The 63,056-nt window shown below is 50.4% G+C and overlaps 16 protein-coding genes across 16 annotated transcripts; 8 read left to right on the top strand and 8 right to left on the bottom strand.

Annotated features, from left to right (window-relative positions):
- The first annotated feature begins 5,376 nt into the window (after window positions 1-5,376).
- On the top strand, window positions 5,377-10,695 carry F5Z01DRAFT_729623 (Shikimate dehydrogenase). The gene is made up of 2 exons (XM_046266687.1): window positions 5,377-10,296; window positions 10,350-10,695. The coding sequence occupies exons 1-2, from the start codon at window positions 5,656-5,658 to the stop codon at window positions 10,428-10,430; spliced, it is 4,722 nt and encodes a 1,573-aa protein (XP_046114721.1). The 5' UTR covers window positions 5,377-5,655; the 3' UTR covers window positions 10,431-10,695.
- Window positions 10,696-11,639: 944 nt separating this feature from the next.
- Window positions 11,640-13,532, bottom strand: F5Z01DRAFT_628662 (26S proteasome regulatory subunit-like protein; the record flags this gene model as incomplete). Its single annotated transcript, XM_046261613.1, has 2 exons — window positions 11,640-12,820; window positions 12,881-13,532. 2 exons carry the CDS (start codon window positions 13,530-13,532, stop codon window positions 11,640-11,642), a joined length of 1,833 nt encoding a protein of 610 aa, XP_046114720.1.
- A 2,589-nt stretch (window positions 13,533-16,121) lies between these two features.
- On the bottom strand, window positions 16,122-17,012 carry F5Z01DRAFT_713271 (histone-fold-containing protein). Its single transcript, XM_046266494.1, has 3 exons — window positions 16,882-17,012; window positions 16,626-16,763; window positions 16,122-16,573 (listed from the first exon to the last, which is right to left on the bottom strand). The coding sequence occupies exons 1-3, from the start codon at window positions 16,889-16,891 to the stop codon at window positions 16,410-16,412; spliced, it is 312 nt and encodes a 103-aa protein (XP_046114719.1). The 5' UTR covers window positions 16,892-17,012; the 3' UTR covers window positions 16,122-16,409.
- A 1,033-nt stretch (window positions 17,013-18,045) lies between these two features.
- On the top strand, window positions 18,046-18,872 carry F5Z01DRAFT_664957 (histone-fold-containing protein). The gene is made up of 2 exons (XM_046264133.1): window positions 18,046-18,415; window positions 18,464-18,872. Exons 1-2 carry the CDS (start codon window positions 18,203-18,205, stop codon window positions 18,659-18,661), a joined length of 411 nt encoding a protein of 136 aa, XP_046114718.1. The 5' UTR covers window positions 18,046-18,202; the 3' UTR covers window positions 18,662-18,872.
- Window positions 18,873-19,106: 234 nt separating this feature from the next.
- Window positions 19,107-19,889, bottom strand: F5Z01DRAFT_628761 (thioredoxin-like protein; the record flags this gene model as incomplete). The annotated part of the gene is made up of 3 exons (XM_046261621.1): window positions 19,107-19,603; window positions 19,659-19,758; window positions 19,815-19,889. The coding sequence occupies 3 exons, from the start codon at window positions 19,887-19,889 to the stop codon at window positions 19,107-19,109; spliced, it is 672 nt and encodes a 223-aa protein (XP_046114717.1).
- A 184-nt stretch (window positions 19,890-20,073) lies between these two features.
- Window positions 20,074-25,728, bottom strand: F5Z01DRAFT_340108 (uncharacterized protein). Its single transcript, XM_046259202.1, has 2 exons — window positions 25,279-25,728; window positions 20,074-25,222 (listed from the first exon to the last, which is right to left on the bottom strand). Exons 1-2 carry the CDS (start codon window positions 25,458-25,460, stop codon window positions 20,326-20,328), a joined length of 5,079 nt encoding a protein of 1,692 aa, XP_046114716.1. The 5' UTR covers window positions 25,461-25,728; the 3' UTR covers window positions 20,074-20,325.
- Window positions 25,729-25,826: 98 nt separating this feature from the next.
- F5Z01DRAFT_339080 (U4/U6 small nuclear ribonucleoprotein) lies at window positions 25,827-27,706 on the top strand. Its single transcript, XM_046259197.1, has one exon. The coding sequence runs from the start codon at window positions 26,035-26,037 to the stop codon at window positions 27,493-27,495; it is 1,461 nt and encodes a 486-aa protein (XP_046114715.1). The 5' UTR covers window positions 25,827-26,034; the 3' UTR covers window positions 27,496-27,706.
- A 1,652-nt stretch (window positions 27,707-29,358) lies between these two features.
- On the bottom strand, window positions 29,359-30,743 carry F5Z01DRAFT_639878 (uncharacterized protein; the record flags this gene model as incomplete). The annotated part of the gene is made up of 2 exons (XM_046262472.1): window positions 29,359-29,563; window positions 29,623-30,743. 2 exons carry the CDS (start codon window positions 30,741-30,743, stop codon window positions 29,359-29,361), a joined length of 1,326 nt encoding a protein of 441 aa, XP_046114714.1.
- A 3,856-nt stretch (window positions 30,744-34,599) lies between these two features.
- F5Z01DRAFT_628762 (DDHD domain-containing protein) lies at window positions 34,600-37,734 on the top strand (the record flags this gene model as incomplete). The annotated part of the gene is made up of 2 exons (XM_046261622.1): window positions 34,600-35,813; window positions 35,868-37,734. The coding sequence occupies 2 exons, from the start codon at window positions 34,600-34,602 to the stop codon at window positions 37,732-37,734; spliced, it is 3,081 nt and encodes a 1,026-aa protein (XP_046114713.1).
- A 107-nt stretch (window positions 37,735-37,841) lies between these two features.
- Window positions 37,842-40,880, bottom strand: F5Z01DRAFT_339356 (DNA repair helicase). Its single transcript, XM_046259199.1, has 10 exons — window positions 40,759-40,880; window positions 40,669-40,709; window positions 40,608-40,617; window positions 40,541-40,560; window positions 40,362-40,493; window positions 40,058-40,311; window positions 39,891-40,007; window positions 39,508-39,838; window positions 39,360-39,457; window positions 37,842-39,310 (listed from the first exon to the last, which is right to left on the bottom strand). Exons 1-10 carry the CDS (start codon window positions 40,773-40,775, stop codon window positions 37,949-37,951), a joined length of 2,382 nt encoding a protein of 793 aa, XP_046114712.1. The 5' UTR covers window positions 40,776-40,880; the 3' UTR covers window positions 37,842-37,948.
- Window positions 40,881-42,535: 1,655 nt separating this feature from the next.
- On the top strand, window positions 42,536-44,248 carry F5Z01DRAFT_628719 (alpha-N-arabinofuranosidase; the record flags this gene model as incomplete). The annotated part of the gene is made up of 4 exons (XM_046261618.1): window positions 42,536-42,642; window positions 42,703-42,897; window positions 42,965-43,077; window positions 43,140-44,248. 4 exons carry the CDS (start codon window positions 42,536-42,538, stop codon window positions 44,246-44,248), a joined length of 1,524 nt encoding a protein of 507 aa, XP_046114711.1.
- A 1,319-nt stretch (window positions 44,249-45,567) lies between these two features.
- F5Z01DRAFT_628689 (uncharacterized protein) lies at window positions 45,568-46,167 on the top strand (the record flags this gene model as incomplete). Its single annotated transcript, XM_046261615.1, has 2 exons — window positions 45,568-45,984; window positions 46,057-46,167. 2 exons carry the CDS (start codon window positions 45,568-45,570, stop codon window positions 46,165-46,167), a joined length of 528 nt encoding a protein of 175 aa, XP_046114710.1.
- A 2,499-nt stretch (window positions 46,168-48,666) lies between these two features.
- On the top strand, window positions 48,667-51,417 carry F5Z01DRAFT_338931 (uncharacterized protein). The gene is made up of 3 exons (XM_046259195.1): window positions 48,667-48,862; window positions 48,925-50,829; window positions 50,891-51,417. The coding sequence occupies exons 2-3, from the start codon at window positions 49,038-49,040 to the stop codon at window positions 51,196-51,198; spliced, it is 2,100 nt and encodes a 699-aa protein (XP_046114709.1). The 5' UTR covers window positions 48,667-48,862; window positions 48,925-49,037; the 3' UTR covers window positions 51,199-51,417.
- Window positions 51,418-51,689: 272 nt separating this feature from the next.
- On the bottom strand, window positions 51,690-53,579 carry F5Z01DRAFT_338843 (WD40-repeat-containing domain protein). Its single transcript, XM_046259194.1, has 4 exons — window positions 53,329-53,579; window positions 53,121-53,275; window positions 51,956-53,064; window positions 51,690-51,896 (listed from the first exon to the last, which is right to left on the bottom strand). The coding sequence occupies exons 1-4, from the start codon at window positions 53,387-53,389 to the stop codon at window positions 51,854-51,856; spliced, it is 1,368 nt and encodes a 455-aa protein (XP_046114708.1). The 5' UTR covers window positions 53,390-53,579; the 3' UTR covers window positions 51,690-51,853.
- Window positions 53,580-53,950: 371 nt separating this feature from the next.
- Window positions 53,951-57,806, top strand: F5Z01DRAFT_339002 (leucine carboxyl methyltransferase). Its single transcript, XM_046259196.1, has 7 exons — window positions 53,951-54,311; window positions 54,391-54,611; window positions 54,659-55,029; window positions 55,081-56,114; window positions 56,162-56,788; window positions 56,836-57,132; window positions 57,185-57,806. Exons 1-7 carry the CDS (start codon window positions 54,237-54,239, stop codon window positions 57,629-57,631), a joined length of 3,072 nt encoding a protein of 1,023 aa, XP_046114707.1. The 5' UTR covers window positions 53,951-54,236; the 3' UTR covers window positions 57,632-57,806.
- A 533-nt stretch (window positions 57,807-58,339) lies between these two features.
- Window positions 58,340-60,383, bottom strand: F5Z01DRAFT_693534 (uncharacterized protein; the record flags this gene model as incomplete). The annotated part of the gene is made up of 2 exons (XM_046266220.1): window positions 58,340-59,411; window positions 59,448-60,383. The coding sequence occupies 2 exons, from the start codon at window positions 60,381-60,383 to the stop codon at window positions 58,617-58,619; spliced, it is 1,731 nt and encodes a 576-aa protein (XP_046114706.1). The 3' UTR covers window positions 58,340-58,616.
- Window positions 60,384-63,056: the final 2,673 nt, after the last annotated feature.

Here is a 63,056-nt window from a genome sequence, read left to right as displayed (position 1 = left end):
ACCCCCCCCCCCCCCCCCCCCCCCCCCCCCCCCCCCCCCCCCCCCCCCCCCCCCCCGCCCTAATAGTTTTTTTTTCTTAGACTTAAGTTAATAAACCTATAATAAATACCTTATATAATTATTAAGAACTTATAATACGGGCGGCTTTTTTTTTATTTTTTTATTTTTTTTATTTTTATTAAGCTATATTTTAATTAATATTATTACGAGGATATTACGAGAATATAAAAAACTTATAATAGTAATAAGCTCGCGCTTTTTTTTTTTAGTTAAAAAATTAATTAAGCTAGAAATATAAATAAAAAACTTATAATAACAGTAACTTAGTTAGCTTTCTTTTTTTATATAAAAATTAGCGACCTTATAACGATATCGCGTTATAAAAACTATAAACTTATAGCCTCGAGCTTTTTTTTTTATAAATAAAGTTAGCTAGGGTACTTTATAATTAAGATAAAATATAAGAAGTTTATAATAGCGGCTTTCTTAGCCTTAGCTTTCTTAGCTTTCTCGGCCTCTTAGTTCTTTAAGGGATTAACGAACTCGTATTAAATAAGTAAGCTAATAATTAAGAATTAATAATATTAGGCTTAGCCCCGACGGTAGAGTTATCGGCGGTAACCTAGGCTTAATTAGTAAGCTATTATAAGTTAGTTAATAATTCGTTATAAGTACGTATTATAAACTAAGAAAATACTTATAGCGGTACCCTCGGCGGTAGCGCTAGGGGGGATTAATAAAGATATCTAGAAATATAAGCGGACATAATAATATAGCGACCTTATTACGCGAGGCCGCTAACTATATAAATATATATTATTATTATTATTAGTAGTAGTAATAATAGCGGCGGCACGGGGGCGGAGGTTATATATTTATATTTTCTTATATTAATAATATAACTTTATAACGCGCTCGCTCTAAGATTAATAAAAATACTTATAGGTTATTATTATAATAATTTTTAAAAAAAGAATATACAACTATAATTAATTATTTCTAAGATTATTATAATAAAACCTCGGGCTATATATTTATTTAAAAAAATAAAATTAAAAAAAAAAAATTTAAGATTAATAATATAACGAAGGTTACTAATAATATTAACTAATTAATCTATTACGCGGTTAGTATATTATAAAGAATAAAATAAAAAAAAGTAAAAAAATAATTAAAGTCGATATAAAGATTAAGCGATATATTTAAAGATAGAATTATATATAAATATATAATATATTCGCTATAAGGGTATTATTAGTATATAAATACTAAGGATAATATATATAAAAACGGGCGCTTTATTAAACGAATATTATAAAGTAAGGTTATTTATAGGTCTTAAGGTAGCTAGGTAGCGCCGCTATAGCGCGCTATATAGTATAAGAGGTATTTACTTAGATTATATATAATTATATACTTAAGGAACGCGTAAAATAAAAAGTCTTTATATAAATAGAATATTCTTAGGAAGATTAAGAGATTAATATAGTTATTAAAGACCCTTACCTTATAGCGACTTAGTAATATACTCTTAGCCTTTATATATATTTTTACTCTCTTTACGAACCCTAGTTCTAATAATTAGGTATATTTTAAAAAATACTTACTTATATTATTAAATTTTAGATTTTTTTATCGGACTTTATAAATATTTTCTTAATTAATTCTATAATAATTTTTTTAATAATTAATTTAATTTTTTTAAGGATATTAGCTATATCTAGCATAAATCTAACTAGTTTTATTTCTTTTTTATTTCTATTTTTTTTTTATTTTTTAATTATTATTTATATAATAAATTTATTAAGCCTTAATATAAGATAACTAACTTTATTAAATATAATTTCTTAGGAGGTTTTTTTCTTTAATTTTATTATAATTTTAGGGCTAATTAGATTATTAAATATACTCGCGCTATAGTTTAGGTAATAAATACTTTATTTAAGGCTAGCGTGGCCTTTATTAATATTTATTAGCTCCTTAAGGGTAGCGCTATTGTCCTAGATCTAGGTCGATATTATACTTAAAAGGAGTTTAATATTATATACTTAATTTTAGTATTTTTATTAATTTTAAACGCGATTTCGTGAAATTATAGCCGATTTCTAGTTATATAGAAAGTTTCTTTTAAAATTTATTTTAAAACTTAATTTTATATATAAAAAAAATTTAACTAAGAATAAAATAAAAATTAATATAATATAATTATAAAGATTAAAAAACTATATAAAGATCTAAGCTAGATATAATATAGAGATATATAAGAGTATTAAAAAATATTACTTAATTTATCTTATTATAATAAAGCTAAGTTAGCTTATAAATAAAACTAAAAATATATTAAACTACCTTAGGATTTAAGTTAGATTTATATAAAAATAACTTAAATAATAATAATATATTTATATTAATATTTATAATTATAACTCTAAGGGTATTTAAGTTTATAATCTAAGGGTTTCTAGCTTATATTTACTTTAGTAATTAATTAAAGTTATTTCTTATTTATTTTTTAAATTATTAATTTAATAATAAATTAAAAATAAACTTAAAAATATTATTTTTATTATTTTTATTTTCTTTAGCTAAGGTTTAGGCTAAATATAAAATAAAACGCGTTTTTTTAAAAAGAAATATCTTAGATTTAAATTAAACCTTTATAAAAAAAGTAAAATAAAAATATTTCTAAAATAAACTTTTATAGCTTCTAACGCGGTTAATAATACGGGCCTTAAGGTAAATTTATATAGTAATATAAATAATATTAGTTTTAAAAAAGTTAAGAATTAGCTATAAATAAGCTAAGATATAGGACTTATAAAATATTTAGTATTAAGTAGCTTATTTATAAAGGACTTATATTATATATTTATAATATAAGCGATATTAATAATAGCTTTAGCTATAATAAGTTTAAAAAATTATAAAAAAGATTAATATAAAAATTAATATAAGTCTAGCTTAGATATATATAAGAATATAATTATTAATATATTAATAATAATAATTAAAATAAGAACTTAAGCTACCTATAAAAAAAATTAATAAAATAAGGATTTAATACGGATTTAATTAAGAAATATATATTATAAAAAATATAAATAAAGAATAATAAAATTAAGTTTATAAAAATAATTTTTTATATTAATAATATTAATATATATTTTATATTAATATTTTTTATAATAATAATTATTAATTTTATAAAAATCTTAATTTTTATATAAAAAAGAATTAATATAATATAATAAGATTTAAATTAGAATTAAAAAAAAAAAAAAATTTATATATATATAATAATAATAAATAAAATTTATATATAATAAAAATTAATTTAATAAAAATTTAATTTAATTTTTTTTTAAATTTATTATAATAATAAAATTATAATAAAATAATATATTTATAAAAAATTAATATATAAATAAAATAAGCTTTATTATAAAACTAATATTATAAAAATTAATATTTTATTTTATATTTTTTTATTATAAATAAAAAAAATTATATTTATTTTTATTAAAATTTTTTTTTTTAAAATTATTTAATTTAAATAATTTAATTAATTAATAAAAAATCTTTATTAAAAATATATAATTTATTATTATTATTATTATTATTAATATAAATTTTTTTTTTAAAAAAATATAAATTAATTTTATATTAATTATAAATTATATTATATTTTTATATAATTAATATATTTAAAATAATAATATTTATAATATTAATAAATTTATATATTTTCTTTATATAATTTATAATAATAAATTTTTATTTTAATAATTAATTTAATATTATATAAATATTTAATTATTTTTAAATTATTAATATATAAAATAATTATAATTTTTATAATTAATTTTTTTATTTAAAATAATTTTAATAAAATATATATATTTTATTATTTTATTTTATTAAAAAAAAAAATTTAAAAATTTATTTTTAATTTAAATATAATTTAAATTTAATTTTAATTTTTTATAACTATATTATTTTAAAAATTTAACTTTTTAATATTTTAAATTATAATTTTTTATTTTTATATTTATTACTTTATATATATTTTTTAAATTTTAATTTTATATTATAATAAATATAATTAATATAAATTATAAATTTTTATTTAAATTATTAATAAATTATTATTTATTTTATTTTATTTAAAATAAAAATAATATATTATTATAATTTAATTTAAAATTAAATATATTTTAAAAATTATTTATTTAAATTATTAAATTTTAAATTTTTTTATTAAATTTTATAAATATTTTATAATTAATTTTTTAATAATTAATTTAATATTTTTAAAAAATTAATTATAATTAAAATAATCTTAATTAATTTATTTTTTATTTTTTATTTTTTATTTATATTTTATAATTTTATATTATATTATAAATTTTTAAAATTTAAATATAAAATTATTAATATTTTTTAATATAATATTTTTTAATAATTTTAATTAATTTTATTATAATTTTAAAATAAAATAAATTATTAAATATATTTATATTATAATTTAAATAATATATATTTTATTTATAATTAATATAATTTTTATTAATAATTATTAATATTTTAAAAATAATATAATTATTTTAATTTTAAATTAATAATATATTTAAAAAAAATAATATTATAAACTTAATTTTAATATTTTTATTTAATTTAAATATAATTTTTTAAAATTATAATTAATTTATAATTATATAAAAAGTTTTTTTTTAAAATAAAATATTTAAATAAATATAAATTATTAAAAAATTTCTTATAATTAATTAAATAATTATTTAAGGTTATTTAATTAATAAAAAAATATAAAATTATTTATATTTTAATATATAAAAAATTAATTATATTATAAAATTTTTTTTTTTTTAAGTATTAAAAATAATTAAATAAAGGCTATTTAAATAAATATAATTAAGCTTTAATTTATTAATTAATAATTATATATAATATTATTATATTATATTATATATTATATTATAATCTATATTATATAATATTATATATTATTTTATTTTATTTAATAAATATTAATTAAATAAATTATAGTTTTTTTAATATATATTTATAAAATTAATATTATAAAAATTATTATTTTATTTTATATTATTTTATAATAAAAAAAATTATATTAAGATTTTTATTAAATAAATTTTTAAAATTATTTAATTTAAATTAATTAATTAATTAATTAATTAATAAAAAATATTTAATAAAAATATACAATTTATTATTATTATTATATTTATTAATTTAATATTTTAAAAATAATTTAAATATTTTAATAATTATAATATTATAATTTATTTAATTTATATTATTTTATTTTATTAAAAACTAATATAATTTTAATTTAAGCTAGGGTTAATAATTAAGGTCTTCGGACCTTATTAGGTAGTTAGTTACGTGGGTGTCCCACTAACTAGGACTAAAGGCTAGTAGTTCCGTATTTTAATATCTACGCCGATATCGCTCCCACAATCAATCACCGCAGTTTGCTATCATCGACTCATCGCTGGGCGGCCGAAAACCTCGAACCATGCGATTATAGCCACCGAACCTCGCCCTTCCTAGCAATCGTTCATTGCCTCTAGTTGTCTATACGTGAACAACGAGGCCGATTTCCCGTGTGCATTCGCAATGGTCGACTCGAGCAGTACCGGACCGGAGCGTGTGTCCATCCTCGGGAAGCCAAACATAGTGATTGATGATGGACTATGGCTCAACTATGTGGCGAGGGACCTTCTCGACAACGTAACCTCATCCACATACGTTGTGATAACCGATACGAATTTATTCGATTCCTATGTGCCACCATTTGTGCAAAGCTTCAACCACGAGCCCGGGGCGGAAGCCGCACGATTGCTCACCTACGCCATTCCACCTGGTGAGGCGTCGAAGACTCGAGAAACGAAAGCGGAAATCGAAGATTGGTTACTCTCGGAGCAATGCACGCGAGACACTGTCATTATCGCCCTCGGTGGTGGCGTCATTGGTGACATGATTGGATATGTCGCCGCAACTTTCATGCGAGGTGTACGATTCATCCAGGTACCGACGACTTTGCTGGCTATGGTGGATTCATCCATTGGTGGCAAGACCGCCATTGACACGCCGATGGGGAAAAATCTTGTTGGTGCTTTCTGGCAGCCAGAACGCATATACATCGACCTTGCTTTCCTGCAGACTCTCCCTGCTAGAGAGTTCATTAATGGCATGGCTGAGGTGATCAAGACTGCAGCTATCTGGGACCACGACGAATTCGCGACATTGGAGCTGAACGCCCCCAATATTTTGTCTTGTGTTCGCGCAGAAGGTGTTGGTCGACTCAACCCAATCAAAGATGTGTTGCGACGCATCATCAGCGGCTCTGCCCGGGTCAAAGCCGAAGTGGTTTCTAGCGACGAGCGGGAGGGCGGCTTACGCAATCTTCTCAATTTCGGACACTCTATCGGACATGCCATAGAAGCCATATTGACCCCTCAGCTCCTGCATGGAGAAGCTGTGGCTATTGGTATGGTAAAGGAGGCTGAGTTGGCTCGGTTTCTCGGAGTACTTCGACCAGGCGCCGTCTCGCGCCTCGCCAAGTGCATTGCCAGCTTTGACCTCCCAACATCTCTAGAAGACAAACGAGTCATCAAGCTGACGGCCGGGAAAAAATGCCCCGTGGATGTGCTGCTGAAGAAGATGGCGGTCGACAAGAAAAACGAAGGCAAGCTCAAGAAAATCGTCTTGCTTTCGGCAATCGGAAAAACCCATGAGCAGAAAGCCAGCGTTGTTGAGGATCGATGCATCAGATTAGTGTTGTCTTCATCTGTCGTCGTACAACCCGGTGTTCCCCGTGACCTCGATGTCACTGTGACACCCCCTGGGTCCAAGAGCATCTCCAATCGCGCTTTGGTGCTCGCAGCGCTGGGGCGAGGCCAATGTCGTATTAAGAATCTCTTGCATTCTGATGACACCCAGTACATGCTTTCGGCAGTCGGTGAACTCGGGGGAGCTTCCTACTCCTGGCAGGACGCTGGGGAGGTACTCGTGGTGGATGGCAAAGGGGGCAATTTGCAGGCCAGTAACAACGAAATTTACATCGGAAACGCTGGCACAGCATCCCGCTTCCTCACCACTGTGGTCGCCTTATGCTCACCAACTGACACCGCCACGGCTACTGTACTTACAGGCAATGCGCGGATGAAGCTTCGACCCATCGGGTCCTTGGTCGAGGCTCTCAGGGGGAATGGAGTGGACATTACCTACCTTGAGAAAGAGTCAAGTCTGCCGCTACGTGTTGGTGCATTAGGCGGGTTTGAGGGCGGCGACATAGAACTTGCCGCTACCATTTCGTCCCAATATGTGTCTTCCATTCTGATGGCAGCGCCTTACGCCAAAAAACCTGTCACATTACGGCTGGTAGGAGGCAAGCCCATATCACAGCTGTACATCGACATGACGATTGCCATGATGGCTTCATTTGGTATTACGGTCACCAGGTCGAGTGAAAGCCCCCATACCTACCACATTCCGAAGGGCACCTACACCAACCCGGCCGAGTACACCATTGAGAGCGACGCCAGTTCAGCAACCTATCCCCTCGCCGTTGCTGCCATCACCGGTACTACATGTACGGTACCTAACATCGGTTCGAAATCCCTACAGGGAGATGCACGCTTTGCAGTGGATGTTCTCCGCCCTATGGGCTGCGCTGTCGAACAGACTGATTACTCAACCACCGTGACAGGGCCTGCTCCGGGTCAACTACAGGCACTCCCCCAGATCGATATGGAGCCTATGACAGATGCCTTTCTCACAGCCTCCGTTCTCGCCGCAGTCGCCTCTGGCACCACTCAGATCACAGGCATCGCGAATCAGCGTGTCAAGGAATGCAATCGCATTGCAGCGATGAAAGATCAGCTTGCAAAGTTTGCGGTACAATGCAATGAACTTGAAGATGGGATACAGATCGTAGGTCGACCAATTTCAGATCTGCAGAAGCCATCCAGCCAAGTATACTGCTATGATGATCATCGAGTTGCCATGTGCTTCAGCGTACTATCAGTTGCAGTACCCGAGATCACTACAGTCAGTGAGCGCGAGTGTGTTGGAAAAACGTGGCCAGGGTGGTGGGATGTGTTGTCTCAGTCTTTCGGGGTTCGCCTCGACGGCTCCGACCCCGATGAAACTCTCCATCAGCCACTGAGCCTTGACAAGGCGAAGGATCGGTCCATATTCATAGTCGGCATGAGGGGCGCAGGCAAGACGACTGCGGGGCGCCAAATGGCTCGCATGCTGCAACGCACCTTTGTGGATTTAGATCAAGAGCTGGAAAGGCGCTCGGGAGCGACGATTCCAGAAATCATCAACGGGCCTCGTGGGTGGCAAGGTTTCCGTCAGGACGAGCTCGCATTGCTTCGCGACGTTATGGAGAATCAGCCAGAAGGTCATGTGTTCTCCTGCGGGGGCGGCATCGTTGAAATAAGCGAAGCAAGAGAGTTGCTCAAGGCATATGGTGCTAAAGGAGGCCTTGTCATCCTGGTTCACCGCAATACCGACCAAGTTGTGGATTACCTCATGCAAGACAAGACGCGGCCAGCCTACACCACTGAGATCAGACAAGTTTACGAGCGTCGCAGACCCTGGTACAACGAGTGCAGCAATTACCTTTACTATAGCCCGCATGCGCATAGCACGGCGTCGCAGCGAGACATTCCACCTGACTTCAAACAGTTCTTGGAGCTCATCGAAGGCAGAAGCGCCCATTGGGAGGCGATACGAAACAAGCCTAACAGCTTCTTTGTGTCTTTGACGTCGCCCAACCTTTCCGACTCCCTTCACACACTGCCTCGTGTTGCTGTTGGGTCGGACGCTGTGGAATTGCGTGTCGATCTGTTGGACGACCAGACCCATGATGGTATAGTTCAAGCAGTGTCCATGGTGCGGAAAGCTACAGGCAAACCAATCATATACACAGTTCGTTCTGTTTCGCAAGGCGGTAAATTCCCTGACAATGCACATACCGCGCAGCTTGAGCTTTACCTCCTGGCGTTGCGCTTAGGCGTGGAGTACCTGGATGTCGAGGTGACACTGCCGCAGAGCGCGCTTGACGTTGTGACTCAGTCGCGCGGTTTCACAAAGCTCATCGCATCCCATCACGATCCCCAAGGGGTCTTGTCTTGGAGGAATGCGTCATGGGTCGCGTTCTACAACCGGGCGCTGCAGTTTGGAGACATTATCAAGCTTGTTGGTAGCGCTGGAACCATTGAAGACAACTACGATCTAGCCAGGTTCAAGGCTAAGATGATGACCGCGCAGAGAACACCGATCATCGCCCTGAACATGGGTAACATGGGCAAACTGAGCCGCGTTCTCAATGGCTTCCTCACGCCAGTGTCACACCCCGAGCAACCAACCAAAGCGGCTCCGGGACAACTTTCAGTCACGGAGATCAACCAAGGATTAGCTCTGCTGGGTTTGATGGAGCCCAGGGATTTCTACTTATTCGGCAAGCCGATTGCGGCGTCTCGTTCGCCAGCCTTGCATAATACTCTTTTTGAGAGAGCTGGACTTCCTCATCGCTATAAGCGCCTAGAGACGGATGATGTGGCAGACTTGGATACGATCCTCCACAGCCCCACGTTTGGAGGTGCATCTGTCACGATTCCTCTCAAGCGAGACGTGATGGACAGAGTTGACCAGTTGACCGAGGCCGCGCGTACTATCGGAGCTGTTAACACCGTTATCCCCATTGGAAGTGGCGAGCCCATAGACAATTGTCGACGGCAGCTTCTAGGTGATAACACCGACTGGAAAGGCATGGTGTTTGTTTTACGCACCAACGGAGTCATCCCCCGCGACAATGCTGGCGCGGCTATGGTCATCGGAGCTGGGGGCACAACAAGAGCAGCCATCTACGCACTCAACTCGATGGGCTTCAACCCCATTCACGTGGTGGCACGAGACCCCAACAAAGTCAAAGCACTGATTGACGACTTCTCGCCCGAGTACGGATTGCACATCCTATGCGAGCGCTCTGAAGCACAGCGGATGAGCAGCGGCCCTACAGTCATCATCAGCACTATTCCCGCGGACAAGGAGATTGACAGCGGTATGCGAGACATACTTGGGGTTGGTCTCAACTTCGCCACTGTCACTGGCAGCGCGCCCAGAGTCTTACTCGAGATGGCTTACAAACCGAGCGTCACTCCAGCAATGGAAATGGCTGAAAATGCTGGGGGTTGGACGACAATTGCCGGTCTCGAAGTTTTGTCCGCTCAGGGGTGGTACCAGGTGAGTTAGGCCGGTTTCTGCGGGTGCCGATGAGATACTTACTATGCGATTAGTTCCAGTCTTGGACCGGTATTTGTCCTCTTTACGCTGATGCCCGGAATGCTGTCCTAGGCCTGGACCCCACGTCTAGTTGAGGATAACTTCTTTAACATCGCAAACCAATGGATTCGACTAGATCTGTTTTCAAAAGAATGTCATCATGCTCTTCCAGAAGACAGCGTACTTCCGGTGGGGCGGGTCCCTTGCTCCTGAACCATGTGTGGGGGGTACCGGCGTTGCCTGAAGAAACTCGCAGTTAATGTAGTGCTGGGTGTTGCATAAGAGTACCGCTGTGGGTTCATAACGCTCAAGTGATCTATAGCCATCGATTTCACGCTGGTCTGATTCGAAACAAATTAATGTCTTGATTCTGGCACTGCCTACAGAGTGGTTGAAATGATTACCATAAACAAGCGCGTGAATAATCTCCGTTGTCTACTCAGCCAAATATTCCAATTGAAATAGCCGACACGGCACTAATGGATACCCATTCCCGCGGAGCCCATCCATCACCCGCACCGTTTTTCCGGGCGCTGATTTGCCGATATGTAACCGGCTGCACGGGCGATAGAGCACTGTAGTGGCAGTGGTCTTGTTACGAATTTCGCAAGATACCGAATGCAATGTGCTAACAGCCAATGTCTTGCGTGTTAGAACCCCCAATTCAGCGCGCACTCAGCGCGCAATGTTCGTTGCTTGTTGCTCGTTGATATCTCTCTACAGTTCTATAGTCTCAACATTTCCACGTATTTCGTCTATCACCTGTCCGCCAAACTCCTCGCTAATCCAATCGACGTACTGAAGCTCAAATACAAAAAGAAGTGGGAGCCAAGTCGAAGCACGGCCGCCAATCTAGACATCATTAGGAATAAGAACACCAGCAGTATGGTACTGTAAGGCCAGCGGGCATTTGCCGATGCTAGGCTGGCCCAACACCACTTGATGACGAGAGGTGACGACTGTCTGTGTCTAGCCAGGTGTCGAGTGACAAATTCGGTTTTGCGATCCAGGGTGGACGAGGGAGTGACGTCAGGAGCAAGGGAACATAATGTCGTGACGTCATGTAAAGGACCCTGCAGGACCCTGAACGCTTTGCCAGCCTTGATTGGGCAGGGGGCTGGGGAACCATCGTTCCACTTGCGTCATGTCATGCAATCCCACCTGCCGTGAGCTGTGGGAATTTTGGAAAGCGACGGCGTTGCATGACGCGCCTTGCGCTGATGGTCCATGGAAGCACCCGCACCGAGTCGGTGCAGGCCGGGTACGTCGCTCAGTTTTCGGGTGGGTGGGCGAACGTGACCCATTCATGCACCACCTCGTCGCCGGCTTTTGCCAGGTAGTTCCATGTCAGGATGACACACACGGTAGTGCCGTGTGAGAGCATCCGCACGGCTGAAGGTTTTTTCCTCTGTACACAGGTCGCACCGAACCTTCTGCTTCCGCGCATTGTGTATCGTGTCCTCGTGACGGGTGAGGTCGTAGGGTCGTGAAAATACAGTGTTGCACGGCTTGCCGGTACTCGGGTTGATACGGTCGCAGCGGTGGGGGCCAGCCTGGCTGTTCACAAGCGACGTGGCCATCCCAATTTCAGGCTGAGTAGGTATGAGTCCATGGGTCTGTCGATGGCCTTCCCGTTTATGTTTCTGAAGTAGAACGGGGGTTTCGAATCGTTGCTTGCAGCCGTGGTAAGTACAAGTATATGTACCACCCTCGGCGCCTGCCCTTGCTGGTCGACGTATGTTCGCGCTAGGATTGATAGTCGACACAGAGTCGGGACTCGATCCGGAGGAGCTCAATCTTGGGGGGGAGGCGGCAGATCCTGGGTGCAGTCGCGGCACAAATGGGTACTGTTGCGGTACCTGTAAGTTGTGGGTAATTTGGGAGTTGGGCACATATCCAAACTGCTCGAGACCCATTCCGTTGGCTCCAGGCATGAAGCTTTGCTGTGGTGCTTGCAAAGACATTGACTTCGGCAACTGCTCCATGTCAAGAGCCATGGAACTCTGCGGAAACAGGGGAAAGTCCGCATCACCTTCCGGGTCGTTAAACTCGAGCATTGCGTCTTTTGGCGAAATTGTTTTTGGCGTTTCGGGCTCTGTATCCGCCAAAGATTGTGACCGAAAGACGGGTGCATCTTGCCTCATGCTGGAAAACTCTCTCACGCGGTCGCCTCCATCGTGAGGCTTGACGCGTGACGGTGCGGGATCATGGCCTGAAGTTTTGGCAAAGGGGGAACTGGGTCTGAACGGCGACGATATCTTATGGTCGGCTGTTGTGACCGATGCGGGTGAATGTGCCATGCCAAGATGCTGGCTGTTGGCAGCGTTAAGCCGCTGGCTGAATATCTCGCTTGGTGGTGATATGGTCGTAAGCCCTTGGGGCTGAGAAGGAGGCGTTGAAGTTATAGCGAAGTTGGGGCTGTATAATTCATCGCCATAGACGTCCGTCATAGTGCGGTCGAGCTTTGGCACGTTACCGTAGCCATCTGAAGATAGTGTAAGCCAACTGTGGACAACGTCGTGCCTGGGAGTCGGGCAATTCTCACCTTTACGTCGTCTATCGCCGACATCTTCACTGCCCGCAGTTGCGGTAGCTGGAGAGTCCCCTGTCACAGAACTAGCGACGGAAGGCGGGTGCGATCGACTAGCCATAGCCATGTCAGGCGCCGGCAGCAAGCCGCGATCTGTACGTGATTGATTGCTACCCGGGCCAGGTATCGTAGCTGGATACGCCATATCTGGAATGGCCTGTTCCAAAGACTGGTATCCAGTATATGTGCCCGCAGCGGACTTAGGTACTTGGAATAGCTGGCTGTTCTGGGAACTCGCATCTTGCGTGTGTATATCGGTCAAATCGTCCCCGGTGGAATCGGTTATGGCAATCTGAGGATTTGAGGTGGACTGGTTGTATGGCGAGGCTGGGCCAGCCGAGCCCATCGAAGACAGCGACGACTCTCGCTGATGTGGCATGCGGCCCATCTTCTCGGGGTTGTGCTGGGCAAGGTTGCCCCAATTGTCATTAGGCATTGATGGGTTTGGGAGAGATCCAGAGGTTAGAGAGTTTATAGGATCGATGGCGCCGAAAGAAGAGGCTGCTGGGCCAAAGTCGAAGGTCTGGGCGGTCGAGGCACGATCGGGTTGCTGATGCTGATGTTGTGGGGGGCGATGTGCAGTTTGAGGGTGTGAAACGGAAAGCATGATGCCCTAATGTTCGAAGGTTTGAAGATCAACAGAATATTACCTTAAGGTAGGCAACGTAAATACGACTGGTGGCAAGAGATGTGGGAGGAACCGTAGACTATAAGGCGAAGATCGTGCTGTACGTACGGCAGCTCTAGACTCCGACTAATAAGTATGGCTCAGGCTGCTCCTAGCCTGGGCCAGCGGGGACCCACCGAACGAACCTACGTACCTTACCTTGCCTGGTACGCAACTGCCTGGGAAAGGGCTGCTCTGACTCCGTACTGCGACCTGCGCTCAGCACCTACCGACCTTACGTAGGTGCCACCAAGGAAGGTGGGCTACCCACCAAGACAGGAGGAGTCAAGGACCGGGCCATGAGTGCATACATCAGTGCCAAGCCCTGCCGAGCGCCAGTCGGCGGAGTTTTGTCTGGAAGATGACAGCATCTAGGGACTTGCAGGGTCCCGCCCCGCCTTTTCCAAGGGTTTTCGCGCTCCGTCAGGGTTGGATGGCCGTCCTTGTCCAATCGTTCTCCGTGTCCGATGACACACATGGTCCACATTCTCTCCACCCGCCATCGGGCCCGGACGACTCAGTCTGTGCTATGTCAGAGGCTTGCTTTTTCGGGCAGTGATCGCCTGGATCCTAGCTTTTTTGGACGGTGAGCACTCGGTACAGATAAACCCCTATCCTACCGTCATCTATCGTTCCATCCGACCCACACCGGATGCATTGGTTAGCTTGCCTGCACGAAGTCGACTGACGCCTTCCAAACAAGCGAATGGTCGTAACGAAGTCATTATAACAAGCACATTGGTGCAGTCTCATCGGCTGCTAGGCGATCGCTGCAGCGCATATGAGTGATTGCTGATGGGGCAGGCCAGCTCATACTCCCGCCTCTGCTTCAGTTGCACGGGAGTGGTACATAGGTAGCGTCCGCATTAAAATCAGGGTCCTGCTGTGACACTCTGTGCTGATTTCGCGTGGTAATGCAGCTATAACAGAGTCGCACTGACGTACCGCATTGTCGATCCCCAAGTTCCGAGAAGCTCGAGACAATCGTCTCGCAATACGACACCTTGGCCAACAGCTACAGAAGCCCGATACGCATTTGGTCTAAATGTCTGGTACCAATACATGCAGCCATATTACCTTAGCGGTAGGGGCCTATTTTTGAACGTATATCCTGCCTCCAACCGTCCTTTAACAACCCACTAATATGGTGAGCTCTACTCAACAGGAGGTGTGATATTGAAGGACGATAATCTGCGTGATATTTTCCCTGAGCTCTTTCTGGCGTTGTTCATATGTTCAAAAACAGCCCCCTCCCGCATGTATCTCCTGGAGCCTCGATAGTCAGCCACACGCAAGCGTGTCTCGCCAAGGTGCGAGACACTGTACGTAACTCTCAAGCCTGCCACCGTTGGATACTAGCAGTACTTACTACTTATTTAATAGTAGTGCCTGGCTACTTTAAGATCGCTGAGGTCTCGAAAGGCGAAGTAACTTACTAAATGTACGACTGGGATTTTTGTTTTTCTGTTGCGCAAGTAAGCAGTAGAGTGAGCTCTTTACGAATATCTACATGGGGTGGCTGAGCCGTCTGGAACTGGGGAAATGACTTACGTTCGTCCACTGGAATATTAGTCTTTCTACTGCAGTTGTATTTATTACTAGTACTTAACAGGTTCAATTTCGAGGTGCTGACGTGCTGACGTACTGATTATGAGCCCAGCACCAAGGGCTGCTGAGCTTCCAGTGTCTTCTTCACTCCCGAAATTTCTATGTTCCCCTGGTCTCCAATCGTGGATTTTTGAATGGCGACTCATGGCACGAGTCACCTGAACATCCTATTAAATAAGAGTGTTTTAACTAAGCTGTTGTCAGCTCGGCCACGCCTAGTCTTATCTCTGGTTGTCTCGTGGCGTGCCGTGCTATCTCCGGCACTTGATAGACATCTTAAACTTGTGTATGTGTCAATATTCGGCCATTCAATACTATATGGTCATCATCGGTACCATGGTACGTTCTTCTTTCGCACAGCGGCAGCTAGAAGAGCCTGCAGAAAGGTCGTATCCCGCTTGGCTCGACTTCCCAAGCTTCTAGCAGCCCGAATCGGCTACGTACTTGCCAAGGTCCCAAAGCCCTGCTTGCTTGACTGGGGCGCGTAGGCGCATCGCTGAGTGCTCGTTGAAATAGGGAACGCATGTGAAGTATTGTGGTCGGGCACTTTCGAACGCTGTCGGCCACCATTCCATTGCACAACCCCGGGCATTCAATCCGAACCCGAGCTCGCCTTTGATAAAACCGGAGGTAGTCAGTCTCCCATGACCACCGGGCCCAAAGAGGCGCTTGCAGTTGTTCCATCGCTTGATCGTGGAATGTAGAGGCTGTCAAGCTGGAAAAATGTTATCGCTGTCGCGCATTATACAGGCTTGATGTCGGTAGCGTAACCAGATAGAGCTGGGCGGTCGTTGCATTCATGCATCGAGGGCAATGATGCATTGCGGGCTGTGTCGACAACAGAAACACTTGCCCAGAGGAGCCGCTGGTTCCGTGATATCTACCGCCTAGTTCGGCGCCATACAGCTCAAAGGATACAGTACACAGCACACTATTGAATATTTATTCATGGAAGGCTTGACAGCCATGTTGATTGATCCCAAACGAGCCGCCTGTTTCCCTTATGATACATCAAAACACCAAATCAATAGCAAAGACCAGTTTCCCATAGTCGTCATGATAACACCATACAATGGCTCATCTTCCCATGGCCAAGGACACGCAAAAACCCAGGCGCGTTGCAGTATATGCCCACAGGGCGCGACGCGTGGCACGCCCACCTAAAGTTCATAACAGGCATTTCAACAAAGACAGAACGTAGACAGACGCTTAACCACCGAAACCGTACAGGGTGCGGCCCTGTCGCTTCAGGGCGTACACAACGTCGAGCGAAGTGACAGTCTTGCGCTTGGCGTGTTCGGTGTATGTGACCGCATCACGGATGACGCCCTCGAGGAAAGTCTTCAACACACCGCGAGTCTCTTCGTAGATCACTGGGAAACATTAGCGTCGATTGCGTGCGTTCTTGTTCGTTGTGGCGCTTACTGGCAGAGATACGCTTCACACCGCCACGGCGCGCGAGACGGCGGATGGCGGGCTTGGTGATACCCTGGATGTTGTCCTTCAAGATCTTCCTGTGGCGCTTGGCACCACCCTTGCCGAGACCCTTGCCGCCCTTGCCGCCTGTTGAGTATTAGCTTCTTGCTCTTCTTGGTTGCCGGCTGTTCACCGCGACAGGCACGCTATGTGCGCTCGTCTTATAGTGGGCAATGGGGCGGTAGTAGGATTGGTCTGTACTTACGTCCAGTCATGATGATAGTGAGGAGGGTTTGTGTGGAGGAGGTAGAAATGTGTGTTGTTCTGACAGGTCGGCTGATTGGACTGTGATGGTTGATAGCAGTTGGACAATCAGCACAAGATCGGGGTGTTAGGACCTTAAGTACAGGTGGGCCAAAACAACAGATCAGAACGCCAAACAGCAAAGGGCCCCACACCAACAACTCGCGACGCCGCGACGCGTCTGAGTGAGTTCCATCCCGGAAAATACCATGTGCCAGCAGGTAATTCCTGGCCAATCGAAATTCAACATTCGCACGACCGCCACGCACTCCCAGTACGCGGACGGCGCTCTCACTGAATGCTAATTGAGCAGTAGAGGCCTGCTTACGTTTGTATGCTACCAGGACGAACGTACTACCGTTGAGTGAGCTTGTTAAATTTGTGATACTAAAGGCTGTTCAGTCATGACCTCTGTAAGCACGTATTTCTGTGTGCATCCCAACTGTTTGTAGTAGCAAGTATGTCGGGATTCTCGATGTAGGACTTGCGGCGTGTGACCGTGTCAATGGCGATCTCAAGCTTGTTCGTTTTCATGGTCGTCTGCGGCTACTTGCCTACCCTATGCTAGCTCTCTCCAAGCCGCCTAGGTCCCTCATCATTGTGCAGAGTACCGGAGAATTGATGTATGCACCTTGAAATAGTTGGCTGCTTGGTTTATGGCTTTGTTATCAACGTCTTTCCACGCATTCTCCGGGTTGGTCGTTTGTGCACGTGCTGGTTTGAATGAATTTAGTTGTAATTGTAGTGTCGTTGAACAAATATCCAACATGACCTCACCACACCAGTGATATTATGTATCATTGAAGACGACAGAATAATAAGTGCCCCTGACTACGTAACTCACAATAGATGATGTACATGGAGAGCAAGGCAATATGATAAAGACCGCAATGCGACATACAGACAGTTACTACTAACACAATATCTTCACCAGTGTCGTTTTATCGAAGACTTGAGATGTCGCTTTTTTGACCAATGGTAATTCGGCATTGCAGTGAATGCTCGACTCTTTCCCAAAGCGGAGACTGCAAACTCAAGGTGGGAAACTGATGCAAAACCCAGTTGATTTTTGGCGCGTTGCAGCGGAAGCCGCCCCACTGTAAAACGCGCCGCCCAGATCAGCCGCCCCAAATCACGCTCACGCGTTCTGGGTATTAAAGCGCCCCCCCGCCTCGCCCCTCTCAGCCTTTTCCCTCCTGCATCATCATCACACCCACTTCCACACATTCACACCTCAACCATAAACAGCTTCATTACAACTTCAACCATCACAACCACCAACAATGGCCCGCACCAAGCAGACCGCCCGTAAGTCCACCGGTGGCAAGGCTCCTCGCAAGCAGCTCGCCTCCAAGGCCGCCCGCAAGAGCGCGCCATCAACCGGTGGTGTCAAGAAGCCTCACCGCTACAAGCCCGGCACCGTCGCTCTCCGCGAGATCCGCCGCTACCAGAAGTCGACTGAGCTCCTCATCCGCAAGCTCCCCTTCCAGCGCTTGGTGAGTACAATGCCATCCGAGAGCGCCGTTCGCCACTAACACACACAGGTTCGTGAGATTGCACAAGACTTCAAGAGCGACCTTCGCTTCCAGTCTTCCGCCATTGGTGCTCTCCAGGAGTCCGTCGAGTCTTACCTCGTCTCCCTCTTCGAGGACACCAACCTGTGCGCCATCCACGCCAAGCGCGTCACTATCCAGTCCAAGGATATTCAGCTCGCCCGCCGCCTCCGCGGCGAGCGCAACTAAGCTGGCGCATTATACATGGTGATGGTTTGGCGGCGTCTCAACAATACCTTTTGCGGTTCACGACATTTGCTTTGATACGATGGATTCACGGTTTGGGGGCAATCAGGCGTTAAGATGAGAACATTTCGGGGTGTACAATACATTGCGGCAAGGGCCCTTGTAGCAATGGAACAGAGGCATAAAAACCTCATGATGAATACTTCACACAACACAACTCTTGATCGTGACAAATAAATGGCGTACCAGTCAAACACACTTTGGCACCGCTCACCAGGATCAAACCGAAAAGATGCCATCGATTGAGTACAGACCGCCACACAACTCGCGCTCCCTTGAAGCAGCCGTGGTTCAACGTGCGCCGACCACATGTTTAGTCTCGCGGTTATTTAAGTATACGTCGAATCCCGAGGAAACCCTATCACTCCACCTTGCAATTGCGTATCACTCAAAGCAGCGATTTCCACTTTCCAGTCGCAGGCTTGTCCAGCTGGAGAAAGGCGGCAAGCCGGCCTAGGTGATCAACACCCCAGAATGACTCCTGCTGCCCATCGCTCCTTGTGCAAACCAGCCAGGGCACCCCAAATGCTCCATCACGAAATGCCTTCTCGGTGTTTGCTGTCAATGTTGCTTTGCCCCCGTCTGCATCGTCGCTGGCGGCTCTGCGTAGTATCTCGTCAGCAAGGCTTTGCGACTCGAGCGCCTTTGACAAATTGCGCCTCAGTTCGGCTGGTTCCTCTGTCCGGGCGTGGTGCACGAAGAATTCCTCCCACAAGGCGTCAAGCGCGGAAGTGAGACTGCTTTGGCTCGTGCTTCCCAGCGCAGCAAGTGCTCGCATGATGGGCAGGGTGCGAGGTGGGAAGTTGGGTGGCCTTTCTTGGTGCATTGGGACGTCGAATGCTGATGCCCAAATTTGACGCTCCCTGTCAATCCACTTGTCCTTGTCTATGCATTTCGATCAGTCATTGTGGCAACAGAACGGCATGAATTAGCCACGTACTTTTGATCATGATGGGAGCTGTATTGCTGCACATCTTGAACAGCCCACCGAGGAGGATGGGCACATAGGTGATGTTACACTCGGCGAAGACAGGGTCGTGCTCAGTAGGTCAGCTCCAGGTCACGGTTGGTCAGAACTTATAGAATCAGGCCCTACACGGAAAACATAGTAAGCAATGTAAGCAAAAGGGCTCACAGTGTCGAAGTAGAAGACAATCTTAGGAGCTGCCATCTTCGTTTGACGGAAATTGAGCCTATTGCCGGCGAGGAGTCTGGATATTACCTTGGATTGTGTCGAGGGCAAGAGTTGAACACCACCCAGGAAGGGGAAGAACAGTCGGGAACAGGTTCAAGGAACAATTGAAAATGAAGCCGACGATCAATTAATAATGAAAACCAACTCTAGGATCTATCGACATGCGGGGAAAGGCGATCGAGGCTACCCGATGCCGAGGTTCACGAGGTTCCGACAACAAATTATCTATCTGACGCAACGGCCCGAGTTCAGCCAGTCACAACTGATGTGAATCATTGCGTTCATGATGTAGAGCGACTCTCATCCCTGATGAATCACGCCGGTCTGTGTCAAGCAAATGTGGAAATAATCGGTGTGTCGGTACTGCGCTTCCTCCAAAGCAAAACAAAATACAATATTTACATACTTTACTTTACCGGACGCCGTGAGAATCATCAATGTGCTGTGGCAGATGCGTCAAGACATCGAAGCCACCCGTGCCGACCTTGCCCAACCTGCCCATAACAAGGCGACTGCTGGGCGTTGCCAAATCGTCCCAATCGCCATCAAGCACCGCGTCCTTCAGGAATGCCAGTGTGGTTTCGAAGCTCATCTTCGTGAAAGGGCTGACATTGCCCTTTAGACCCATGCGATTGAAAGCAGTGAAGTCGCCGTTTCGGGTCATGTAATCGGCGATGAGGTTCAAGTGCCTATTGTCCACCTTAATTCCGTGGCCGCCAAAGACACCAGCGAGCTCAGCAACGATGCTGCCGCGAGCTGCCTCCACTCCATACACCTCGAGCACGTCGCCAATCTCGTTGGTTGAGATACGGTTGGGGTCGATATAGTCGCTGTACTTCTGCATAGCTCGGAGATTTGTGCCTTCGGTATGGATGACAAGAGACTTGTCCTTCTCCTCGACAAGCGTGCAAGAGCCCACGCCCGGGATCTGCTGGACAACCGTCTTCTTGATTGCAGCCTGGACAAGGCTGAGCATGAGGAGCTTGGGCGTGGAGCCTGGGTACTCAAGATAAATGTCGCACCAAGCGCCGTCTTTCTCATCACTGCTGAAAGCATGCACCTCGTCATATGCGTTCAGCACACGATCTGACCGCGCGTTTCCTTCCTCTTCGGCAAGATCGTCCGAGTCAGCATCTTCGTCGCTTTCATCGTCTTGTGCATCCTGAGCGCGGTGATGAGGCCTCTTCGGAGCCTTGCTGGTCCCTTCGTCGTCATCATCATTCTCGCCCGTAGCATCCTCCCGATCCATTGCGCGCACCAGCGCGTCATCTTCATCGTCGTTGGGCCCGTAGGAAACGTCCTCGCCCCTGTTGGCTCGCTGTTTGGCATTGGTGGCGTCGCCATCCCCATCGTCATCATCTTCGTCATCTTCGCCTCGGTCTGCTTGGGTCACTTGAGCAGCTGTCTCGACCGTGCCCGAGCTTTGACCGATCATTGCCGCCGCATCCAGAGCATCGTTTTTGCGCCTGCGCAACTCCTTCTTCACAAGTGTCAACAGATGCCGCAGGAACCTCTTCTCGATGGCTCCCATGACGTCGTCGACCTCGATAGCATACGTCTTGGTATACTCCGCGGACGGAAAGAACTTGAGTTTGATGGTATACATTTTCGCAGTCGCATGGCCACGCCCACGGCCCACTTTCTCCTGCACCGAAACTTTGTCAAGGACATAAGTCAGAGGCAAAATGCTGATGGATTTTGCGAAAATGTCTGCATCATCCTTGCTGAGCTCGCTAATTGGATAGAGTGACATGGCTGGTCGGGAGATGGATTTGCTTGCCGTCATGAGGATTTCTCGGAGACGGGGAATACCCAATGTGACGTTCTTGGCCGAGTGACCGGCCAAATGGAAAGTGTTGAGCGTCATCTGCGTGGATGGTTCACCGACGGACTGCCCAGCCACGATACCAACAGCTTCTCCGGGTTCGACAAGCGATTGGAGGTATTTCATAGCGAAGAGCATCTCGGCGTTCTTCTTGTTGAGACCTGCCTTCTTCTTTGACTTTTCGCTCTTGTCCAAAATGAGGCCATCATTGTTGTCCTTCACATACTTCGTCATGGCCTCGTAGTATGACTCCGAAGTTGCGAAAGCATGAGTAGCAGGGCTGAACGCAGCAGTGATCGGGTCACGAGCATTGCACGCACCCGCATGCTTGATAGCCTTCTTCATGTACTTGACGATGTCTTCTTTCTGACCTCCGAGGCGCTCGCCGACTTGTGGAGTGTACCTCAGTTGGGCAGCTTCTGATGTGACGTTGTTGAGGATGAAGCCAAAATCCTTGAGATAGTTTTGCTTCGTTGTGTCGAGTCCATCTTCGCCGTAGAGGAACTGTACCATTGAGCCATCGGCATCGCGAACGGTCGTGTCGTATCCGACGGTCAACCCCTCCATGCCCTTGATGATACATCTCTGCAGATAGCCGGAGCGCGACGTCTTCACAGCTGTGTCGATCAGACCTTCTCGACCAGCCATGTGATGGAAATAGTATTCCTGCGGTCGCAAACCAGTGAGGAAGCGGTTGACGATATAGCCGCCGGCGCGAGCATGAGTCTCGAAAGGTCTGAAACAGGGCAGTGTCTTGCCGCTGACCATCATTGGCACTCGTCGGCCTTCCAAGACCTGCTGTCCGAGGTTGCAGGAGATGAGTGAAGCATTGACTCGGCTGCCCTTGGCACCAGAAGTAGTCATAGCCTGCATCTGGTTTCGGGGGAAAGGCTTTTCCAGACCATCAGGGAGACAGGCCTTTTGAACATTGGCTGTGATGTCCTGCCCGCTTGCATTCATAAGAAGATCCAGTCCCTCCTGTTTGTCATCGTCACGGACAACCTCCTCTAGGCGCTCAAGAAGAAGGGGGTCCTTGCTCGATTGACAGTCTGGCACTGAGACGTACTCCGAGGCTACCTTGAGCCCGACGTGGTCAGCAGCTACGAGTTCCCTTTTCCTTGCTGCCTCTCCTTGCTCTGTCAACTGAAGGTCGTCCATTCCGCAAGAGAAAGCCCGCACACTCAGGTACCTTGTGAGCAGGCGCCCCAAGCTACTGAGGAGCTTGCCGGCGACCGCAGGACCATACACTTCATGTATCGAGTGAATGAAGCCACCTGCGCTGGGGCCAATGTGCGATTTGTCCAGAATTCCGTGTATGAGCACACCGTCTTGGAACAACACCCTGGCCTCCTCAGAATCCTTGGATCCCCACTGTTCACCTCGAATTTGGCTGTCACCGGCCATTGATAAGCCACCACAATTCAACGGCTGAATATTCTTCAGGATGGTGGTGATGATCTGCTTGCCGGTCCAACGTGGAACAGGTTTAATGATGGCCGGTGGGATGAGTTGAATCCGTTCACCCAGAATGTGACCGCTCTCAGGCCTCAACGCGCTGTATACCAGGGAGTGGTAGTCACCTTTCGTGAACAGAGTGTCGCGGTTACACAGTGCCACGGAGACAGAGATATGATCCTGGATGAGACCTCGCAGCGGCTTGCCAGCGGTCGCAGAGAGATATTGGTGGTCTGTATCTGCAATCTGGAGAGCCTCAGCTCGGGCGACTTCATTCTGCGGGAAATGCATATTCATCTCATCACCGTCGAAGTCAGCATTATACGTGTTGCAATTGGCGTAGTGCATGCGAATGGTCTTCTCTCCAGGCAAAACGCGCACCCTGTGACCCATGATGGATGGCTTGTGGAGCGTTGGCTGACGGTTCATCAGAACGACATCGCCGTTGGTCAGATGGCGGTAGACCTTCTTGTTCCTCAACTTGGCAGCAGTGTTGCTCGAAGGGGCCAAGAGCTGATTGGCAAGGGAGATACGGTCGTCGACTGATTTGTTGCGTAGGCTGACAATCTGACCATTCTCATTCTCGATAGCGAAAGCGCCCGGCCACTTGTCGACTCCATTGATGACAGCTTGTTGCATATCCCTGAAGTTGTGGCTGGTGACTGGCTCGGGATAAGTCAATTTTTTGGCGAAGACAGGCGGAACACCAATCTCATTGGTTTCGAGATTTGGGTCTGGTGAGATGACACTGCGGGCTGCGTAGTTGACACGCTTTCCCATCATGTTCTTGCGGAAGAGACCTTCTTTCTTCTCCAAAAGCTGCTTGATGCCGTCTTCGTTGCGAGCTGCAGCTGCGCCTTGGACCGGGTTCCTGTCTTTGTCGATCAGAGAGTTGACCGAATCCTGGAGCTCAGCACAAGCCGAGTGCAGCTGGGTGATATCGCCGCGGCCCTCACTCAAAGTGTTATGGATCAAGGCGATTCTGCTGCAACCCCTCAAGATGTTCTTGTACAGATTGTTCTGCTGCGCTTCGGCGATGGATGAATCGCCTGTTCGTGCTTCAGGGCGAAACTTGTTTGGCGGCACGAGGATGTGTGTCAAGAAGAACATGTCTGGTGACACTGGCGGCGAGCTTCTCGAGGCTGGCCTGGCATTGTATACAAGCCACAGCAAGTCCTGCTCCTTCTCAAAGAGCTCCGTCAAACGGGCCCTCACCTCCATGGGTGTGATGTATCGCTGCATTTCATTGGCCATGACTTGTTCAATGTCTGCCATGGCGACGTCGTGCTCCGTCTCGGCGAGATCCTCTTCCATTTCGGCAACAGGAGATTCGATATCAGCAACTCCTTCGTCCGAGTTACGGCGCTCGTTGGGTTTCCGTTTCCCCTGGTGCTGTGTTTGGTAAACCCGAGCCATTGCATCGTGTCGCCTCATACCCCTCTGCGCCATCTTGCCTCTTTCCTTGTCCGAGAGCGACTTCTCAAAGATTTTGACAAACTTGTCTTTTCTGTATGTGGGGCTGATTCCTCCACAGCTTGCGCAAGCCCGCTTCTTGGTGATCTCTGCCAGGAATTCCTTGATCACTTCGCGTCGCAGCTCGATGGCGCCCTCATGTTTTCCGCGCTTCGCTTCGCCCCTCTTTGTCTTGATGCCGCGCAGACAGGCTTCCACGTACTTGTCGCGCGCTCGTGTGACATTGCTGATTGAGGCCTTTCCCTCCTCCTCAGCCTCACTTGCAGATTCGTCGACATCGAGGCCGAACTCCTTGCCCTTGAAGCCCAGATCATTCTCGCCAATTGATCCGACGAGGTGGGCCTCGTTGATCAGACCATATTGTAGAAGTCGCAGTTTGCAGATATACGCATGTAGGTCTTTGGCAGGCAGCCGGAAGCCTCTGCAGTAGACGCAAGCTGCGCGAAGGAGCCGGTATGCTTGATCCAGGAAGACGGGGTGGTAGACGGGCACCGGCAGTTGAATATGGCCTGCGTGTCCTGGACAATTGATCTGGTTGAGGTTACACGTCGCGCATCTAAAGGATTGAGAGTTAGCGGCTGTAACAATTTTCGAGTTGGAGAGGGTCCGTACGGCGAATCACCCCACGAGCCAAGGGCAGGGTCGTAAAGACCTCCAGGCACCGGATTCAATAGATTGTCAAAGGTGCTGTCGTTTTCGATGCGCTTTACTGATATTGCCTGGACCTCCTTGGGAGACAAGAACGTGAACTCGACGCTGTCCACGTCGGACGAGATTGGCTGTGAAATGTTCATGATGACGTTGGCGATCGAGCTGGCGTCGAGTAAAAAGGACTGCTAGAAGCAGCAGGTAAAGCTTCAATAAGCTTCAGGACCGCGCGCACATCACAACGTTGCAAAGGGAAACAAGAACAGCATCAACAGCGTGTTTTGCGTTCAACAGTAGTGGGGGACTTGCAATCGCCAAATTCCAAGACCGTAGCCTCGCAGGCAGGACGAAATTTTTGGCGGTGGAGGAAGGCAGAACTTTTTGTTACCAGCCACGGTTCACGGTGAAAGTGGCGCATGCATACTTGGCCAATGAGGTACGCAGAAAATGATACTTACAATTGGTCGGTTCCACTTGCCGCTCGCTCTGCATTGGTTGATCTCGAGCTCTGACATCTCCCGCTCGCTACGTTGTCTTCATGTTGCCATCGAGTCTCATCATTCGCGTCATCTTATTAGAAAGTCGCCGAGTTTCCCTCCTCAATAGAGCCGACTTTCTTCTTCTTTGCGTACTCACAGGCCCGCCTGGGTCTCGTGGAAGTGTCGGTGACATCCTTGCAGTGCAAACGCGCACGAGTCCGTGCCGAGCGCGTCAAGCATCATGGAGCGCTCACAGCAAGATCGCCTTGGACCAAGGCACGATGGCACGTCGCGCATACAAAAGTCAGAGTCGGCAGCAGAGCGCCTTGCCGCTCTGAAGGCTCGAGTTTCCGCAGCTATCGACACCAGCAAGGCAAAAGGAGGCCTCAATGTAGGTCTGCACCCTGCTTTGGAGGACCTGGGGTCATGGAAACCTTCAACAAAGGGCAAAGACGCCGCCCAACCCTCCTCGCAGCTCAAAAACGATGCACGCCGGACGCCGAACGATTCGAGAGCCCAGAGCCCCGGCATCCTGGGCGCTGACGGCAAAAACCCCTACCTGGACACGAAGGTATCCTCTCAACACAATGTGGGCAAGCCACGCGAGTCTCGGCAGCTCGTCTTCAACCAAAAAGGAAAATACATCCAGCAAGGTGCTGCTCTAAGGCGGCAAGCGGCCCTTGAGGCGATGAAGAAGCGCATTGCAGAACAGACGCGAAAAGCTGGCATTGACGATGATCTCGATGTGGAAAAGAACTTTGTCGTGAACGCACCGCCCGACATTGAGTGGTGGGACGAGGGTCTGGTCAACGGGTCGAATTACGACGACATTGAGAACTCTTACAACCTGAAGATCAACAGCCCGGACTCGATCATCACGGAGTACATCCAACATCCCGTGCAATTGCAGCCAGCGCAAGACAAGCAGGCGCCGCGTGAGGCAACCCTGCATCTGACATCCAAGGAGCAAGCCAAGATCCGCCGGCAACGCAGAATGGCTGAGCTCAAGGAAAAGCAAACCAAGATTCGACTGGGCCTAGTGCCTGCACCACCAGACAAGGTGAAAAAGGGCAATCTGATGCGTGTGCTCGGCGATGTGGCTGTGAAGGACCCTACGGCAGTAGAGGCGCGAGTGAATCGGGAAATCGCCGAAAGACACCAGCAGCATGTCGACATGAACGAGGAGCGGAAGCTCTCGAAAGAGCAACGGCACGAGAAGCTCAAGTTGAAACAAGAGAAGGATGCCGGCAAGGGTATCCACGTTCTCGTCTTCAAGATCAATAGCCTGGCAAATGGGCAACATCGCTACAAGATTGGCGTCAACGCGGAGCAACTCAATTTAACCGGCACGTGCATCATGCACCCAAAGTTCAACTTGGTCGTTGTGGAAGGGGGGGAGCACAGTGCGAACAAGTTCAAAAAGCTCATGCTCAATCGTATTGACTGGACGGAAAACTCTCCTTCCCGTGAGAAGGAGGGCAAGCGAGGCGTCATCAGAGACTGGCTACTTGCTGAGAACGAGAGAGGTGAGCTAAAGGACATGTCGCTAAACGAGTGCAAGTTGGTCTTTGATGGCGAGGAGAAGGATCGCGGCTTCAGCAAATGGGGCAGCCGTGTGTGCGAAACTGATGCAGAGGCGAGGGAGGTGCTGTCAAGGGCGAAGATGGAGAACTTCTGGTCGCTCGCCAAAGCCTTCGCCTGAGTCGCAGTCATCATCTGAGTGCCGAAGGCCACTACTTTCGGCACAATAGGCTGCCAACTCCATTTGATCAATCGATGCTTGGCAGCACGCTCGCATCCGAACAAATATCATCTGGGACACCCCCCTCCCCGAAACATCTACCTGCCTTTCATCCATGGGGCCATGCGAGTAGGAATCGGGGGCCGAGTGACCTATTCACTACGCAATACGACAGGATTAATTTTCACCACATACCAATCAGAGTTGCATTATTTGACGCCATGCGAATCGTGTCAACTTCCTTCAACTCAATGCAACGGGCAAGTTAAGCCAGGTGTTTCGAAGCGCTCTGAAGACCAAGGCACCCTACGAGCTACACCGGTTGTGCTGCAAATATGAACTGCATCAAGGGAGCACGCCGAGATGTACCTTGAGCCGCCAGCATGCGTGTATGTGAGCAAGAAAGTCTTGCGGCGGCCTGCCCTCGAACGCAGCTGCAAAGGGAGGCTTGCGTGAACCCAACGCGGCATGAGCGTTCACGAAGGATACCAGTTAGCTACGAGGTCTTGCGGATGCCCGGATGTCTCGTGCGTGCTGTTGTGGGCTGGATTGGACACGGAATAGCTGCGGAATTGGCCCGCTTGCTCCCGTTGAGTAGAGAAGAATACTACTTGTACATATTGATCGAGTTTTTTCGTTGTGTGTATTTGTTTCCCGCGATATAGTCATGGCATGAGCGGAAGAAGCTTTTTCTCATCAGGAGATTGCAGTTGTTCAAGTGACTACCTCCTTACACATCAAACTAGAAGGGCTCCGAAGTTCACCGTTCTTGAGAGCAGGACCAGGGCAAGCGCTTACGTAGACGACGACGTAAGTCACTTATGATTTTGTCTCAGACAGCAATCAGAGCTGCCAAGGCGGGCATGCGTACACAACAGTCGTCCGGCCTCTTGGAATCCTCAGCACGTTTGGGTCGATTTCAAACCCGTTAACAAGGTTAATTCTCAGTGTGCGTGGAAGTGCTTGGGCCGCCGGACTCTAGCTAGCATTCTCAGCCGGGTCCGTGTTCCGTCGCCAGGCCCCCTGACCTGTCGGGGCTCCGACCTGCAGCCATCCTACGAGTACGTACGGAAATAGTAATGACTTAAGATACTGAGTCGCAAAGAGCTGTGTGGACCGGCCGGCTATGATGACACTGGGTGACCGGGCCACGGTAGTACTCTATGCCCAGTTGCTTTCACCACTCCCCCAAGCTCACCCTCCCTGTCCAGGCTGCCCATGCTCTACGATTGCATGAGTATCTTGGGTGGGCCCGGACGACAGGCCCAAATGCACTTGGCCCCCAACCTAACGTTGCAGACGGTTTAACTAGCAGCTCGGCGGTACAATGAATACGGAATGAACTCGCCTAGAACCAGCGAATCACGAGTGGATGGGAACGAAGGAGCCTTGCGAATGGTCCATGATGTGCTTTTGCGGCTTCGACGGCGTCTGCGAGAACTTCGATGCGCAGGGCCATGATTGCTTCGACTACACAGGTTCTGCCCCGGGCTGTCAAGTGTGAGGCTGCGCAAGGGAAATGTCAATCGAAAAGTTACTTACCTTGTCCGGTCGCTGAATGCTGCGATCGCACCTGGCATGTAAATTAGATGTAGATGGAGCAGCGCTTTGAATACAATACAGTACTAGACTAGTCGTTGACCTTTGTGAGGCCATGTATGGTATTTGTCCCAAACCAAAAACGCCTCGCACACAAGAACGTCCCACTGCCCTAACTCGCGTCTTTGTGAAATGCCCAAGCATGATTGTGCGTGCTGCCCGACGGGGAGGGCCAGCTGCCTCGCCTCCAACCAGCACCAGAACGGCTTGGTTTCGTATCTGCATCTAGAACAATGCTTGTGAGTCATTATTGATGGAGGTGAGTAGCATCGCTCCGGTCGAGGGCGGGGGAGGTAATGGATGAGGTGGCGGTCCTGAGTTGCGCTCTGCGACATTTTCCTCTGACCGGGTCGGTTTCGCAGCATAATCTCCTGATGGAGCTTCGAGCATGCCAACCTCGAATCTCTTTGAGCAACCGTCCTCCATATGCCTGGGCATAAACGTCAGCAAACCTCATGAGTAAAAGGGGTAAACAGGTCAAGCACAAACCTGCGTAGTGTGTCCTTCCGGGCAAATAGCCGGCCGCAGTAATCACATTTGTGGTTCCGCTCCTTACTATGAACACTCTGGTGATGTCTTTGTAGGTCCGTCTTGCGCACAAATCTCTTTGTGCAATGTGGGACTTCGCACGGAAATGGGTATTCCCTGCGGTTGTCGTGCGTTTCCATGTGCGATTTGAAGTTGTAGCTTCGGCTGAAGAACTTGCCACAGCCCCTGACTTGACATTGGAAATTGGCTTCTTCTTGGGTGGTATGTCTTCGTGTTGGACGCCGCTTAGCTTTCTTCACACGACTCCAGTTCCGGACGCTGCTGTCAAGCAACGAGGCCGATGGGCTTGTGTCCGCATTCCGGACAAGCTGTGTTGGATTTGCGCGATGAAAAGTGCCCAGCACGTTCGCCTGATTCGCAGATGACTCCATAGGTAGAAGCATATGGGGTATGTGGCTGTAGGGAATTTGAACCCCGGTTTGGCTCTTCAGCGTCAGGGGCCCAGGATGCGGATAATGCGTTGGCTCATGTACGTGACGGTAGGATATGGAGCTTTCCATACGGGACTTCGACGGCAGCGAACTGCTCACATAGCTGAAAGACCCCCTTGAGGACGCAAAGGACGATGCTCCTCTGGATTTAGCTTCAGGGCTAGGGTCTGGTGACGTACGGACTAGAGGAGGGGAGCGAGTCGCGTTCCTCGCAATACCGCCGCCTATAGGATACGCCGGTGCTGTTGGAAGGCAAGGTGAGTCGTACGCGCCGAGGTGCTTGCCATAGTCTGGCGACACAGTGGCTGGCATTGTGGACGTCGTAGACATGGTAGGTGAAGGTGCTGTGGACACGTCTGGCGTTGTCCAAGAGACACTGGCCGGCACCGAATCCAGCGAAGCAAATGGGCTTCCCACGTCGACGGCTTGTGTCAATTCAGGGTCGATTAGAGGCTCATAGGACTGGGAAGACAAGCCACAGACGCTGTCGAAATCGCTGAACGTGGCATAGTCGCTGCTCCGTATGTCAGGCGAACAACCAGCTGCCACCATTGTATATGGCGGCGAATCACTGGCTTTGCGATGTGGCGAGTTGGGCGAGTTGGTCAGTGAGGGAGGCGTGAGGTCCATGGCGAGGTTTGAAGCCGGCCGTGGGCGAGCCTGGCAAAGATGTTTGTGCTGGGAAACTGCCCTCATAACCAACCACCCGAGACTAGGGCTGAATCGCCGGAACCAACCCTGCCAGGTACAGAGGCGAGATGCTCTTTGCGGACCACGACAGCCACCAGAAGCCTTCCAGTGTCGTCCGAATGACAACTTTGCTAGTCGTAGAGGCACTGAGTGGGTGACTGACCGGAGTTTTGAACAGGTCCTGCCAAGTCAATGTACGGGGGACTTTGGCTAGTGGGCGTGGTTCGAAAAGCCAAGGTGAAGAGAGAGGGAGAAGGAGAAGGGATCTGTGTCGAGGCGTGTTCCGTTTGTTGGTCAATTACTAGTAGCTAAGTAGTAAAAGCAGGTACTCGACAAGATCATCTTTCGGGGTCTTGACGAAAGAGCGGGCGTGAGATCAGGGACTGGTTATTTACTACAAAGACCGTCTGACAGGGGCTCAATCGCTGCAGAATCTCGCAAGGCAGATGATCTACGACATGGCGGACCAAGGTACATTGGCACTTGCCAGCAACGTGCAGAGCAGAGGTAGTACGTGAATAGGTAGAGTGGCATTGGGGGCGAGAGGATGCGCCTGCTGGCTTTCCCAGGCAGACAAGCAGATCATTAGATGCGCGGGGGGTTCCCAATATCGTATCTGGGCCCCCTTGTCTTTGAAGGGACGGCCATTGCACTTTTCGTGCATGTTGTTGACCCGGTTCATTGTACGGTTTTGGGCGAGAGCTCTTGTGGCCGTCGATGAGGAGAAGGAATCCGCGCGCAAAGCAGGCTGTGTGTACGTAGTAGGTAGAGGACTCTTGGGACTGACTGGACTAGAGTTTGGGGACCGATGCCAGGCTGTGCCAGGCTGTGCCAGGCTGTGCCAGGGGGTGTGCGCATGCACGCAGCACCACAGCCACATCTCCTAAAGCGGCATGAGTCTTCCGTAGGGCAGAGCGATAGCCAGGAGGAGTCCTGAAGGCACTAGCCTATTTGGCGGAACATTCGTGTTGGTTGTAACGTTCGTACTTGTAGTCATTCCATGTTTTCCAAGTTGGGGAAGCCCCGGTGTACCTAGAGGCTCGGCCCTGTCGAGGCTCCGAAGTTGCTTTGTCGCTAATTGCGACGCTGTACTTGTAAGCCTGTAACGGCGTCGTTGTCGACTAGGATAGTGTCAACATTGTTGATCTGATGCGGTGTCGCTGGGGCAGGCCTGCAGACACCTGCAGGATGCGGGCAATTTCCCCAAGTTGCTATCTTTGGTCCCCCAAGAAGCGAAACGATATGTTGTGTTGCCAAAGTCGCGCGCCCACGATAGCTGCGCAAATTGCTGGAGGACAACCGTACGTATTTACCCTTGGATGAATGAGTGATCAGGGCACACGGACAATACTCTATGCGTGCGCCTGTCTTCGCTAGGATTTGGCCGCCCGTGAGTTCGGCGTGGGCACCTTGTGATAGGTAAAGTATCGAGAAAACTCCAGTCCCTGTGTGTAGTACTGACGCGGGTAGGCAGGCGCCGTGTTTACAGGGCTGATTGTGATCTGGCCTCGTCGCTTTCGATCGTCGCCTATTGACGTATATAGTAGCCGACTGCCTTGAGATCTCGAGTCGCGAGGTGCCATGTAAGGCAAGGTGCGTGTTGGCGCGGTAGGTATTCACCGCCTTGGCTTGGTGGTCACACCAGTTGGCCGGGCCATATGCCGAATGGAGGCTGGCTGGCTGCAGACTCCAGAGTGCAGTCACTGCCGCCAAGGTATGGCGGGGCTACTGTGCTTACGTACTACGTAATCGGGCGCCATACGCACCGAGTCGTCGCGGCACGGTGCAATACAGTGCGCGCTTGCCCGTGTGGTTGAGAATAGCCGCCGCGGCAAGGATCGGAGTCGAACGGAGGATACGTATACGGCTCCGTATTTACGTACCAAATTATCAACAAGTGCCCGCTAATTAAGTAAAGCTTCATCAATGATACTTGTACTTACCTAATGCCAGTCAGGCGATCAGCAATCACTTTTGGCCTCTTCTCTTACCATTTGCGCAAGTTATCCTTCAGGAAGCATGAACACACGCTAAGATGCCCATCAGACTCGCGACCTCGTCATCATGTTGAACCCCAATTCGCGTCAGCCACGATGACTTGTCCTCGGCGTTTCCCCCTTCGAGAAGGCTGCCGCACAATCAGTTTGCCAAGCACCGGGCAATCAACGAATGCGCCAGTGACTGGATGAGCACCGGGCGGTTGCGACTCGCGAGTGCCCTCTGTGGAAACATTTCAAACTCTCCTTCGTACATGTAATTTCCAGTCTCTCAGGGGTCCTCACAGATCACCCAACAATTGGTCCATGCGCGGGTAATGATCACACGCGAAGCAACCGTTGTTTTCCCCGTGCGGCACAGGGCGGGACAGGTCCTGGAAAGCCACATCAGGTGCCCCGGGACGGAAATCCCCATTTGTAACGTATAATACGCGTAATTTGTTCCCTTCCGACCTCCAGGCTCCAGACCATGCAGCACTGCAAGCTGATAAACGAGGCGGTCAGGAAACGTTGGGAGTGTATCCGAGTATGGGTTGCCATCGACAAGCCAACTTACCAAAGCGCTATCTAATAATGGTGACAGCGCGGCTGCGCAAGATGAAAGCAAAACCTGGCACCTGTGAGTCTAATGTAATGTAGCACACGAACACACTATGATAATATCAGCCGAGCTCGGGACGTGCACTATCGCACGAAGAATGAGATGAGGCGTCTCGGGGAGAATGACATCGCTCTTAGTGGTCGAGCGATAGCACTTTGCATTGCACAACTGCCACATCGACTGATGTTAAATCATGAAAACATCCTTGCCCTTCATATCGTGTTGACCTTCATATGGTGTTGATCGGGAGAAGAACGCGCAAACACATTTTATGGCGATTCATCTACTTTACTCATGGATGCAGGTCAAACCTGGTGAAAGTATCCAGCGGACCGTCAGGTATGGTTACTGGTGACCGAGAGCACTTCTAGTAGCGAGCGGGCCGGACGTCCGTTGTGGCTGTTCTGAATCACAGAGGAGGCAGCCCTCGGGAATACAGGTAGAAAGAAGGTGGCTGTTATGGAAGACGCATTGCCGGCTACTTGTACGACGACGCCCGTGTTTCCACACCATGGACAGGCATTGTTGAGGACCGACTGGAGCTACGGAGTAGAGCCGACGGGAATGGGGCTGGACTGGTAGACTCATGATTTCCTGCAACTCTCAGTGAAACTTGGTCTTAGCCAGAGGTCGTTAGTCTCCCAGAAGAGTGTGCCTATTCAGATCACCAGTGAATTCTGCAGGATTCGCGGTCGACGTGTTCTGTTTTTGGGGTCTGCCATGTGCTGTGCCGATCGGGAAGTGTGCACGTGACTTACCTTATGTATGTGCGTATCCATAGCCTGCTGATGCATTTCAAAACTAATGAGCTGCCATAGACGGCTTGCCTTTTCGGACGCGACATCGCTAGCTGTGAAGCCCGAAGACTGACTGTGAGAGAGAATTAAGTTACCCTGTCAGGACAGGAAGTCGGCAGGTCACAAGATGACTCAGCAACTGACTAAGCTGGGCATGCCCACCACGTCATCGGTCCCAGCATGCCTGCCCGTGTGCGGTGTACCTCCAGCAAGTACGGAGTATGTGATCCAACGCGACGAGGTTCATGCTGTCGAAAGTGCCCAGCTTTCTTTGCTCAATCTCGACGGAAACTCACCCATGGCCAGATCTCCAACGTCCAGCTACATGCGATAGGCTTGCGAGCCCTAGCTGTAAAGTTGCCCAGCCCGTTGTCGCGTCTCTGTCTCGATTGCCCGCAACAATGTCGACCACTACGGAACACACATTCGGCGAAAAGTGCCGCCTCGCGTCTGTGCCTCATGTCGAGGGCGCGGATGGTCGTCCGCCAATCGAAGCCCAATTTTTCTATGCCTCTGTAATTCCCATCGATGACCCGCTCTCGGCAACATCCACTATCACAACCTCTGACGCGCGATCGGGCAAAACCCCGTTGCGGCCATTCGCTAGAGGGGATAATAATGCTTTAGAGAAAGCTTGGATAAGCCTACAAACCGAGGAAGATCAAAGTGCGCACGGAAACGCGAAGAAAGGTCGGGAAGCAACGCCCGAAGTTGAGAAGGCCAGTACCGAAAAGAGAACGCTGCTGGTGCAGAGTCTAGCTTTGAGGCACTGGGAACTTCACAAGGGAGGCATACAGCCCCAAGAGCTGTCACTTCCCGTAGAAGTAGCAGCGACTGCGCGGAACGAGACCGCCTGTTGCACGGCTTTATCAGCTGACGTCGGCGAAGAATTGGAGAGGACATTCTGCTCTCTTGCAAGAGAGATCAGTCCGTCTCTCACTGTCGAAAGTGTTGTGAAGGACGTGGTGAGTATTGTTGATCGACTGCGAGACTCTGACGCCCGTCTTGCAGAAGAAGCAAACATCAGGAAGCAGGAAGTTGCGGCTACGAAGAGATCGAGTACGGGGTCTTTGCCTCGCTCGCCTCGTGATTCTTTGAAATCTTCGACCCCAACCAGTAAAGCCAAGGCTGCCTTGCGTAGTGAAGGTGCTTATGCAGATGCTCATGAGTCAAGTCGCCGCCACGATGGCCGAGTACGGTCAGGATCTCAGCCCACAAGCCATTCGTCCAGGGCACAGACGCCTGTCGGAAGCCCGGCACAACCGAGAGGGCCCATGGCTGACGACGGTATATCTGGTCAGCCGTTCGTGCGAGTCCCTAGCAGCGGAGGACCCCCAAAGGCTGTCATTCCTATTCCGAGATATGGCACCTTGACACAAGAAGAGGCCCACGATGCTGATATTGACCATGTGGAAGTGCTGGAAGACCCCAAGCTTGAAGCCATTAAACTTGCTGAAGCTGTAAAGACCACAAAATGGGGAAAGGAGGCTATAGATGTTCCCGTCGGGGTATCTAGACTTCACATGGTGTCATTGCCCAATTTGCAAATGAAGCCTATTTATTGGTCTCCGATCAACGACATGGCAGTGGTCACAAGGGCAACTTGGTTCTACAGGTAGGGCCTATATCTTTCGAGCACGTTGCACCTGCGCTAACATTAGTTCCATAGAGACACGATGATGCCTGTGCCATGTATTGTTGCCAATCAACTTGAAGCTGGCTACCACGACCTGCGCCCATGGAGTCAGACGTGGGCCGACGAAGTGAAGTGCGCCATAGACATCGGTGCCCTAGGCGAAGAGAAAGTTGCGCATTGCCTGTGGCCAAGAGACATCACTCAAAAGACTGCCAAGTCGCACGGCAATGCTCAAATAAGTCGAACACATCCCCCAATTTCCGCCGATCCGTACTGCGCTGCCCGCTGCTTTCGAGGCGAGGCAGCTGCCGAAGGCTCTATTGAACCGTCAAAGATGTCTCGCGGTGACACGGACGTATCCAACCGGCCTTTTCAAAATTATCACGTCATATACAAGGACGACAAGGTGGCCTTCTTGCTGAAGCCTAGTTTGAGCCCTTCGGCATACTACGGCAGGCGGCCACTGTCCAAGATTATGAAAGGTATTACGGTTGGGATACCCATAGTGAGAGGCTTTGACAGGCCGAAATGGGAGCGCAAGCATGAGAAGAAGCCAGCGCAACAGGGATCGGTAGCTTCACCCCCAATCGCGTCGCGAGGTGAGCAAGGCGAACTCCTCTGCCCAGGATGCGAAGCAGAAAAGAATCGAGGTCAGGTTACCGACCTCGTTCTGGTCGCCCACGGCATTGGGCAAAAGTTTGCTGAGAGAGTCGAGAGCTTCCACTTCACACATGCAATCAACGGGTTTCGTCGAGCGGTCAACATTGAACTAGGAACGCCACTCGTCCAAGGAATACTTCGAGAGAGCCAGAACGGGATGATGATCCTACCCCTCAACTGGAGATTGGGGCTGTCTTTCGAAGAAGGCGGTCCGATGCACGAGGAGGACAAGGCCCATCAAGCGACAGACGGCTTCGGCCTGAAAGACATTGAGCCGACCACGATCCCGGCAGTCCGCAGCATGATCTCAGATGTTATGTTTGACATACCGTTCTACATGTCACATCACAAAGGCAAAATGATCAAAGCCTTGGTGACCGAGGCCAATCGAGTGTATCGACTATGGTGCAGGAACAATCCTGGGTTTGCAGAGCACGGCCGCGTGCATTTGATCGGTCATTCGTTGGGCAGCGCGATGGCCTTGGAAGTTCTTTCGAGGCAGCCAACAAGCGTCCCGCATCTGAACCTGGCACAGCCCGAACCGGAGACTTCGTTCTTCGAGTTCGACACCAAGAATCTCTTCCTCGTCGGTAGTCCTGCAGGATTCTTCCTGCTTCTCGAAAGGGGCAGCCTGATGCCACGTCGCGGCAGAAGCAAGCCTGGCGCAGAGTCCGCAGATACCACGGCAAGTGGCGTTGTCGGCGAGGCTGGCACATTCGGGTGCCTAGCAGTAGACAACATATACAACATCCTCGCCAAGGAAGATCCGATTGCCTATCTGTTAAACGGGGCCGTGGATCCTACATACGCGGCCAGTCTCAAGGTTGCGCATGTCCCTAGCACGGCCTCATCGTTCTTCAAAGCGTTTGGGGATGCGTTTCGCTACGTTATACCTGGGATGCAACCAGCGGAAAGAACCTTTGCTCCCGAACCCGCACGCCCCCCAGCATTCAGGCTCCCGTCCCAGCTCGAGCTCGAAGTACACGATTTCACTCGGGAGGAAATCGCGGAGAAGAAGGTCTTTTTGCTGAACGACAATGGTCAAATTGACTACTATCTACGATCTGGAGGTGGACCTCTCGAGATTCAGTATTTGAACATGTTAAGTGCGCATACCAGCTATTGGACCAACCTCGATTTCATTCGCATGCTCTGTATCGAAATAGGCAGAGAGCCTGGACGAGGCAACACCCTTCCTGCGATGAGAGCCGTGAAGGCCACAAAGCGCCTGGTTCCGTGAGTCGGTGGTCGAGGGGAAAGGACATGCAGAGTGTGGAAGCGGGTGCATGTTGAACGGATCGAGATACCCACAAGCCTGCGCGAACCTTTTGTTCCATGATAGATTTGTTTTCTGTCGCTGTGCAATGCTATAATAGATACAGTTGATGCTCGCATAGTTGAATGATAGATGGGCTGTGTGCGCTGGGTAGTAGATTCTATTCGGCTATGAGCTCTCACGGCGTTCCCATTTGCATCATTTCCTGGTCCAGCTCATCATCATCATATTCGTGCAAGTCCGAATTGCCGTTCTGAGGCGCACCAGATGCTTGCTGGTCCTCCACTACCTCGCGGATCCTGACATCGTCGGGCCTACTGTTCTCCTGATGCTCCAGCAGGTCTTTGTAGCTCCATGTGCTGATGCCTTCCTGATCCTTAGCCTTGAAGGGCTGCGCCATTGTGCGCAAGAACCTCTTCGCCGAGCTGATGGCAACATCGGTACTGAGATTGACATCTGAATCAAGAATAGCCTGGTTGATCCACTTTGGTAGTTGGTCCTTCTTCTTCAAGAAGCGGCGATCGGACAAAACCATGATTCCATAGTCATCTTTCCCACGCAGTACACGACCCAGGCACTGGGCTGCGTGTCGCATGGCGTCGAAAGAGAGGAAATCGTTCTCTTTGATGCGGTATGTCTCGCGCAGGAACTCCAACCGGGCCTTGAGAATACGTGATTCGGTGTACTGAAACGGCACGCCGATGCACAGCACTGTCCGGCCGTACTGGTGGTCGAAATCGATACCTTCAGAGACCTTGCCTCGCGCCACGCACAAGAGAACCGCACCACGACCATTGCAGCAAGCCGTGCGGAACGTCTCGAGCGCCAGCGAGGTTTCTTGCGCGTCAGGTGTCTCAACCAGAATGAGCTTGTACTTCCACACCTCGTCGAGGATATGCATGGACTGCCACATGCTGATGATGGATTCCATGTAGAGGTACGATGGAAAGAACACCACCATGCCGTCTGGGGTGATCTTGGCAAACTGCGTAAGAAGATCGCCATAGTTTCGTACCACGCTTGGCTCGTTGCGAACCTGGAAACTGGTGGACATGGCAGATTGGTCACTCCCTCTCGTCACTATCATGGGCAAGAACGAGCGCCGCGCCAGGGTGATTGTGTATGACTCTTGGACGACTGTGGGAAAGTCCAGCATTTTGGGGTACATTTCGAGAGGAGAGATGGTGCCCGAGGTGATGATGACGGAGTAGAAGCGGTCGAAGACTGGGCGGATGGCAATTGCCGCGTCGAGGCAAGTGAAGTGTAGGACAGGATTAGGTACTTCGGCAGTTTCGGACTCGTATGGTTCGAGAATCAGTAAGAATCCCTTTTCGTAAGTTGAGACCAAGGTTGCAAAGGTAGCCACTTCTTGGAGAGGCTGGTAGTCCTCGATATTTGTGAGCTCCAGCGTCCGGACGAGTGACGTTAATCGTTCGGCACAGAACCGTAGTGGCTTCTTCTCGATGAAGGTATGTTCTCGGAGGTGGGACAGAAATGACGGCGGTGTTTCTGAAATAACTTGCCGGACTTTCATGCGAGTCTGCAACGCGGATTAGCGAACCTCGCTAGCAAGGATTCATATCATGTACCTTGAGATACTCAATAAAACGTTTCAAAAAGGAGACAAAGTGTTCGGCTCTGCGGATGTTTCCCGGTACAGCTTCCTTCAACAAATCCTCCGGAAGTGCTGTCGCAGTAAGCCACCGAAACAGCATGCCCAAGTCCTTGTTGACATACCTGGGTTTGCCATGAAAGCGTCCTCTTGTCGGGCCTCATCTGCGTCTCGCAGGCCCTGGACCAGCTTTTGATACTCGTTCTGAAGTTGTTCTTGATCTGTGTCACGCATTTCTGAGATCTTGCGCTCCAGGTTTTGCGCACCCCTCGTAGCTTTCTGCAACGACTCATTGGTGATGTCGGTGCTCAGGGCTTCGATACACACGTTATCAATGTTATGTGCTTCATCAAAGACGACGATGCAGTCCTTGGAGAAGTCCCGAGACACTCGCTCCGCAATTTTGGGATCCAGGAGGTAATGGTACGAGAAGATGACCACATTGCAGTATTGCATCTGCTATGAAGTCAGTGATCTGCGTCGTCGATATAGTCGAGCTGCACTGTACCATTCGTCGTACTGTAAAGTACGGGCATTGCTTATTCTCCTCTCCATACCGCAGTATCCCGTCAAATGTCCACACCCCGTTGGGCACCAGATTGTGTGGCTCCAGGAGGTCCAGGTTCTATAGTCATGTGAGCCCAATGAACGTCAGAAAAGCAGCACGAGACGCACATCGTGATACACGCAAACGTCAACGTTCTCTCCACGGTCTTTCTTCTCCTTGACAAAGCCGGCCGTCAGACTTCGACATCGTGCATCAACGACGGCACCGCTCTTCTCCCGCTTGACTGACGGATGAAGGCAAAGGTTCTTTCGACTTGTCAGACCCAGTCCCCGGAAATCCTCCTCGTATCCGAGCTGCTCGGCGCGATATTTCATGAGAGCCTTCAATTCAACCAGCGCCTTTTCGATCTCGGACATGGTACCTAATGTTGACGTTAAAGAGGTGCAGTGGTAATGAGTGACGGAGACTGACGAGAACAATAGATCAATTTCCGCTTCTCTGGTTTGAATTGTTGATATGCCACAATGAGTGAGAGAAGCGACACGGTCTTGCCGGTGCCTGAAGGCATCTCCAGAACGCAATGACCTCCCGCATCCAAAGTTTCTGCACGCATCAGCTAATGGCCATTGCAAGCCTTTCCGTTCACGTACTTTTGAGATCGCACATGTAGCTTGAGCCCTGTTAGCTGCATTACAGACGTGATCTGGCCGCACTCACGCATATTGTTCTACATCCTTGTCAGAGAGCACTACTCCTCATGTAAACGGCCCTTTCTTACCAGGATATATTCTTGGGTACGGGAAAAGCACAGGTAGTTCACTGGTGTCGGTAAGCATCAAGCAACGCCGTTCTAATGAGTGTGTCTTACTCAATGTAGAACTTCATTTTGGTGCTTTTGAGGGCCGCGCGCCCTCAGCGTGTTTCTGTACGAAGCCTCCAAGGTGGTCTCGTTCGGGGTTGAATGTCGCGAATCTCAAGGCGCGATCGCGGTCTGAAGCTCACTGAGTTGGTGACGTGACTTAAGAGCTCTAAAACTGGTGCCGTACAGGGATGGTGGAACAATGGCGGCGCGAAGTCACGTGCGTGCGCCGCATCCCTACGGGTACTTCGTGCTCGTCAATGGTTTGCGCAAGCGGAGCTTCATACTGTCTCCAGGCACAGTCAGGCACAACGTGTCGTCTTCGATGTAAAGCTCAGTGCCCAGTACGAAGCAGTCAGCAGTCCACAATCCAGGCCCTGCGCATGGGATCATCCAGTCCTCGATGCCACCAACACGATAACCCACAATTGTTTCGACTATCACACGCGACTGTCGACCTGCTGTCCGCATTCGTCGATGCTGCAAATTCTGACACGAGCTTAACATCCGCCTGTCAATTCTGTGGCTTATCTTGCATCTCAAGGGCTGGTGTCAAGTGGCTGCGAGACTTGTTGAATCCCTCTCATCGCCCTGAGCCTGCTGCTTCTGCTCACCTTCCCCGGTCATGCACTCAGGTCAACATGGTATGGCGGTCCAAGCTCGGCACGAGATAGGAGCCTCGGTGAAACAATATCTCACCTCTACGGGTGGACGCTTCGAAGGCTGGGGCAGGATACACCGAAAGGAGGCTGCATTGGTGGGATCACAAATCACAGAGCATGGAATCCACAGGTATCTTAGACGGGACATGTCGCCCCAATTGATTCCGAAGAACCAGAAATGTAAGGACGCGAGACCCAACTAACTGTCTCTGATCTGCAGACGGTCAATGATCAGACCGAACAAGGTCTCCTTTCATGGACACACGTTGTCGCTGCACGGCACGCGCTGGTGGAATCATCTGTACATGTATGATAGATGATACCAGGTAGTCACTCGCAGTGAGTGACCTGGTCCTTTGAAGCTTGATTACCAACTAATCGCCCGCATCGCTAAAACGCCCGCCCACGTGGGCGTTCGCGTTCAAGCGGGACAATCTATCAATCTATGAACAAAGACTGGAGTGGAAATTCAAGGGCCACATCGAAACCCCAGATGAGCCAATAGGCTGGGCTGGGTATACATCGAGTCGTGAGGATTGGGACATGCGGGTCGTCGCGTGTCATGGACCCGAGAAACTCGCCCGCGACTGGTGCGCCTGTATCCGTACGTGCAAGTATAATTGTTCATCGGTGACTGGAGTTACTTTTCTTGGACGCTCATGTAATTATGGCGGTGTCCTGACTTGAAGCCTGGCGTGCTCTTGTCATCGTCCCCAACCAAGCCTCCTGCCGCGCTTGTAGGACGACTGGAGAACGACTCGGACTCGGAGGGTGTCTTATGGAGACGCGGAAAGATAAGGTACGCCCTTGATTCGTGCGGTTATTCAAGACGAGAGGACTCTCCGCATCAATTGACCCACCGCTCGCTTCCTCGCACTTGCTCTTCTCATTGCCTCAAGCGATCGCCTCACGTTTACGAACTGGAGTCTGGTTCTTGGAGAATCTGCTCACGATGCGGAGACGGACGCACATCAATGCGACGAGGGCGCCGATACTAGACCGCGTCACTAATATGAACCCCTCGTCCTAGTCTACGAGGCGTCTCCTTCCATTTCTCACCTGCTCAATATTCTTATTCTTCACTCTTCTCATAGCCATCACCGATCATCATCCTTGTCTTCACCATGGCCACCTTTACCAAGATCCCAGACGATGAGACGCCTGTTGTGTCCGTGAACCCCACCCACAAGATCTCCAAGATCGAAGACAATACATATGGTGGTTTTACAGAGTAAGTGGACGGATAGCTAGCAGCCTCCCACATTAGCATCTTGCTGACTCTGCTGTGTAGACACATGGGTCGCTGCATCTATGGCGGGATTTACGACCCAGGCAACCCCCTCTCGGACGAGAACGGGTTCAGGAAGGACGTGATCGAGGCATTCCAAGAGTTGAAGTGTCCTGTTGTGCGATATCCCGGAGGAAACTTCATCGCCACGTATCATTGGCAAGATGGTGTCGGGCCACGGGAGAAGCGACCCAAGAGGTAAGCCACCTATTCCACCTCCTTTTGGCGATGGACCCGACCATGTGCTAACTCGTGCGCCTCAAAGGAAGGAGCTGGCATGGCACGGCATTGAGACGAACCAGTTCGGAACAGATGAGTTCCTCAAGTGGTGCGAGGTCGTCGGAACCGAGCCATACCTCTGCCTCAACTTTGGAACTGGTGAGTCCCTCCCATATGGATGTGTGCCGGTATCATCCCACGGAAAAGTACTGACAGGGCAGGCACACTCGATGAGGCCATGGGCTGGGTGGAATACTGCAATTCCGACTCCGACAGCCACTATGCCAACATGCGCCGCGCCAACGGGCGGGACAAGCCGTACAATGTCAAGTACTGGGCTCTCGGCAACGAGTGCTGGGGTCCATGGCAGGTCGAGCAGATGACACAGGAGGACTACGCCAAGAAGGCCACCCAGTGGGCCAAGGCGATCAAGCTGCTCGATCCGAGCGTCCAGCTGATCCTGTGTGGCAAAGAAGGGCCAACAGCATGGGACTACCACGTCACCAAGGAGTGCATCAACTACACCATGCACATCCTCGGGAACAATGATGCGTCGTGCCTCATTGACATGCATAGCATCCACATCTACACAGCCTCCAGCGACCACCTGAAGAACGTGACGGCACCTCGACAGGCGGAGCGGGCCATTGAGATCACCAGCGGACTCATCGACCTGGCACGCATCGAGAACAAGGTCCCGCCGAGCATCCACAGGCAGAAGATCTGCTTCGACGAGTGGAACGTGTGGGACCCGGTGCGCGCCCCGGGCTGGCTTGGGGCCGAGGAGCAGTACACGCTGTCCGACGCGCTCGCCGTGGCCAACTGGCTCAATGTGCTGATCCGCCAGAGCAAGAACATTGGCATGGCGACGATTGCGCAGTCGGTCAATGTCATCGCGCCGCTCATGACCACCAAGACGGGCCTGATGAAGCAGGCTACGTGGTGGCCACTGCTCCTCTTCAGCAAGTACATGAGGGGTTCCACGGTGGCGTGCCACGTCCAGAGCGGCGAGTACGACGGTCCCACGCAGCCGGCGTGGATCAGGGGGACGATTGAGACGCCGTGGCTCGAGGTGAGCGCGGCGGTGAACGACGAGGGCGTGGTTTCGCTGGTTGTGGTGAACATTCACGACACCAAAGACTTTGGAACCAAGGTGGAGGGCATCACCCCTGGCGCAAAGGTCGACGTGTATACCGTCACGGGCGAGAGCTTGCAAAGCACCAACACGGAGGAGAAGACGGAGGTTGGGATCCAAGAGAGCAGCTGGACGGCCGAGGCGACGTACACCTTCCCCAAGGCATCGATGACTATGCTGCGATGGAAGCCTTGAGCTGAAACCCTGAGCTATACAGTGAATCTGACCGGCTTTGATCTGCCGATGTGGTGCATGGAGTGCATGAAGTGTTCGTCTGCAGGCTACCTCGTATTCAACGTGACATCTGGTGGCTGTGAGCAGTAGCACGACCTCCAAGTCTGCAAGACTCATTGAACATTGAATTCCCAGACACAGAGGTAGTCCTCCTCACGGTGCTGCACGCATGAAAAGTCGATGATCCACTGCGATCCGTAGGTACATCTTGGCGTGTGTTGAATACCTTGTACGTACGCCAAAGCATGTGGGCAGGCAGGTCCATGCTGATGATGATGGTCAGCCTTAAAAGGTAATGCCCGAGGGAATCAATCACTTCTTGACTTTTGTCGTTTGGTGTGGCTCGCTTCTAATAATATCTGACCTACTACCAGTTAGGCTAAGTAGCCATGGTCGGCAAGTTTGATCGCTACATGTACCTTACTCAGCAGTCCCTCCAATTTCCCGGTCGTTGAAATTTGGATGCGGTCAGTCTATCCATACTCCGTACATCAGCTATTAATTACTAGGCCAGGCAGCTGCCGGCTGACTCTTCAGCATACTAATGTGCAGCAGGGGCAGACGCACGTGGTTTCTGGTGTTGGTCCCAACTCCCAAGGACAATCGTCAGTGCAGTAAGGTACTACTGTACACATTGATGTCGATCACCTTTGAGGGCACCGCCATCGTGGTGCGTCCAAGCCGGCCGGTCGGCCCTGGCCGGCATCGATTGGAAAATATTCGCCTGGGACAGCAAATGAGCTGAACGTCCGCGTCTCATCTCGCGCCGGGATGCCTTCCTCCCTCCTACCTAACTAAACCCGTTGTGGTCTAGAAGCCTGGAAGTGCTGACGCAGGTGGAGATGAGGCGCGTGAGCCGCCCAGTCGCGACGCGCCAAGCCCCCGTTTGTGCTCACTAGACTCGTTCATTTGTCACGACATCCAGAGATTCCAGACTCGTTCCTCCACAAGTTTCCTGGTTGTCGGCGGACTGCGGCCTAGTCTACTGCAGCACAGGCGTCGGGATTGGTCCCCCAGCTCGCTAGCTTCATGTACTTGGTAGGCATCTCGGGCAAAAAGGGGGCAGGGCGCAGCGTGGTACGGTGTTGTAGGTGACTCTGAGATCGTGCAAACACCTATTATAACCATCGCGTACGCCCACTCTCACCTTTGCCCTCTCTCGTCCGTACCAACGTCGCTTAATTAATCCACCTACGCTCGCTTCTTACCTACCAGGCCAACCCCATACACTCCTTTCCCAAGCAACCACCACGTACCGCTTCGCACAATCCACCGCCAGTATGCGTGTCGCCCAGCAGACCACCGTTGCCCTTCTGGCCGTCGGCGCCGTCGCCCTCGACCAGCGTGACATCAACGAGTGCACGGACTACGCCTCGGAGGTCTATTCCACCCTGATGGACATGCCCACCCCCGACCCCTCCCTCTACTCCTTCCTCGCCGAGCAAACACAGCTCGCCACCGTCACCGAGCTCTGCCAGATCCCTCAGGTCACCGGCTCCTTGGCCGGCGAGTACACCTCGTACGTCAGCTCCGTCACCAGCTGGATTGGCGAGCACAGCGGCATCATCGAGAGCCTCGTCGAGGCTTGCAGCGACGTTCCCGAGATCCAGAGCCTGCTCAGCGCTATGCCCATTCCCACCATGTGCTCCAACATCTCCTGGGCCGACGGTGGCTCGGACGCCAAGACGACTGCCACTGTCACCACTCCCGCCACCACCACGGCCACCACCACCGTCACTCCCACCCCTGGCAGCGACAACGGCGGCGAGGATTCGGGCAACGACAACTCGGCTGACGATGGCGGCAACGCTGCCGGTCGTCAGACCGTCGCCATCGGCGCTGCTCTTGCCGCTGTCGGCGCTCTTGTCGTCGCTCTATAAGGTGGCTTGATGCTGGAACTGAGAGGGGCGCCCCTTTACTCCTGGAAACATCCATGGTTTATTCGGCGCCTCCCTATCAAGATACCAATGGCCTTCGGACTGTACATACCTGGCAGGCGCGGGATAGAATAATGCAAACATACGATAATGTCCAATATACCTCGGGTCGCCTACTCTGTGCCGCGTCGTACATGTAGCCTAGTGAGTCGTACGTGACGGTCAACGGTGTGGCAAACGCCGGTAATCGAGTGGCCTCCTCACATGTACATGTTTCCCACACGACTCCCAGTCTGAACTGCTGGGTGAGGAGGCGCATTCGTGCAGCAGCAGGTTGATGCTCATCCACCTAACATGCCGCCCGTCCGGCAGAGGATTCGTGCCCTTCGATTGTGGTGTTTTTGACGGGTCTTGACGCTACAAGATCAGCGTTTTGTTAGCACGATCCAAACCATGAGGCGTCGATCGGGTTCTGTCAAAGTGCCACTCGGGCGCTGCAAGGCTTCCTCTCCAGCTGATGGAAATCCCCATCGGCACTCATGTCAACTCTACGACGAGCACATTCCAAGTCAGTAACGGTCAATACCGTGGTGCGTTGAAGTCGGCATTGTATAGTCCTTAGGCATTATAACGCTCATAGGCGACAATTGCTGCTCGATATTGGCACCACTCCCGACAAGGATATTGCCTCGCTAAGACAGACCAGCGCTAGCGACTTTGTCGAGTGAGTACGGTATCCTATTAACCAGACTAGTCTAGTACAAGGTACACACGCACATTGGTCAACCACTACTACGAGTAATGATCGCCGGCGTCAACGTTGGTGTTGGTCGGACCCAGGACCCTGCTGTCAAGGTGGGCTACGTGGGCCACGCGGATCTGGGGATGGGTATCCGATTTCGTGCTCTGCTCTCCAGCCTCCACGCAGGCGGCGCCACGCCTTGAGGATGCCGCTGCCCAATGCGTCCGTTGCGTTGGCGCTCCTGGGTAGGCGATGCGTTTTGCTAGCAGCTCTGCCAAGCTCCGTGGCATTCTGTCTGTGCAGAGCTGTCAGTCGAGATGGCGGCCCAAAGAAAGGCTTGTGACCAAAGGTCCCCTTCACGCACCAGACCATGGCGGGGAGCTCTGGCCATAGACTTGTTACAAGGCGAGAGCGATAGCGGTCAGCTATTGATATCGGCCGCAATCAGAATACGTCAAACATACTGATGCTCCATGAGTGCACAGCTGTCAACAGCGCGGTATGAGTCGCGTGTGAAGCGGGGTTGCACATCCTGCATGCCGCATCGGCACCATTCCAAACACCAACAAGTTAGTCTAACTTAATAGACTGACGTTGTTTGTCTCTGGAGAGGAATGTAGATGACCGTAGACCATGGTGAAGATCGGGGTGCAGAGTATACCGGATCTCGAAGTTTAGGAACCCGAACCTGGCGCCAGCACCCGCCGGTCGTCTTGTAGAGAACTTTCGAGCGATTGATGAATCGACAAGCCTTGAAGCCACGGTCAACAAGTGTTCTCTCTGATAAGGTACTGACACCTTGGCGCGACGGACTGGAACTGGAAGCACCACCCATAGTTCCCAAGGCGCTAATGCAAGCAGCTTGTGCCCCGGACATGCCAACGCGGGCATCGTTGCAGCAGACTGCATCAGCGTCTACAGTATCCGTACATACTGATCAACTTGGGGCCTGCTTTTCCCACGACAGCCTGCCTGCATCCGCTCAGCACTTGCGCCGGTAGGTCACGCACTGAACTCGTGTATCCAAGCAAAGCCGAATGTTTTCGCACTTCCAAAATAGTCCCGATTCGTGAGAAGGAGAAGAAAGGTCACACGTGATGTGATTGCAATTGTGACTATCGTTCCTTCCCCGCCTCCTCATCGCGCTAGCGTGATACGGATGGTCCGTGCGACCACCCTCCACTAGCTGCATCGCGGGCGTTTGGCTGCTTATCACTCGATGATCAACTGTATCAAGATACTCATGATTGAACAGACAATGCGACGACCAGCAGACTAGCTGGGTTTTCGAATTGCCCATGAGCAGAAGAGGGAATTAGAGGAGCTTATCAAGGTTTTGTTTGCAATTGCAAGAGCTTCTGCTTCATTATACGCCCATGATAAGGTTGATGTCTAGTACCCAAGGTAGGTACCGGTACCTCCATCCCTCCTCACCTTGCGCAACAGCTCAAACTCTAAGGTGCCTGGCCAGCCTCCATGTCCTTCACCTCCAGTCTCTTCTTGCCGCTCATGTCGCTCTATCAACCCATTTGCCGTCCCTCTGTCTGACTGATCTGCCCTTCCTTTTCTTTCACACACACATTATCATTGACCTCTTGTACTCTTTGCACTTCTTGGTCGACTGGTACTAGTATATTACAGCACTTTTATCCATCGCGCTCTTGTCGGACCATCCCAGACCGCCGGTCTCGCCCTCGTCACCCTGGGCATTTGTTTGCTCCTCTATCCATGCCGCCTCCGTGAAGGTGCGCAGCTACGGTTATCGCCATTGTCCCCGCTCGAACAAGCATCTGTATCGCCCATTTGCCCTCAGCAAATACTATACTTTGGGTGCCTACTCTTCTTTTTCGGTACCGACAGATGATTGTTGCATTGTACGAAACTACGGATACTTTGACATCCGATTGATTGTCGTTATCCACGTGCAATACATACTGTACAGAACCCCTGTAAACCGTAAGTCGTCCGTCCCACTTTACGAAGCTATCCGAATACGTACGGTGACTGACCGAATTCAGTACGTTGTCGACGTGGTTTTCAGTCCTGAACACGATCGCAGGGTAGAATAAACGGCCGACGATTCTCCAGTACTTTGGAGCACAGCGTGCCTTGCTGCTCAAACTGCTCTGATATGGCTACAATCGCTCTTGAACGGCCGCTTCCTCCCCACAGACCCGCTTCGGCTCTTAACGCCCCCATAACGCCTCCGCTGTCTCTCGAGGGCTTCAACACCCCTCCGTCTTCGCAAGACTTGCCATATCAACAATCCATTGTACCAAACAAGCACATTCCCGTTTGTCCACCTGGCTCCGGACAAACAGAGTCGCTCGAAACACCCCCCGATTCGCCCAACAGTGACGATTTTGCCCGCCAACCAACCCTCCTTCATCCCATCGATGACTTCACACGCCGTGATTCTGGACCATACTCCATCTTTGAGATTGACCCCACCACTGTTGCCAATGCCCTCGATATAGCTTCCCGCACTCCCCTACCAGAGCCTGCTCTTGTCTTTCCCTGGCTACACGGACTGCACCCACACAACCAGCTTCAACAGGCTTTCTTCAATGCCCGGAAGCGGGCGCACCGCAAGGCGCCGTCATGTATGCGAGGAATCACACTTGTCAAAGCTGATGGAGACCTGACCCGATCCCGCCTCAAGGGAGCTCTGGCTCCCGAGGAGCTGATTCGGGCTGATGCGTCTACACCAGTGTTCCATGAGGCTGATCCCCCTGAAGGCTTCTCCGTGCGAAATTTCCACATCCAGCCGCTGAAAGCTGCCTTGTTGTCTGACATTATCGTTTACGATGAGTGCGAAAAGACTGCCGCCCAGGTGGCTTGGCAATTCGCAACCGCCCAACAGCACTGGCGTGAGAAGCATTTGACAGGGGATGATGGTTTTCCGGAGTATCATACCTTCGTTTGCGTCGGGGACTTTGAAGATTTTGAAGAGAATCACAGACACATTGTCGCTGTCGATTCAAAGGGCTACGCGACTGGAGAGGTTCTTGACTTTATTGCCCAAGAGAGAAAAGAGATGTGGAACATGACGGAAGCGTCTGAAATCTCAAGAAACGTATTCATGGGTCCGACTCCCGAGCTGGGCAGCGCTGAGGAACAACAATTTGATATTTTGATTGAGTGCAGCGATGGAGCACGTCTCAACCCTGAGGCCCTGCAGCTGGTTGCTGAGAGTCCTGCCGAAGTCATCACCCAGCCATACCATGATTTCCCTTCATCTGGTAGTATCTTGCCGCCAACTTACAGTCACGCCGAAGCCGACGCCCTGTTGGAAACTTGCAAGTGGATCTATCACCTGGCACACGGGACCCGGCCGTGCGGCGTCGATGGTGATGGCGATGTTTCAATGGACATGGCCGACAAACATTCGACGCACATTGTGCCTCGCAAGATCTTGATTCACTGCGGCGATGGCTATACCGAGTCATCGATGTTGGGAATCGCATATTTCAGCTTCAGCACTGGACAGCCCGTGCCAGAAGCATGGCTGAAGCTACACACGGAAAAGGGCAGGAACTTCTTCGCATATCCCAGCGATGTCGCTCTTCTCAAGGCCATAGCGCCACGTCTTCTGACCGAGTCACCTGCGTGTCGAGGCAAGACACTATTGGACATCACGAACATGGTCAAGCAAGAGCCTTCGTGGCTGCCTGGCCTCGACGGTTCGCTTCCCAGCCGTGTCCTCGATTACCTGTACTTGGGTAATCTCGGACACGCCAATAATCCAGATCTACTCAAGGAGCTTGGGATTCGTCAGATTCTCAGCGTCGGCGAAAACGCCATCTGGCGAGATGGAGATTCGGAGGCTTGGGGGGAGGACAACGTCTACACTGTGGAACGAGTGCAAGATAACGGCATCGACCCGCTGACCGATCACTTCTCACGCTGTCTGGAGTTCATTGGTTAGTGCCCCTGGATTTGGGAGTCTGCATGTGAAAGAGCGCCGTGCTAACGTTGAGGCAGATCGCGGGCGACGGAACGGAACAGCAACACTGGTTCACTGCCGTGTAGGAGTATCGCGGAGTGCCACCATATGCATCGCTGAGGTCATGCGTACTTTTGGAATGTCCTTCCCGCGAGCATATTGCTTTGTGCGAGCTCGCCGTTTGAACGTGATCATCCAACCACATCTGCGCTTCGCGTACGAGTTGCTCCGCTGGGAGGAGCATCTACAGACGAAGAAAGATCCGAATGCCCGCGTCAAACGCGAGATGGAGTGGGCAGAAATTACGCGAGAAATTGCGCTCATGAACCGACCGTATTCAAGATAATTGGATAAGTATTCACGTTTATATGCGCTGGTATCATTGCGCGCGACGGGGCGGTTAGGGGGTCGCCACACCTTGATGGCTTGGAGGACGGCAACATCAACAATGCGAGTGGTATACGAGTATGGTTATCTGGATTTGGATCGCAGTATTATTCTGGAATTGGGTTACGGCAACAAAGTGAGCAAGAGCACTTGCAAACACACGACAGGAATTGAGTTTCGCAAGTGTATAGTGAGCGATGTTGGATATGAGAAGCATGAGACTGATGACTTTTTTTTTGCGATTTGGGCCTGTAAATCCGAATATGCGGTCGAATAATTGTACACATTTTGCGACGTACTATTGCGCGTGCATGATCGGGTCGAAGACGATGTTATCGTGCGCAGAGTATGCACGAAGACGAGGCTTGGGAAGAGTATCGGCAATATTGATGATATATGGCAAGCGAGCAAACAGCCAAAGGCCCAAACAAGGTCATTCAGTGCTATAAAACCGTAAACGAAGACGCTGAACTCCGACGGCGAGCGCCCATTGTACGGAAACAGGGAGGTATCAATGTGCAAACACGCATACGTAGCACACCCGTCCTATGCAAAACGTGTTGGAATAGAAGTGACAAGCAAGCCCATGCAGCGAAAAATTACCATCGTCATCCTCAGGCTGCAGACTCGCTCCTATTGTCGTCCCCTTCGAGCACTCTGTAACAGGTTAGTCCGTAGCTCGAGCGACGGGGACTCTGCGAGCAGAAAAAACTTACGAGAATTGCTTCACCAGATATCCCTCACCACCATTCTCCATATCGATATTATATACGTAGAAGCCGCCGTCGCTTGTCACCACCATAACTTGCGGGCTGCTGCTGCTCATGGCGACGACGCTCCGTGGCGGCGCGCCGCCGCCGCCGCCGGCTATGCGAGACATCTGCGACCCCGTTGCGTTGTTGGACTTTGGGATCTTGATAAAGGCAAAGTCGCGCAGGGGCTCCCACATTTCGGTCACGGTTTGCGGAAGGTAGGATCCCACCACGCCGGCCACGCCGCGGCCTACAATCTGCGAAGAACGACGGAACATGTTGCTGAACGAGCCAGACTGCCTACGGTGACCCGGTCCAGAACCATTATTCCCACCGCTGGCAGCGTCGGCGTCGCTCCTAGGGGACTCTGTCGCGCTGTTCCCGGGCGAGTCTGCTTCGTCATAGGACCGTGCCCGCGACCAACGGTCTTGCCTCTGGGGCTCGGGGGGTTCTATAGGCGCGCCACCCGGCGTCGCATGGGTGGGTGGTGGCCCAAGCCGGAAGATGTGGACGGTGTCCGACGTGGACGACACACAGAGCAGCGTCGAGCTCAGGTTGAAGGACATGCTGTAGATGCGCGAGGGATATGTTCCTCTCCGGAATTGATATAACTTCTGGCCGCCGGGTACGGAGAAGACTCGGATGATGGTGCCCGTCTCTGAGGCTGTGGCCAGCAGGGTCCCGTCGTTGCTCAGGCACAGGCAGCTCAGAGGGGCGCGGTGGGCTTCTATCACATTGACTGCCTTCTTAAGAACAGTGTCGAAGATGAGCACCTTGCCAGACGTAGGCGACACATAGGCAGACTGCGGCGGCGCATGGGCTGGTCTCCGAGCGTTCTCGGCTTCTTCGCGCGGCTCGGGCAATGGGTAGGCGAGCAGGCAGTTTTCGGACGAGGGCGAAAGCGCACAGATGGCGTCGGGGTTCGGGGATGTATGTATCGTGTGGAGAAGGGACATGTTGGAGATGTCGTAGAGATAGATTTCCTCTTCGAGGATGACGGCGAGGCGCTTGCGGTTGAGGCGGACTGCGAGCACGGCAGATGGGAATGTGAGTTCGCAGATGACGGATCCTCTCTGCAGCGACACTATCAGCTCAAGCTGACATACGGCTGGGGGACCTGCAAACTGACCTTGGTGTTCTGTATTATCAAGTGCCGGGGCGTGAGGGTGAGTGCGACAAGCGAAGTCGAGAAGAGCATCTCGATGATAGCTGTGCTCCCTTCATCGCTGCTAAAGATTCGAGAGAACGGGTCGGTGTGATATATACGGAAGCCTTTCGACGTTGCTGTCACAAGGTCAGCTCGAGGAGCGGGTGCAAGGCGCCAGCTGGCGACGTACCGACGGCGAGACAGCTGTGGTCTTGGTTGAAGGTGATGAAGTTGAGCGTCGGCGTCGCCATGGCGGGCGGTAGCGCCTGTAGCGCAATGGCACGGATCGGAGGACCAGGCGACTGGGCTTCAGTTTGCCGTAGACTGGGGTTCCTCGCGCTTGGAGGCTTGACCTGCTGCTGTCGTCGAAGGAGGATAGTTCGGGTCTTGCGACGCCCAGTCGGCTTAGAGGTTGGGGTCGGTTGGTTGAGGTAGGTGCAATCAATACAAGGCCGGGGAAGTCGCGACCCCGAGACCTGCCAGAAGAACCTGGTCAGGGGTGGTGCTGGACTCGACAGAGATGCGTGAGTGCTTGTGTGAGGTATATAAGAAAGGTAGATGCAGTCCCGAGAGCACCAGAGGCTGGGTATCCCATAATTAGTCCTGGCCTGTACCGTAGTCCTAACTTACCTTAATCGCAATCACCTGCGCAGCTTGGCGTACCGTGACCTAGCCAGCGACCAGCCCCACTCTTATGATGCCGCCGGCCGCGCCGCTGCCTGCTCGCAGCTCTCTGCCTGTACAGGGCCACAGGCCACTGCGGGGTTGCAGGCACAAGCGCTAGGCGCAAATGGGACAGGCAGGACAGACGACTCCATGTTTCTGATGTTTTTTTCTGTCTTCGGATAGACGATAGCTTCACCATACTACACAAGATCCCTTGTAGTCGACCCCCCTTTTTTTCCTTCAAATGGTGCAAGCCCATCAGGCACTTTTTGGGTTTCAAATTACTTCTCGAACTCATATGCAACATCTGTGCCTATCTCATTGGCCTTCCGCTTACCCTACACCATCTTTCCTCGGCTGCGACAGAGGGGTTTGTTCGGGCATATATACAAGGCTCCTCGAGACTCCTTTTTGGGGAAACTCGTAAACAGAATGACCGCTTCAAAGGCAACAAAGTGGGCTGCTAGGCCAGACAGGTCACAAGCGTTAGATGATTTGATCATGGGTGTAAGTTGATATTGTCACAAGTTCTTAACCCAGGATCAATCAACTTTTGCCCGAAACGAAATTCGCTAACACAAACAAGACAAACAGCAGCAGTATTACTTCGAAGAGAAGCGTTGAGCGCCTGTACTACCCCAATGAACCACACTTCTTCCGCTTCTTCGTGAAGAAGCCCCAGAGGAGGGCCCCTCTGATCAACCGAGGCTACTGGCTTCGACTCCGGGCTATCGATGTCATAGTTCGCCAATTCTTAGAGAGACCATCGAGCAAGAAGAAGGTTGTGATCAACCTGGGTTGTGGGAGGTATGTCGCCTGACCGCTTGCATTCCGCCTACGCTCACCACAAGCAGTGACGTCGTGCCATGGCAGTGTCATGTGCGGTACCCTCAGATCAGCGAGGATGCTCTCTTTGTGGATATTGACTACCCGGATCTCATGCGCAAGAAGCGAGCTATTGTTCTGCAGACCCCCCAGCTTCGAGATCTTCTGGGCACTGATGTCACGATCAGTGAGGACGACAATGACCCTGTTCTTCTCAAGAGCGCGAGGTACTGCCAGCTGGCCTGTGACTTGCGTGAACTCGAAGCACTGCGCCGGACGCTAGACTCTATTTTACTGCTCGAAGACGCGGAAGTATTGTTCGTTGCCGAAGTATCAATCACCTACATGGACACTCCCTCCGCCGATGCTTTGATCAAATGGGCTAGTGGTATTGGCCAAGGTATGCGATAATCGACTCTGCCACACGGACAGCACAAGTAACAGTATACAGCCGAATTCTGCCTGCTGGAGCAGATATTGCCAAACGGCCCAGATCATCCCTTCGCGAAGACAATGTTACGCCACTTTGAGAAGCTCAACACACCGATCAAGTCTGTGCAACAATATCCAACGGTTGAGAGCCAACGACAACGCTTCAAAGACCGAGGCTGGGCTCAAGTAGACATTTGGGATCTCTGGGAAGCCTGGTCATCATCAATCTTCATGACAAGCGCCGAACGGATGGCACTGGACCAGGTCGAGCCATTCGATGAATGGGAAGAGCTTATGCTATTTGGGCGTCACTACTCTGTGCTTCATGCGCAGGCCTCGCCCACTGGTGTAGAGAACACAGCTCTGAAGAAGCAAGCTCCGGCACCCTTGGTATACCCGTTTCGTCTCGAGATTACGACAAGATCACCTTCAAGACCAATAAAAAGGCGGTTTGGCCAAGCAATGACCCTTCACAACTCAAAGGGGCAACCCTTTGGTGCGCATCTGTACGGAATGGGTGCCGACAGTCGTTCGGACAGCTACGACCTGTACAGAGTAGACGCTTCATCAGGGTCTTTAAAGCTCCCCGTTGACGGACCTGGGCCTCGGATGTGCTACACCTTGACTGACTTGGGAGACTACGGAACCTTGCTCGTTGGGGGACGCAGCTCTCCATCAAAGGCTTTCCGAGATTGCTGGATACTACCCAAAGGCCCCGGAGGAAGTTGGCAGAAGACGTGGGAGCTGCCAAAGCCACTTTACCGGCACAATACCTGCAGACTCGGAGACTCAAGCCTCGCTCTGGTTATAGGAGGTCGTAACGGCTCCGTGGGTGTTTCGGACGACAGCTTCCTCTTCGACCCCGACAAGGGTTGGGTTAAGTGCGAAGTTCGAATTCCATTGTCTGAGCCGCTGTTTGGAGCTGTGCTCTGCTGCTCGAGACCGCAGACGAGGGCTGGCTTCTTCGAGGGGCTATATTGCGGCGGCTTGCGTCCTGATGGCACCCTCAACCTGGACCGCTATACCTGGGAATTGGTTATCGCTGAGGAAGTGGTAGGTTGTGTTGATTGGAGTGAAGATATTGTGCTAACGCAAAGCAGCCTTTGATTCGATTCTCTAAAATTTCCTCTCCCCGCCTCGCGGGGGATTCGTTGTCCATTTTCGGCGCTGAAGTGGTTAATATCGAGGGCTTCCCTGTGATATGTGGAGGCATCGGTAACGCGCCGTCACACCAAGGGCAGACCATTACTGTCTTGGATGCAAGCAATGGACCGCTCTCTATCATTGGACTTGTGACCGCTGGAGAAAACGCTGCCGATTGGCCTTTCATGATCGGGTCGTCCATCATCACAGACGGCCACAGTCTGAATGTATTTGGCGGTGGTGCAACGTGTTTCTCCATGGGCACGTTCTGGGAATCAAGAACGCACCGCATGGAGCTTATGGGTCAGTGGGAGCTTGGGGGTTATGGCGGCCGGAAGCCAGCTCCCGAGTATCTGGAGAGCCCCAAGTTACTTCTGGCAGGGGATGGACCTACACGGTCTGTGAGTGCCAAAGTCAAGGCGGAAGTCATCTCAATTCCTCGCATGCGAGTCAAGTCGAGCGCGGAATTTGAGGCGCTCGTGAAAGCTGGCAAACCAGCCATCTTAGAAGACGTGGACCTCGGCACTTGCAGAGAGGCGTGGACATCTGAGAAGCTGATGGGCATGACAGGCTCCGAGCAGGAGGCAAGTTCATAACCTTCATGGGGTTATATATATTGACGATGTTGTAGGTTGTGGCTCATGAGTGCCCTGACGATACGGAAAAGATGGACTTCAACTCCAAGAATTTCCGGTACGTGACTGATCAATTCAAGAACATTATCAAAAGAATCCAGTCAGGAGGGAGGTTATATATCCGGTCGCTATCTACTGACAACCCCACTGATCAACCGGCGAACTTGGAGAACGACTTTCCTTCTTTAGCAGAAGGCTTTACCCTCCCGGAAGAACTGGCTTTTGTCAAGGAGAATCTCTTCAGCTCCGTCCTGAGAATATCGGGTCGGGTGAACATGTGGCTTCACTATGATGTGCGTGCTCCTAGGCGAGCTTGGGTCTTGCACTTGGCTAATATTGTGTCAGGTTATGGCCAACGTATACGCACAGGTCCACGGCTCAAAGCGCATGATTCTGTTTCCGCCGAGCGATGTCAGCCACTTATCATTCGCTCCAGGAGCATCAAGTTCCAGCCTGGATGTCTTCGCCTCGCTTGAAACTACTTCGTTACAGTCCACTCGCCCACACGAAGCAATCCTTGGACCTGGCGACGTCTTATTCCTGCCCCCAATGTGGCTCCACACAGCTACGCCGACGAGCGACTTGAGTGTCGCTGTGAACATCTTCTTCCGCGACTTGCAGGACGGCTACTCTACCGGCAGAGACGTCTACGGCAACAGAGATCTGGCGGGCTATGAGAAGGGCCGACACGAGGTGGCGAAGATTGCCAAGAGCTTTGAGCAACTCCCGGCGGAAATTCGCAGGTTCTATTTGGATAGGCTTGCGGATGAGTTACGACAAGCCGCAGGATGAGACGGACTGTAGAGGGTGTGTTCCTTGATAGTCGGAGGACCGGGGCCATCACGCACGCATAGCCCAGAACTCAAGATTGCAGTCGAAGAAGCCGAGGTGACGTGCCGACATGACGAATCATCAGGGGCTTTGCAGCCTCCACGGTGACAAATGAAACAAGCAACACTTTGGAATGGATATGCCAACGCCAACCACCCACCCCAAGGCCTAGGCCGCACGCTACGAGATCTGATCAATCCGACTGGACAGAGCTCAATACACGGAGGGTGTCGACCTCGACAAGGATCATAGATACGTAGCACTGAAATATACTCTGCACCAGGTCGTTCCCGTGCGGATGTTCCAGAGTTCTAGGCCACAATTGCGCGCTGCGGGCGCCGCGGGCATTCGGCTATCGGCGATTCGGAAGGGCCTAGTGGCGGTTTATGTTTACTCATGGCAACTGGGATGACTTGTGCGTAAAATCGTAAATCATTCCACGGGAAGGACGAGCACTGAGGTGTGTGGCTCGCATGATACATGTATGATGGCGCAGCTCATTCAATGGCTCTGTAGTAGTGATGGTTTGGTCACACGCATCATGGCAAGACATGTCTGGGTCAGGTAATAATAGCAATGCGCAACAAGTGCTTGACTTCTGTACATTGGTGTAGTCGCTGAATAGAGAGTCGTAATGTGTACAATCCACCCTCAGCTGCGCAGACCATGAGAACAGGCCCCGGCCGAGCCGTCGCGCGCTGAGGATAAACAATCAATGCTAATGTCGTAAGCTCGTAATGATAACGACGTGATACAAGAGTGGTATCGACATGCCCGCTTCAAATGCCCAAATTAACTCCAGGATATCCCAAACATCAGTCCCCTCTATGCTTTTATTACCCTTCCAACGTATGTGATGTGGCGTCATGGTAAATGTGAAAAGTGTCGTGACCGCCAAAACTCGGGCCTTCCCTACCGAACTTGTCGTCGGGATGCCAATGACGGATCACGGCGTGACGCGTCTGGCGGATGTTCTGGACGAAATCTTGCTCGTAGAAAGAACCCGATGAAGAAGTCCAAATCTTTGACTCGAGCCGCGCCCCAGGACGGACGGGCCGGTGTACTGCTTGCTGTCGAGGTCGCCAATCGAGTCACTGCCGGATTCCGAGCTCGGACTCGCTGGGGACCCTTTGCGCCTGAACTCAGCGTCCCAACCGTACAAGTCATCCGGGGGTGGCGTCCGGCCAGATGCGGAGTCGTGAAACTCCACAGTAGTGTCCAGGTGATGATACAAGGAACCATTACCCAGAAAGTCGGAAACATCCCGTATCTCTATGACTGGAGAAGGCGGCAGACTGCTAGGAGACGACTGGTCGTCTATAGCGTCTGTCATCATCGTATCCTTATCAAAGCCTGCGGCATCCTGGGCTGTCTGACAAGGGACAGCTGCTGGCACGTCGACACACGAGAGCGATCCTGAAATGGCGCTGTCGGAGTCGGGGGCCACGCCGAGGGATGAATCGACCGAAGTGACCAATGAGGCTGGTGCCCCGTGCTCCCGGCATCCAGCCGAGGGCACCGGAGTGGCGGGCGCTTGTACGGTAACTAGGGGCCCGACCGTGTCACTACCAGTCCTCCCATCTTCTTGCGTATCATTGCCACCTGGCCCATCCACCGGGCCATGTTCGGTATTGAGAGCACACGACACACGACGACCAGGGTGAGGCTCCTCCCATGAGGGAACAAAATTGAAACGTCGTCGTCGTGCGGAAGAATGAGAAGTAATGGAGACAGACACGGCCTGTGACCCTCATAAGGGATTACTGTGTCGCGGCACGTCGCCGTTGTTGGACGTCGGCATTGGTCGCTTGTTGTTGTTGTTGTTGGACCCCTTGCGATGGAAACCGAGTTTGGCGCCCATCTTCTTCCAGCCCTTGTTGTGTGCTGCCATGGCGCGCTGGAAGCCACCAGGCGAGTGCGCCCAGTCGTTGGGAGTAGGTGGTGTCGTGGGCGGGGTCATGGGTTCCATGACCGGGGGAGAGTTTCCGTCACTGTCGTCCGTCAAGCCTTCTGAATCGAAGACGTGGTTGGATCCCGAGCGAGAGGCGACGCCGCCCACATTGAGGTATGGAGGATAGATGGGTGATCGCGCATGCTCGTGGCTGTGGTTGTCGAGGTGAAGCGGGCTGACGGATTCGAGGAAAGGAACCAGCAAAGAATCGTTCATCAACTCGTGCACAATGCGCCCTGCCTCCTCGAGGTGCATCGGATGCGGCGGTTCAGGCGTTGCAGGAAGACGGAGCAATCGATCGCGTACACGAGACGGAATGTTTACCTCACGGGGTGAGCATGGCGCGATGTAGACTTGCATCAACTTGTCCCAGAGGTCGCACAACTGAGCGCGAGCGTGTGGGTCGGAGGCGCAGTCGGCTTGGATTTGGTCGTGAACGGCTGCGTATCGCTGCAGGTCAAGAGTGAATTCAAGCGTCTCCATGCAGTGATTCTGGGAAAGGTACGCGGTGAAAGCACTCAGAGTCCATGGCGGAGGAGCCACATCCAGCAATATCTCCGTTAATGTAGGCGGGTTCGACCCCATGTCTGATCGTGGTGAAGAGGGAGAGGAAGTGAAGACGCCACTGGTGCGCCTGGAATCCGTCACATCAAAAAGGGTAAAGTCCTCGAAGGCAGACGAGGGCCTAGGCGAGGATTCTTGAGAAGCCGGCGAAAGAAACGACGTTGGCGGCGAGCTCAAGGTAGTCTGAATCATTGCCATCAAGGCAATCAATCCAGCTTCCGAGGCGGCGATCCTGGAGAGGCCGTATGCTGCGCTGTTCCTTGACTGCTGTTCCCCGAAGTGTTCTAGGGAAAGGCTCGTGTGGCGGACCGCGAGACTGCGTGAAATGATTCTCCCAATTGCGTTGCATCCAAGGGCAACAGAGAGTTGCGAGAGGTGCCAATCCCAAGAGAAATTCCTCCAGGCACGTGAGACGGATCGATGTTGCGTGGCTCGGGATGGATCAGTCGTGCTGATGCTGTAGAATGGGTCGCTAGAGCTTGCTTGGATGTCGGTGGTCAAGAGCGTTCGAGAGAGTGTGTGTGTCGGAAAGGTCGCCTGGTTTGAAGGGTCCTTGAGAAAGTTAGAAAGCGCGGATAGCAGGGGGATCAATCGGAAGCAGAGAGAGACGATTGAGATCTCGGAGAATAAGACGGCAGCGTGGACGATATACACTGTCTCCCTCCCCCCAAGGCTCAATCGGCAGATGAGTGTACGGATAGGTAAAATCCACATACGTACCTGATTGCAACTAGGATGAGCACAAACGAGAGGATGAAGGGCAAGCACAATATTAGAAAGGGAATAGTTGGTGTGATAGAGTCAGTGAAGATGGTCAGATGAGAGGGAAGAACGAGAGTTGTCACGATTCGTTTTGCCCGCGAGAAGAGAAGAGAACCAGTGGTCGACCGTCCAGTGCAGTCAGTGCAGTGCAGTGCAGTGCGTTCACCAGCGCGCAGACAGACATCAACCAGCATGAAGTGTGTGTGGATAGTCAAAACTCACTTGCAAAAGCCTCCACGCCTGGCTCCACAATGTAGCGCATGACTGGGGGGACACCCTTGGAAAAAGAGGGCGCTCTTGAGCCCCTCCTTGGCCCTTGCTTGCCTCCATGTCTTCTCGTCTTAGCACTGTGCAGCCTGCGCGCCCTACGGAGGACGAATGTTGATCGCTGGGCGAGCTCCGTCGACGCCGTCGTGGATCGTGTTTCGACCACGGAGCATCCATCACATCGCACGGACAGTCATCTTACACATGGCTATTCAATGAGACAGGTATCTGAGCGTAAACTCTGCTCGTTGTGCCCAGCCTCCACGAAGCCTCTCCATTCGACCCGTCATCTCGAACAATCTACCCTGATGGACAGACGATTATGGGCTCACTTGGAGGCGAGAATGGACGAGTCGGCGTTAGCAGCGTCAGCATGATGCGCGGGGCGTCCATTGATCGTCCGCAACGCCAGCCACTGGCCCCCAGCAGACACGGAAGCGCGCTAGAAGTCAGTCTGGAACGGAGGCTGCTCCTGGTGGCGGGCGCCTGGCACTGTGCGCGCAAGCGTTGCACTATGTCAATGCGCTCGCTGCCCGGAAGGCGCCGGCTCACCTTCTAGAAGACTTCCAAGTAGATCCTGAGAGCACATGGGCATCGCCTGATTGGTCGCGGGAGGTCTCATGCCTGGGGTTGACCAGGCGCTAATTGCTTGGTACGTGCACACGCACGGTGCCCCAGCGTTGCTGCCACACCCCGCCCGCAGCCTGACAATCATTACTGTCCAAGTACGTACTTGTCATTGTTCGGCCTGACACTGTGTGCGCCGTGTTCACTGTTTGCGGCGAGGCAAGCATGCGGTGAAGCTCAGTCTCTCGCAGCGGTCTGGATCTGTAGGACATCAAACCGTGCAGCGCGGTCGGGAGCACAGTCAACAGAGTGCACCGTACGGTCCGTACACGGGACAGCTGACACTGATGAATGGCCCATGCTCCAGTCCATGCCGGCCTTCGCGCGGGTGCGTTGGAAACGAGCAGGGCACGCGCCCACTTGCGACATTCATCAGGACACTTTTCTCCCAAACACTAGTCCGTGACACTGTGCTGCTGCCAAAGGAGTTGGGGGATAATGCCGATCGCTTAGGTACGTAGAGCGCTGGCGATGATGCAGTGCCCAACCACAGGTGGGTAGCCTAGTAACAAGTAAAATGGGGCAGTCGCGGTGGGAGACGCCAGAATCAAGCCAGTGTGACCTCTCAAATGCTCAAGAATGGCAGGTCGTTTCCCCATTCTACTGCACCTCATCGAAGCCAATCTGGCTCCATGTCTATCGGGATCTGAAGCGACCGGTAATAAGATCAATGCAGCTATCACCACCGTGCCATGCCATGCCCTTTCGCGGGAGACCGCATCGCGAAGCGGAAAGAAGGAGGAATAGAAGAAAAGACGATATTACCTCTTCCCCTGTATCCGTAGGCTGAGGATTTTCAAATTGTGAGTGCAGCGGACTGTGCAGTGCCGCTGGTTGGCATGCTATGATTGCCACCGCTGGCTTGTAGCCGCTCGCGCGCCCTTTGACCATCACCTGCCCCTTGCTGCTCTTGTTTGGCTAACATGTCATTTCACAGGTCTCAGAAGCGAAAAAGGCCTCATGGTTGATTGCCCGCACTGACAGAGACATGTGCTCCGTGTTGCTGGCCACATCTCCTCGCACGGAGCCCAATTGCTTACACCTGGCCCGTCGGATCGAGCGTCATTGCGTGCCTGGAGGCGCTCGTGCTACATACGTAGTAGGAGCAGGCACATAAACACCTGTGATGATGAGCCTACCTTACAGCGGGGCTAGGCTCGATTGAGATTCTGCCGTTAGCGGTGAAAAGGTAACACCGGAAGGGTGAGAACCTGA

Source organism: Emericellopsis atlantica (assembly GCF_019669845.1).
Source record: "Emericellopsis atlantica unplaced genomic scaffold F5Z01scaffold_32, whole genome shotgun sequence".
Taxonomy (NCBI): Eukaryota; Fungi; Ascomycota; class Sordariomycetes; order Hypocreales; family Bionectriaceae; genus Emericellopsis; species Emericellopsis atlantica.
The sequence above is the reverse complement of the archived record's forward strand: the minus strand, read 5'-3'. Positions and strand labels throughout refer to the sequence as shown.

Bases quoted from the DNA above. Each gene is read 5' to 3' on its own strand.
- F5Z01DRAFT_338931 (XM_046259195.1), top strand. From the start codon at position 49,038: ATGGCTACAATCGCTCTTGAACGGCCGCTTCCTCCCCACAGACCCGCT. The intron at 50,830-50,890 runs GTTAGTGCCCCT...ACGTTGAGGCAG, and splicing joins ACGCTGTCTGGAGTTCATTG to ATCGCGGGCGACGGAACGGA.
- F5Z01DRAFT_713271 (XM_046266494.1), bottom strand. The intron at 16,574-16,625 runs GTAAGCGCCACA...AATGTTTCCCAG, and splicing joins TGTGAAGCGTATCTCTGCCA to TGATCTACGAAGAGACTCGC.
- F5Z01DRAFT_729623 (XM_046266687.1), top strand. From the start codon at position 5,656: ATGGTCGACTCGAGCAGTACCGGACCGGAGCGTGTGTCCATCCTCGGG. The intron at 10,297-10,349 runs GTGAGTTAGGCC...CTATGCGATTAG, and splicing joins CCGCTCAGGGGTGGTACCAG to TTCCAGTCTTGGACCGGTAT.
- F5Z01DRAFT_339080 (XM_046259197.1), top strand. From the start codon at position 26,035: ATGGAGCGCTCACAGCAAGATCGCCTTGGACCAAGGCACGATGGCACG.
- F5Z01DRAFT_664957 (XM_046264133.1), top strand. From the start codon at position 18,203: ATGGCCCGCACCAAGCAGACCGCCCGTAAGTCCACCGGTGGCAAGGCT. The intron at 18,416-18,463 runs GTGAGTACAATG...TAACACACACAG, and splicing joins AGCTCCCCTTCCAGCGCTTG to GTTCGTGAGATTGCACAAGA.
- F5Z01DRAFT_340108 (XM_046259202.1), bottom strand. From the start codon at position 25,460: ATGAACATTTCACAGCCAATCTCGTCCGACGTGGACAGCGTCGAGTTC. The intron at 25,223-25,278 runs GTACGGACCCTC...TCAATCCTTTAG, and splicing joins GGCTCGTGGGGTGATTCGCC to ATGCGCGACGTGTAACCTCA.
- F5Z01DRAFT_338843 (XM_046259194.1), bottom strand. From the start codon at position 53,389: ATGGCGACGCCGACGCTCAACTTCATCACCTTCAACCAAGACCACAGC. The intron at 53,276-53,328 runs GTACGTCGCCAG...ACCTTGTGACAG, and splicing joins CCACAGCTGTCTCGCCGTCG to CAACGTCGAAAGGCTTCCGT. The intron at 51,897-51,955 runs GTAAGTTTTTTC...AACCTGTTACAG, and splicing joins TATCTGGTGAAGCAATTCTC to AGTGCTCGAAGGGGACGACA.
- F5Z01DRAFT_339356 (XM_046259199.1), bottom strand. The intron at 40,312-40,361 runs GTCAGTCTCCGT...CGTCAACATTAG, and splicing joins GAAATTGATCTATTGTTCTC to GTACCATGTCCGAGATCGAA. The intron at 39,458-39,507 runs GTATGTCAACAA...TTACTGCGACAG, and splicing joins CGCTTTCATGGCAAACCCAG to CACTTCCGGAGGATTTGTTG.
- F5Z01DRAFT_339002 (XM_046259196.1), top strand. From the start codon at position 54,237: ATGACCGCTTCAAAGGCAACAAAGTGGGCTGCTAGGCCAGACAGGTCA. The intron at 55,030-55,080 runs GTATGCGATAAT...AACAGTATACAG, and splicing joins GGCTAGTGGTATTGGCCAAG to CCGAATTCTGCCTGCTGGAG. The intron at 57,133-57,184 runs GTGCGTGCTCCT...ATATTGTGTCAG, and splicing joins ACATGTGGCTTCACTATGAT to GTTATGGCCAACGTATACGC.